Genomic DNA, 72089 nt, shown 5'->3' on the forward strand with positions numbered 1-72089 from the left:
GGGGGGCTATGACCCCCACACCCCCCAATGTGGGGGGCTGACACTCAGCTTTAACATTTAGATTACATCTCCAGCATCCTATGTCTTTATTATACATCATTTAAGCTTTATGTGGTGGGATAAAAGTTCTATGTAAGAACTTCAAAGAGAATATCGTTCACCTTAGTGATGAACCATTTTGTTTTGAAGATTGGAGTATAAGTTTTTTTATCATCTTCACTTGGGATGTTATTATTAACAAGTCAAAAATAATCCTAATAGCTTTCTCTGTGACATACTGCTGATTTCTTGTGTACCTTATATATTTTAGATAGAAGTCCCTTTTCAATTATATTCTGGTGCAGTAGAATCATGAATAAATCAATGAATATGGGGAAAGAATTTCAACTATTGCTTGCATTAGATTAATCTTATGTTCAGATAATTGTCTACAGTTTTGAATTTCTAACCACATATCTTTGCTTAACTCAAACTTAGTAATGATATGGTCAGCATTTTGTAACTTCCCATTGTCTAGTAATTGATACCAATATAACAGGTTTTTGTTTTTAAATGTAATCATTGCTGTTAAACTAAATGTATTGATACTATTTTGTGTATAGGCAATTGGAAATGCAAAGAAAATTTGTGTTTTATATTCAGGGTTCCTGAAAATGACATTTTTAAAGGATGTTATTGGTGTATTAGTATAATAAGAGTCAACTGGTTTGTTTTTGTTTTTTGTAAAATAGTCTTTTACTAACCAATGAAATTCATTAGTAACTATTTTAGTATGATATGATTTTGTTAAATTATTGGATACCTCCCTAAATATCTTTCCATTTGGCATTATAATTATTTAACCAAAAAATTATTGTCTTAACAATTGAAGATAAGGAATATATATATAAATATGGAAAACCAATACCACCTTATGTCCAACCCCAATGTGATGGTTTAAAGCCAATCTAGGCTTATCAGGAAGCCATAAACATCTCAGAAACAAAGAATTATACTCTTTTATATATTTTTTTAGAAGTGGGAGGGATAAAGATTGTATTACATGTAGAATTTTAGGAAAGATAATCATTTTAATAAAGGAGAGTCTCTTAGCGAAAAAAATATTCCATTTATTGAGTTTGTTTGATGGAATTTAAGTTATTATAATTAAGGGTTGTTATATCTTTAAGATAAGATTATCCCTAAGTAAGTAATTTTATCATCTTTCACAATGTATTTATGTAATTTCTTATCATTTTTATTAATTAACAGGTAGTATTTTTGTCTTATTCCTAAATAATTATACTTTCAAATAAAATAACTGACAAACAACCAACGGAGTACTCAATTCAGGCTTTCAGAAGGTAAACAGGTGGATTATTGTGTTCTCAGCTATGCAACCCTGACATGTGCAAGCCCACTCCAGTAATGTAGCCATTGTCCTCCTATTTTGCCCCACACCATTACAGAGTGACAGTCTAATGAGTATGTATGTGCTACAGAAGGTATGGGCCATACGTAGATGTAAAGTGAGGGCAGATTTGTAGAGTATTAAGTAGTACTGTTGTGAAAAATGGAAGCCTATACAGTTGTTAATGGACTTTTTTCTCTCCCCCCACCACTCATCTGCATCAATAATTGTTATTCATATACTATGGGTATGTTGTTCTCAAAACCTATTGTTGGGACATGTGTTCTATTATCGTTCATATATTTAATTGGTTGCATATTAATATACCTTGTTCAAATACTATTATTGGTGGCCTGTTGACATCAATGTAACTTGCATGCTGTTAAAATGCTTTCTGTTGTTCCATTTATGCATGTGTTCTGTTTGCTATGCAACTGTTTCAAATGCTGGTTTGGGTTAATTGGAACACCATTGCATGCTGTTATAATTAATTTTGAAATGTTTTGTTCATGACTAACCAATATATCTTGGATAACCTCAACACCATAGCACTTTTGGGAAGGCAGATCCTGGTAGATCCACCTGTCCTGCCCCATTTGGCCGTGGCACCGGGCCCCAGCTTGTCTGGGACCCAACCTGTAACTTCCTCATCTGCTGGTCCTGTACCACCTTTGGGTGGAACTGCCTCAGGAGACGGGGTCCTTCCTCCCCAGGCACGGGCATGGAGAGGGGCCTGTCACCTGCTGCACGTTCCGGGGTATGGTTTGCAATGTCATCTGCTTCATGTTGGATGGATGTCTGCACCAGATGAAGGGCTGCCCTGATGCACCTATAGGTGCAGGCTGCCCCTGTTGTCCAGCACCCAGCACAGCCACCTTCGGGCCCGTGAAAGTGCAGAGGTGACTGCCCATGGGTGGGTACCTTAGTCCCACTGTATTCATTAGGGGACTCATGGGCTTCTGATTCCCATCCACCCACCCCATCCAAGGTATCACATAAAATATCACATTATCAAAATTCCAAAATATCGAACACCATAAGCCCAACCTTAGAATCTCGAAATGTGATATACAAGGGAAAAAATTCTCTGTTCCAAAAAAACACACACACAGAGCACAGGCACACCAAAATACACAATCCACACATACACACTTCACAAAACCCTACACTAAACCATACATACACTACTAGCTATCCACTTACCTTAACCCAACCCTAACCCTAAGGTCCCTAACTAACCCATACTCACCTTACCCATCGCACACTCACCTTACCTGCTCCCTAACCCTAAGGTCTCTAACTATCGCACTCTCACCTTACCCACTCCCTATCCCTAAGGTCCCTAACTATCACACACTCACCTTACCTCAGTCCATGCGCACACTTACCTTAACCCGGTCCGTCACCTTCGCACCACAGTCGAGAAAATAGTGAAGCCACAGAAACGGCCCACCGAATACTTTCCCTAGGAAAATATTCGGTGTTCTGCAGCTTCGCTATTTCAAGCGTTTGCTGAATAGGGGTCGATATTAGAACATTTGATGTTTTGACACTTCGATGTTTTAATATAGACCCCAAGGTGTTTACCCCCTCATCTGTCATATATCACCCCCGTCTGCTGTCTCATGTGTCTTGTCTGTCTACAAATGCAACCTATCCTTCACAACCTACCTCCCTAATCATACGTACAGTCCTTCCCCAACATCCCACTCTCACCTTAATAAAAAAAGGGCATCTGTCCCACAAAAAAATCATTGCCCCACACATACCTCTACATTTTGCCCCCATGTCCAGTGACATAAATCAGTCAACACTGAAATTACCCTACACATGTATGTTGCCAACACCCCTCCCTGTAGGGTGTGAGGCTGTAAAACCCAAATTTTCAACATCAGTCACAGCTGTTACTGCAGTAGAAATGTAGAGATATGGTCCTTTCCTACACCCATCCTGCAATCCCCAGCTGGTTTTCGTAATGTTTTACCCCCTGCTTGCCCCCATTTTACCACTTTCCTATAACCCTTTTTTCTTTTCTTTAATTAAAATTAGAGTGTATGTAAGTGGGAGTAATCACTGCAAAGCTAAGCTAATAAGATTTAACCGTCTGTTAGCATTGCTTAGCTTCACACAAAACTTCACAAACCCTCTAACAAATGCTTAAAAGTGCTTTAATCACTCTGTCTCCATCAGCCCTTGTTCTGCCAAGTAACAAAATAATTAGCCCAGCCAAGTCTCGGACCCAGGATGCTGGGCACTACAATCACAGCAAAGTTCCACTACACCATCTGAGCTGTGAGGATTTATAATACTTTTACAAACATATCATACATTATGGTCATTCAACATTAATGAAAAACGTTATCATTACCAAGTCTTGATCCCAGGACCCTGTGCACTATAATCTACCTCTACACCATCTGAGCTGTGGGAATTGGTAACTCTTTTACAAACATATCATGCACAACAGTTATTTAACATACGGGAAAAATATATCCATAGTACTCTGATATATATACACACACACTCACACACATACATATATATATATATATATATATATATATATATATATATATATATATATATACAATATATAAATATATATATATATATATATATATATATATATATATATATACACACACACACACACACACACACATATATATAAATATATATATATATATATATATATATATATATATATATATATATATATATATATACTCACCCTCTTACTGCAAGATATCTGCAAAAACCCTGAAGTGGGAGGATAAAGGACAATTAATAGTGACATATTTGAAATATGGCTGTTATACGCATAGAAGTCTGCTAGAGTAACATGGTTTGTTTTACCATATATTTTCTGATAGATTCAGGGTATGAAACACAAATAATTGTCATCATTTACTGATGTCAATGCTGACATAACCACAGTGATTTGTCAGTAGCCCACAACTGTTATGGGAAACAGACCAAACACATGAGCCATGCATGTGGACAGTGTGTAGACATCTCAACTGTGGAGAGGTATGACTGCACTCATGTAACAGAAGAAAAAAACAACTGAGGGCTGCCAACCATGTCACCCAGCATCTTCTGAACTACAGTCAGACCAACAAGATACTACCCTAAATCAACTCTGGGGAATTACCCATGCATTTGCTAATATATCATGCACTATGCTCTGTGTGTGTGTTGTCTTTCGGCTTTTCCCGGTTAGGGGTCGCCACAGCAGAACTCCGGTCCGCTAATGATTGGTAGTTGATTTTTACATGCCGAGTTAACAGCCCTGATGCACAACCTTCAATGAAGGTACACCAATTCACGCATGTCTCCAAGCAGAAGACACTCTAGGTGAGAATCGAACCGGATACCATCTTACTGTGAGGCGACAATGCTACCGCAGCACCACTACCGCTGTCCTATGTCAGTGCAGTGTGTGACTGGCAATCAGGATATGTTTGTTCAGTCATTATACTCTAGAGTTTAGTTGGAGTACTGGTATGTTGCTGTGACTGTGGTGCAAATGGTTGTGGGTGGACACTTTACACTGATGTCTGCTTTTCCCTGCAGTTACATCCCTGTAGAGCAAAGTGCATGACAGTGCATGCATATCATGCACTATGCTCTACAGGGATGTAACTGCAAGGAAAAGCAGACATCAGTGGAAATTGTCCACCCACAACAATTTGCACCACAGTCACAGCACATACCAGTACTCCAACTGAACTCTAGAGTATAATGACTGAACAAACATATCCTGATTGCCAGTCACACACTGCACTGACATATACTGCCCCATGTCACAGTCTACTGGGAATCCTGAGGTGTTACAGGACATTTCTTAGTCTGCCCCTACAAACATATACACCTGATAGACCACTGTCAACTGTAGCAGCATGCACAGTCAGATGTAAAAGGATCCATGGCACTCACATCTGCCACACTTCCTACTCAGCCCAGCAAGCATTTACACACTACACTGCTACACAATCTTGACAGTCTTTTAACAATGGCCAGACATACCTAAATCTCAACTGTACAGAGTTTCACAGAATGTCCAGGGTGTGGAACCATATTTATGTCCACTGCTGCATACCACTTTCGGGAGTCTGCTAAGTCACTGGGATGATATCAGGAGGGAAGCCATTAAATTATGATATACCATACCTCTGAATCACTTACTGCAAGACATCTGGACAAAGCCTGGCATACTTGGGGGACAAGGGGCAGAAAAGAGGGACATACCTCACATAATGGTGTTACAAACTGAAACAGTTGCTGGTGTTACAGGCTTTGTTGTAACATAACATCCCTGAAGGATATGATGTCTGAAACACAAATGCGTGGCATCATTAACTGACTTCAATCCTTGCATTATCCTACTGATTTCTCAAAAAAGGAAATCATCTTGAGGAACAGACCAAATGTAAGAGGCAAACCTCTACAAATTCCACAGACATCTGGACAGGTGAGAGGTATGTCAGAGACATATCACTGTCAGACATCAAGTCACGCAGAAAATGCATGTCCAGCCAAACCCTGTTAATCTAGCAATCTTCTATGTGTATAACAGCAATACTTACTTACAATCTGTACCCAGTGCTAGACCTTTGTCTCCCATGTTGTTGGGCTGTCTCCACATTTCCTGTTCTGAGAGGCATTTCCACCTACCTTCTGTGAAGCTGTTGCCCCCACACCTCCATAACGTCCTCCTCATAGGCAGGGAAAAGAGGCAAGGCCCACATGAAGGACCGATTTATAGCACTGTGTTTCTATGGCATTGGCTAATGGAAAGACAACACAGCTGCTCTTGATGCAAGTAGGAAGTGGGAGACAGAAATTTGTGCACAGGCCATCACCTGTTATGAGCTTTACCTATAAAGGTAAGCTTCTGCCTATGCAAAACAGGTCTGAATCTGTCTACACAAATACAGACTGCAACTACACAAACCTAAACATTTTCATTATTCTGAGGAAACTCTTCAGCACTATAACAGGTATGTCAATCAATAGCATGTAATGGAATGCAGAAGGGGGAATGCAATAATGTGAAATAGGCAGTTAAACACTAGGTCACAACAAGACTTGCTGAACTTATATGTTGCTGTCTGGCACCTATGGCCATTCCTGCTGGCCCTGTCTGCCATAACATAGATCAAATATCTGGCTCCTGAGCCACCCCAGCAAAGGTCAGCTCATGTATGACTACTACTGGAGTGTCTGTTATCCAAGATTGACTGTGACATTGCTAGGCTAGCTACGTGGGATGTTGTAAATATCCATATGTCACCTGTGAATGCTACCATGATACATATGCTTGTCTTACAAATGTAAGACACTTATATAGGGTATGTGCATAGTAAATAACTGGCACAGAAGTGTGGGTTGAACTGCATGTTATATACTAAGCTCATACCTTTCAACTGTCCAGAGTGTTGCAGACTGACCACGTGTTTGCCTCATATTTGTAGACAATGCATCATACAGTTGTGTATTGCCTGGCAAATCACTGGCAAGCCAGTAAAGACTGAAGTCATAGCATTATAGCATACATTTGAATGTCAGATATCATATCCTGCGTAGTATTCCTGTAAATACGAAACCATCTAAGTGTATTACAGCTAGATTTATAAAGTGTCACTATCTTCCAGCCTTTGCCCACCACTGATGTGTGCCTGAGCGCAGATGTCTTGCTCTAACAGGAGCTAGGATTCTTAGCATGAACCTCATGTCATTGCAAGCGTATCTTGTCCTGGAGGATGCTGACATTTGTGCAGTCACTGATACATGGTCTGCAGCTGTGGAGAGCACACTAACCTTGCCAGATTACTCATCCAACTATACGTTTAGACCCCAAATGGAGGGCTGAAAAGCCACAGGAGGTGAAGTTTTAAACATTATCAAACACATACACACCTCCAGGCTGGCCAAACACTATGACGCATGGGAGAAATCCTAAGTCTAATTAACTGTTGACAGAACAACTACTCAAATCATAGCTAGCTATAGACCTCCAACCATGACTCTGGACACCCACTACACCTATCTGGACTTGCCTGAATCTGTCAAGATTCAACTGTCTGCCCTGCTCCTGCGTGACTTTAACTACCCAACCATAGTGTGCACGACCTATTCTACCTGAACATGAATGCACAGAGATTCCTCAGCTTTGTCAATGGCAATGCAGTTGATTAGCTGGTCAACACTCCTATGAAAGGTGGAAATATCCTGTACTTGGTCCTAACCAACATGAGTAGCCACTGTAGCACTCATACAGTGTCATCCTCCTTAGTAGGATCTGACCACATAGCCATCATTGTTGAGATCACCATCTCCCTTGCCTCCCCCCTTGTCAGGGTAATACAAAAATAACTTTCCAAAACTGACTATAAATCCCTTCAGAGCAGGTAGAAGTAGCATTACAGCCACTGTCCTTTCAGTTGGAAATAACAGTGTCCAAGCCTACACCACAATACTATGTGAGCACCTACATAGCTGTATGGACTCAGCAATACCTTACTGGACAAAATCATCTCCCTCAAGGTAGGGTAAACCTCTGTGGTGGAATGCAGCAATACACAAATACCATAATAGGAGGTAATAATTGCTGGACAGGGCCAAGAAGGAGCAGGTGCCTGATTGGATGCCATGTCACCTTGGTCTGAACAAGCAAATAAGGTCACAGGTGAATTATCCTAAGGCTATCTTTGAGTACATATTGGATACACCCACCATGGCCAATCACTAGCCCTTCCACACATATGTCTGCAATCCCAGAGGCAGCACCCAAATATGCTCTGTAGTGGTGGTCAATAATACCACATTCACATATGACATAGATATAGCCAACCTGCTGCAGACAAGTTAAGTGTAAACATCACCCCCCTGTCCCCCCATCAGTACACATGGACATGCACAGCACCTGCCCCCCCTCCCCTTATCATCAGGAAGCATGTCTGTAATGCCCTCACAAAGGCAACACACAGAAATCTCCATAGGCCTGATACCATCCTTGGCTGCATCCTACATGAACTCAGGCATGAGCTCTCATCTCCATTACACACTGTAGTCAACCAAAGCCTGAGTACCAGTGCCATCCCATCTGCACAGAGGACAGCCACTTTCATCCCTATACACAAAGGCAAAGCAATCCACTGACCCAGCCAGTCATGTGCACATCAGCCAAACTAGCCTGATTTGCAAAGACATGGAAGACAGTATCAAGGATCTTATAAACAGGGACATCAGAAACCTCAACATGCTTGAGCCCACACAGTGTGGTATTGTCAAAGGGAGATCAGGCCTGTTAAAGCTGGTCGACTTCTCTGAAGCGGTCAACAAACACAAACATGAGGGGAGGATGGTGCACTCTACCTACCTTCACCTAGCCCAAATCTCTCACAATAATTCCCAGGCAGCCATGATACATAAGCCTACACAGCTAGGCACTAACCTGTATGTTACCAGATGGGCAGCTAACTGGCTCATTGATAGTACCCACTTGGTCAAAGTAGTGGAAGCCACCACTAGTAGTAGGCTCTTACAGAGTGCTGTACCCCAAGGATCAGTCTGGAGGTCTCTACTGTTTTAGATATACATTTCTGAGGTACAAGATAAAACCAGTGGTCTGTGGCTGACCAAGTTTACAGATGATTGCAAGCTGGCCAGTCTGCATTCCCCTACTGATGTGAGCATCCTCCAAGAGGCCATTACCCAATATAATGAGTGGTGCAAGAAGCATTGCCTCAAACTGAATACCAGGAGATGCATCACTTTCCCTGTTGCGGTAGATGTCATCCACACTAATTATGACAGTAATAACAATGTAATGAGCATGCAATCAGATGTGAGTCAACTTATGCACCAAGGCTGGTAGCAACCTGACACTTCCCCACCATGTGGACACCATTGTACGGAAGGCTGTTTACATGACCCACCTCAAAAATATGGGTATGTCATCCAGGAACCAGGAGGCCACAACATCCCTGTCCTCCACCCTCATCACATGCATTACCAAGTACAATTGCTCCTTTGGCATGTACATTGACAAGCAAATGCAGCAGTTGCAAAGACCACTGAGGTTTCTGACCAGACAAATCCATGGTCTGCAACACCTATCCTATGCAGATAGGCTGAAAGCCCTGTCTTTGTACTCAGTCTCATACAGGTTGATTATAAGTGACCTGTGTCTGGCATACAAGGACATTTCCAAAGCAGCCTTGATGGCATTTCTGCACATCTGTAAGACAAACCCCACTCAAGTAACATGCCTCAAGACCTTCACTTGGTCTGTGACATGTATAGTACTTGTTGGTGGGATAGTGTAGACTCCCACACAATACACTGTCTGTAAAATACACTCCCTCCAAATGTCTAGCAGAGTACATGTATAGCCCTCTTGAAGAAGAAGCTGGACAACTGCATGTGAAATGGAAAAGGCACCTCTGTGATCCCGCGTGTGTCCCAGCTGGACAGGGGAAACAGGTGTTGGCTTTGAAGGGACATGGGTGAAAATCTGGGCTAGGCTTATGAGGGCATCATGGCCAATAGCTTGGTAGCATCTTATGTACCTATGCACCTAGTACTTTACATGTTTCCTGTATGTATTGTAGACTGTCCTGCAATGTTGTCTGCATAAATCCCTGTGGGCTTGAACTGTGTAGAGACTGCAGTGATAGAGTATTCTCTTGTTCCTTCATCAGTTATTATCACATATCGTTAAACCTTGTCATTGTGTCTGGTCTGTATAGCAGTAAGTCAGCACTTACAGTATTTGCAGATGCACTTGGTGACACTGTATACTTCACTCCAATAGCCTTGGTCTTGGTCACACTTACCATTCTGCTAATAGGCCCATCACACAGTAGGATTTGTCACCCTTTGTTGAGGACGTTACAGTAGCTGTAAAAGAGATGGATTGTGGCAGACAGAACTACAATAAGGTCTGGCCTGTAGGGCCCATAGGTGGCAAAGCTGTGCCAGACTTTACCAGGAGCGTGTGTGTGTGTGTGTGTGTGTGTGTGTGTGTGTGTGTGTGTGTGTGTGTGTGTGTGTGTGTGTGTGTGTGTGTGTCTGTATCAGCAAACATAATACTGCAGGGTATTAATTTACATATGTTGTCATCCCCTTGCAGGTGAACATGGTGGTTGGTGTCTCTCCCCCTCACAACCTGATGTCAGTGTCTTAGCGGACTCCCATGATGATGGTGATTATAGTTCCGTACAGTTGGGATTTTTGTGGCCTGATTCGGTGCCCTTTGTTGGTGTCCAATTTTCACCCACAATGTTACCACACATAGTTAGTATGACCACACATACCCAGTCTCCAGCATCTACAAATAATGGACAGTTGGAGTTTGATGGCATGGAACAGGCTAGTCCAGTGATTATGATCAGTGTGAGTGTAGACACCAGCCATAGCCAGAGAGCAGAGGAGGTCACACCCAGGCAAATGGACAGGGGTGCTCAACAGAGGACTACTGCTACAAGCCCCTGTCTTAAGTGCCACAGCCGATATCACCAGACGCATGTTATGGTCCATCATGGAGGCAAAGGCATGTACTGACCGCAACTCCAGACAGATGCTTAGGGTCATAAATGCAGTGCTTCCTGCCATGCATGACGTCCTCCCTGGCATTTGTGATATCATACATCATTATGCCAATGTTGTGGATAGACAGTGGGGTGAGACATTGTTACTGCTTGACCATATAATGTCTGTGCTGGAGAATATGGTGGGAGTAGGGCATCGGCCAGGTGGACATAGGTCAGCAACATGATCAGCTGAGAGCCCATGTGGCCATGCACATTCACAGTCCCATAGTGGCAGTACCACCAGCACTACTGAAGGGATGGTGCTGTCCACACCATACCGGAGCAGTCCATAGACATGTGGTCCAGCTAGTCCTGTCAGGGACACGGATCCAGCAGACAGCAGTCACCATAGGGGAGTAGTACAGCATCTGTCCTTGGGCCTGGTGGCGCCAGTGAGACTCCTGGCAGAGCCAATTCCTGCATCCCTGCCGGGAGATGGAGAACTATACATCCTGCCATTTATGGTCCACAGCTGTCCAACATAGCCATGTGTTGGGCATCCACATGGCTTGATGGTGTGCAGAGAAATGCTCACACATCCCTACATGTTTACCAGGTGTGTTTACATGCAACAGTGTGTGAGGTGCAATTGTGGCAGACAGTGTGATCTTGCATACATACCCTTGACACAGCCAGCTAGCCTTCATACATGTCACCTGGGTGTTCTGTAGTACCGCAGGCTCACACATACAAAGGAGGTTACTTAAGTACTGGCGCTAGGTCCCACACAAGCTTAGCCATTACATTAACTGCAACAGCTTCAGTTATCAGCACCTGTTGCCACTGCCATTTCTATGCCATCTATGCAACCTTCATGCAGTTGATGAGGGTATGTCTGGTATTGTGTATGACAGGTTTGGGGTATATATTCTTGACACAGGTCAGCCTGTGTTAGTCTAACCTGACAATCACCAGCATGTGTGTCTGCTAACTCATATGCATGTCTGGCCTCTCATGGTGGTAGTGCACACAGAGTCATAGTCCTGTACATGGGGCAGCTGATGAAGGACTGAGCTCAGCCCCTATCTGCACAGTGTTATGAATCATCACACTAGATACTTAGCACAAATAGCACAGCGGTAATGTAGTGTGGCAGTCTCTGCCACTATTATTCAAGTGGGTGACAATTGCAGAGGCTGTTAGTATTGCCAATGGTGGGTTCAGAGGCTCTTAACATGTTAGAGCCATCTAACACACACACTCACACACACGCACACACACACACACACACACACACACACACACACACACACACACACACACACACACACACACACACCACTGCATGGGGACATGCATTGCAATACACATGCACAAGGAGGTGACACTTCTCACAGTAGATGACCTACCCATCTATTTATGTACAATACACAGTGATACAGCCATTCCATACACCACAGTGGCTTGGTGTTAGAAACTGTGTAACTGTGCATGCATGGTGGATGACATCTGTATGGGCCAAAACTAGGTTTGCAATGGGGGAGTTCACAGGGTGGAAGAGGCACACAAAATGGTATAGCCATCACATACACACAGTAAAGACAGCCACAGGGGCTGCGCATATAGAAACACATACACAGTTGCCAATAGACAGATTAGTAACCTTACGTATCCACTTGTACGTACTATAGTGCTACGTACACATGACATCCTCCACATAGATTATATGCCTGGGACATAACACACAACCTCTTACAACAAGTAATCTTGTAAATGCTTTCATGGATGGTGGGATAACCTGCCAGTAATAGCGATTGGTCTCATCTACTGCTCCTACATACCTCCACACATGATAGAGTGACAGACTTTATATCAACATGATGTGTCAATCAGGTACGATGTCTGATGCTGGCATGTGTGTCACTATGGTAACTGTGACATATTTGGCAATGTTATCACAGGAATGCTCATTGTTAGGGGACACAGACTATATATAGGTTGTAAACATGTGAATATTCCATGTACATTTATACAGATGACTGGTATGGGCTGTATAGTGTTACATGGTGCATATGAGGCAGATGCCATTAACAGGCTTTTTAAAGTAATGTCATGGGTAGGGGGTTAGCAAACCTTAAAATGGTATAACCTAGACACACAACAGCCAGCTTTGATGGCTTATTGCTTCTATACAGGTACTTTTAGAGGACAGGTGATATATAGGTACATGTAAGGTTAAGGACATTGTATATGGTTGTAGTATGATAATGGGACATACACTGCCACACATGCGCACACACACACACACACACACACACACACACACACACACACACACACACAAACTCACACACACACACACACACACACAACACACACACACACACACACACACACACACACACACACACACAAACACATACTAGTTAGGACTACTATGGAACCACACACTATCGTGTTACACAAACTACACCAACGGTACGCCGTAGTTAAGCGGTATCCAACGGTACTTTAAAGTAGATGCATCAGCAGGACTCAGGCAAAGTAGGGCACTGTGAAGGTGAGGAGGTGGAAAATACACTATCCTACTTTGTACAACACACATACACACACACTTACACACATATATACACACACACACACACACACACACACACACACACACACACACACACACACACACACACACACACGAACTCTCGTGCCTGGAATTTTATTTGTATTATTTATAGTTATTATAGTTAGATGGAAAGTTACAGAGTTTATAGGAAGAGCACAAGGGTCCCACAGGTCTTCTAAGGTGAATGACATCAGCAGGGACTACAAAGTAGGGCACTGGGAAGTGTTATGTGAAGAAAGTCCTCAAAATACATCATTACATCCATACTACTTGCAACACACACACACACACACACACACACACACACACACACACACACACACACACACACACACACACACACACACACACACACACACATATATTTGCTGGAATTGGATCCCCTGCCTATCTAGTTATTTGTACTATAGTATTACAGTTAAAGAATGCATGCCAGTAGAGCTATATAGCCAACAAGTGTCAAAGGTACTAAGGTGGGATGACACATCAGCAGGACTGTTAAAGCAGGGCACTGGGAAGTGTTGTGGTTGGGTAAGTCCTCAAAATATTTCATCCTACAAACATACACACTTACAAACACTTGTCCACACACTTATACACACACATTTACCAGAACTGAGAACAGAACCCCTGCCTATCTAGTTATTTGTTCTATATTGTTACATAGTTATTGCACGCTCCACAGAGATTCTAGGGCATGGGTTGTGAAAAGGTACTTCTAAGGGGAATAACATCAGCAGGACTGTTAAAGTAGGACACTGGGAGGTGTACTGGTTGGGAATGGCCTAAAACTGTTTCACCTTCTAACAAATAAACACACACACTTACAGACTGAAATTAGAACCCCTACATATCTAGTTATTTGTACTAAAGTGTTACACAGATATTGCACACCCTACAGAGCTAATAGAGCTGACAGGTGTCTAACAGTACTTCTAAGATGAATGACATCAGCAGATCTTGTGAAGTAAGGCAATGGGAAGAGTACTGAGTTGGAATGGCCTCTTAATACTTAAACCTACAGACTCACACACACACACACACACACACACACACACACACACACACACACACACACACACACACACACACAAAGGCAGGTGATGTGATATTATAACCCTACCTCAGTACTGTTACACATTGGAGCTCACCTTCATGCTGGCACTTGCAAATGGTTACAACTGACATGTCACTGTCCACAGCAAGATATCACTCTATGCCATTCAGAGTATCCCTGTGCATGACTCACTCTCTGTGTTTCCTCCTTTGTCTCTCTCTCTCTCTCTCTCTCTCTCTCTCTCTCTCTGTCACTGTTTCTCTCTTCCCCACATCTATGTGTATGTATGTTTGACATATTGTTATATGTTGCCCATATATATGTCTGTGTATCACATGCAACAGATGCATATATATCACATATGGGCCACCTACAACTAGCTGAGGGTAATCCTGTCTGATGGGTATGTGTAGGGACAGCTAAGGTGCACAAAGCTGTCTGTATGCAAAGACATATATGCACAATAGAGTTATATAGTCCAATGTGGGTTCTGATATGGCTTGTGATTGTCTAAGTGTAGAAGCATGCTCAGTATGACCTTCTATAGTGAGAGTGGGACTCCATTCCAGAGATAGTTGTACTCCAGTCTGGGGTTTTGTGTGCTACAGCCATACCTCTCAAAAGTAAACAGGAATTTGCTAGAGTTACTGGATTTGTTTTAGGAGAAATTTTCTGACATATCTGAAGTCTGACACTGGAATGCATTGCGTTGTTACTTAGTGACAGACATCCTCAGATCATCACAGTGCTTTACCAGAGGAATACAAGATGTATGATGCATGGACCAATATTATGAGCCTGACTATATACCTTCTTGTCCAAAAAGGCCAGTTGTGAGGTTTGGCTACATCTGGTTGACTGATGAAGCTGTGTAAACAGTCCAGCAACTTGGTGATATACTAGCTGGGGATCTCCTGCTTGTGTGGTATTCTTCTTACCTGGAAAGGCATATCCTGGTGTGGGCATACATCTCAACTGTACATTTTTTGGCAGATTGTCCAGGTGCTTGTCTAGAAGATTCGTCCAGTTTACATAAACTTGTTTTATGGCAAGTTAGTTGCATATAATTGAAGACTGATGTTACAAAAAATTGACAGACATTAGTGTTTTAGACTTCATAACCTTCAGACAATTCCTGCTAATGCAAAACCCATTATTCTACCAGCTTTCTGAGTATGTAAGGGCAAGATTTACAACACGTGCCTATCATTGGGCCTTTGTCCCACTTTTATTTATGACCTTGTCCAGATGTCTTGCTGTCAGAGGTTGAGAGGTTTGGGTGTGGGTACAGAGTGCATTCTACTGTGCAGAAATGTCCATTATATGTGTAGCACATTCCACATAGCACTGGGACTTCCAGGTATGTTACTAACAGAGCAGTACAGAGTAATGTGGTGAAGCACTAAAAGACAGTTGTGTATAGGTTGATAGGTTGCTATGATGTTAGTAGGGTATTGGCCCTGAAGCCCTTATAACCTACACAGATGAGAGTGTAGCCCATGTTACAACATGTCAGCACACAGAGCAACTGTCCAGCAGGGACACAGGTGGAACCACAGGACTGTATTTTGTGTTTCCCATGCACTTATACAGGGAGAACATTACTAGGGGTATTGAGGCACATGGCTTGCTGTTTACAGGGAGTGTATTCCACAGAAGGGGGAGTGTGTGAGACACATATCTTTTACAATACAAGCCATACTGATATCATATCCCAGGTTGATGCTACGCCTACAGGTTGATGGAGTAGGCCTTGAGTTCCAGATGTGCAACAGTCCCATCAAGGCAGGATCTGGATTGCTTTGTATGCCAGGCAGGGGTCACCTCAGCAGAGTCTGTATGGAATGGTGTAGAGGGACCGTGCTGTTAGCCTGTCTGTGTAGGGTAGGTGTTTTGGATTGTGGGTAAGGCCTTAGTGTTTGCAAGCCCCTGGTGTGTGGTGTCTATATGGTCTATGGTGTGTAGATTTGTGGAGTTCTCATGTGATTTTGCCTCTGAGGTGTCCATTGTTTGTTTTTTTTGTTTTGCTGTGAACCTCCACTTACATGTACATGGGTGTGTATTGTGTATTTGCAGGTGATGTTTGATGACTCCATACACTGCATGGCACCTATTTTACTGCACAATTTGTTCTGGTGTGCATATTCTCCATTTGTCTGGCCAGTGGTTCCCCTTCCTCTTATGTGTGTCTCTTTGTCCTTCTGTAGTCCAGTCACAGGCTTTGGCCAAAGTGACTGCTATGTATTTGTAATTCTGATGTGAGCGGAGTAAATGCCATAATGTCACACACAAGGTTGTGGACTTCACACCTCTGAGAGTACCTATTTAGCAGGTTGTCCATCATTTCACCACTCCATTTGCTGTGGTCCTTAGATGGTTTGTGTTGCTATATGTTATGTGAGGCTGCATGTGGGCCTAGCTGTCATACCATCACAGACTGACATCTGCACAGGTCCAAATATGACAGTCAACAAAGGCCCACACATGGGGACAGGGTGTTAATAATGTTCTGCCAAACATAGACAGTTAGGAGACCAGTTTAGTAATTGCTTGTTTGCTCTTAGGGGTATGACGTCTGTTTCCCCACTCTCTGCCATTGATATTTTGACATGGCCCTTTCTTGTTTTGCAAATAGCTGAAAGGCAAATGCAATGTTAGGACAAGCAGAACAGATATACAAGGCATACTTGTGCTCCTTCTGTAACAACCTGTGTCATTCCAGGAGTACGGCTGTTGGCCTGTGAAATGTTGTCAGTGCTGACTCAGAAAGGTGGCAGCCTTTTATAAACTGGCAGTATACTGACCTTCAGGTACCCGCTGTCCTACTAGACTCTCAGAAGTTGAGAGCCAGACTTCTGGGCAAAACCATAAGTAATTGGAGGACAAAGGCCTAAATATAGGGACCATTTATAAGTATTGATCTTACAAACCTAGAAGGGTGATTCCATAACAGGTTTTGCATTAGCATGTATCTTTCTATAGGGTATGAAGTCTGACACTACAATCTGTTATTATTTTCTGACCTTAGTCTTATATGATTTGTCAATGAATTGCCAGACAACCACTATTTCATGATATACAGACCCATACCTCTCAACCTCATAGAGCAAGAAATCTGGACAAAGCCATAAAGAAAAGTGGGACAAAGGCTTAAATAATGCTCATACAAACTTACAAAAATAATAGAACAACAGGTTTTGCATTAGCATGAATTTTCTGAAGGGTATGAAGTCCGAAACTCAAATGTATGCCATTGTTTTCTAACTTCAATCTTTAATAATTTGCCATAAATTTGCCAGAAAAACACAATTTTATGATAAACGGACCAAAACTATGAGGCACAAATCTGGACATTCTGCGAAAATCTGTACAGTTGAGAGGTATGTGTAACAGACCACAAATATGATACAAACCTCTGGACATTCTACAATTGGCCTGTACAGTTGAGACGTGTGGTAGGCACTGTGTAGGTTACTCCAAGATGTGTATTGTCCATATGTGTGGCCCCCTGTCCATGACCTGTTTAGCTTTCCTGCAATAACAAATACTGACATCTGGACAGTGCGTACAACTCCTACCATAAGTGTAGCCGACATGCAGAATAGTTGGCACTGCAGTTCTTGGAACATGGCCATGTCAACCCCAGTACTGTACCTAGGCCACTATGATACAACAGCTGGTAGAGAGTGCTGGCCACATCCTGACCGTATTAACTCCACATATACATAGCTCATTGACCCCCCTACACATTGTGGACATGCAGCAAGTTATCATGTAGATTGGGACAGCCCTGGCAATGTGTGCTCTGCTGCTATTTCCCTACAAACATGCATGTTACTGAACTACTATGGGAATATGGGTGGGGGGCACACCTGTCAATTGTACCCATTTGAACAGACTGTGCTGATATTTGCTTTACATTTTGGTTCCATTTAGCATAGTATTGTGCCCTGTTGTGGAGACTAGAGGCATATAACTAAAGACCACAGGTCAGATTGTAATGGCATATATTTGAGTTTCAGACTTCGTACCCTTCAGAGCCTTAATGCAACTGCAAGACCTGCTGCACTATCATTGTGTAAGTCTATAGGGGAGTATTTCATCACTGTCACCATTTGTGGGCCTTTGTCAGACATTTCATTATGGTTTTCTATGGCTGACTTGCTGGGTGAGGCTGAGGGGTGAGTATGGGGTTCTCACACTGACATCCATGCATGTGACCTATGACCCCCCAGTTAGTTGGCCTCCCCACATATACTGCAGTGGGGTTTGTCACCTTGGGTACAACTGCATAGTGTGGGCTGGCTCGGGGGGGGGTTCCTCCTCCGAGTCCCTCTGTGCCTGTGGAGACCTTGTCAGTGGTAGGGGCTGTGTGGCCCTTCCCTGTGTTGTTGCTGCAGCTGTTTCCACAGGATGATATTGTGTAGCATGGCACATACTATGAACATGTGCGCGCATGTGGCTGGAGTGTACTGCAGGGCTCCACCAAATATGTCAAGGCAGTGGAACTGTGACTTGAACATTCCAAATACATGCTCTATAATGATTATGGTTTGTGCATGTGCCTCATTATGGTGCTCTTGAGTGCATGTGTGTACATTTCTGATGGGTGTTATCATCCATGGCTCCAGTGCATAGCCAACATCCCCCATCAGATGGCCATATTGGATGTCCTCCCTGGCAAATCCCTGGTACAGCTGTGAGGAATGCCAGATGTGGGACACATGATAGCTTCCAGGGCTGCCAGCACACACATTAATGATAATGCCATGGGCATTGCACATGACCTGGGAATTGATGGAGTGAAAGCCCTTGCAGTTTACATAGACACTACCCTGTTCACCGGGTGATGATTTGATGTGGATGTGCGTGCAGTCTATGGCACCCACTACCTCCAGGTAGTCTTCTATGTGATGGAAGAGGTGCATATTGCTGGCGCTCTCCTCAGGGGTGCTGGGGAAATAAATGTGCTCACCGGCATGTGGCAACATGGCATTAAGGACATTAAGGAACTGGTGGAGTACCCTGGATGCAAATGCCTGTGACACCCCCATGATGTCCCTAGTAGGTCTTTGGAAAGTACATGTAGCTATTATTCTTAAGGCTACACATACCTTGGTATCCACTGGGATGGGTTCCTTTTGGTGGCTCTGGGTCTGAGGTGAGGCTGGCGCAGCTCGATGAGTTGATGACATATATCCCTGTCCAGCCTGTAGTGCTCTATTGTCTCCAGATCATGTAGCCCCTGGTAAGTTACCCTGGATCCTGCTCAGTATGGGGTGGTTGTCAGCATTATTCTCCTCACCACCCTCAACCTCTAGCACATGCTGATATATCAGAGGGACAGCAGTCCTTAACATTTTGTCGGTTAAAATTCCCCCAAATGTGTACACCAATGGTGCAGAGTTTGTGGGTAAAAACAGACTGAAAGTTGTTTGCATAGTTTATACTGCTGTGCTGCAGATACTGCCTGTATGATTGGCTGACAATGATACATTCCACCTGCCAGCTATATTATCTGTACTTGATTGCTTTAATTCTGCTATTTCCCATTTTTTTCTCTTCCCATTTCGGCCCCTTTTAAGCCCAGCGGTGCACCACGCAAACCCACTTCCCAAATATAAACAGTTCTGCTATTTCCATATATTTTTTTTTAAGATCTTGTGCGCACCGCATACACCCATTTAGGTAAACACTTTTAAGCAGAAATGGCCCTCCCCTGGATGAGAACACACTCCTCTTTTTATAGAATAAGTAAATACAACCTCAGACACGCACCCTTGCTTAGCTGTGCTTAGCTAAAATCAAATGGAAGCCGTGGAGCTCCAATATGATTACACCAAGCATGACACACACCCTTTTCATGTCAGCTGCTTCTCCTGCTTACACCACTGCCTTATAGCTCCTACATGGTTAGGTGCATCCAGACAATGATCTCCCATTTTGCTGTTCAGTAAATTTTGCTCATTTGCATACCCCACTGCCTTAGTCCCGTGTTACACCACTTCACCGTAGCCTATGTTTTTAGCAACCAGTGCTACTTGTTATTGTTTTGGTTCTGCATGCTACCCACTATAATGGCAAATTTTATATTTCACATTGAATTGTGTTTTTACATTTTTTTAAATTTTCTGCTCAATGTCGTTTGCACACCGCTGCACTATGTTTAAATGGCTGAAACTGGCCAGGAAAAAAAAAGTTTTGATTTTTATAATTTTGACACAGTTTTGCATGCCAATGCCTAATGATCATAATACATGCTTTACTTTGAGCTGTCATGCCCCTGCTTTGATTTTTGCAGAACTGTACATGGTTAGTAACCAAATACATTTTTGTGGTGGACATTGATCTGGCAAGGATGCCTGGCTGCTTACTGAATCACCACTTCACCTCATTTGCATGGTTTTCGCCAGCAAATGACGTAATTAGCATTATTCACTGGTGTCCATGCCAGAATAGTGCTGGCAGGCTCATGCACGCCCCCAGCCTTGTTTACTGAATCACTCAGCGGCCATATTTCATGCAGAAGCTGTTACACTATTCTGGCATGGTAAAATTGCTTTATTGCATCCCGGGGATTATTTCCCCAACTGTTGTTTAACTGTTTGTATTCCCAATCCAGGCATTCAATAGACATTAGTAAAAGTGTATAGTTTCCTTTGAATCTCAAAAGTCACTGAGCAAAACATGCCTTTTTCATTACTAAATCACTAAATGTAGAGGCAAATAATTTTTCCATAACATAGCTATCCCTCTTCTCTTTTGTTTATAATAAGAGCTAATCAATACAGAATAATGTTTAGTATTGTCTGTCTAAATCTTATTTTATTCCTGTAAAAAGAAAACTTGGGAATGAAATATTTTTAAAAATGTTTAGAAACTATCCCTTTTACAACCATTAATTAATCCACTGATATTAATTTACATGCATTTCAACTTGGCCATATTACTAAAATAGGAAAAAATAAATAAGTATTACATATAATACCCTCATATATTTGTAAATAATATGGTACTGAAAAACTATTACTATATCTAGTGAGCTGCCTAGTCATAGATATAAATATAAGATAATTGAGATTGTTAACTGTAAACTTTCTATCAAGGATAGTAGTCACCAAAAAAAATGTAAAATATTATATATGCACTGCTCTTTCCCATCCCCCATGGAGTTTAAAACTCCTGATTTGAATAGCAATCCCATTCAAACACTACCACCTACCCACAAATAAGTATCTAGCATCATTGTACTACTTCTAAAGTTATGATACTGTATATGAAAGGTCTTACTTATTTAATAAAATTAGACATCCGTGGTGGTGCAACGGTAGTATTGTTGGCTCACAGCAAGAGATCCTCCCGTTCAATTCTCAGCTGGAGTGCGGGGAGTGCCTTCTGTGTGGAGTCTGCATGTCCTCCCCATGGTTAGGTGGGTGTTCGAAAGACATGTGTAAATGGGTGTGCCTTCGCTGAATGTTGGATGTCGAGCTGGCACCTCGGCGTTTGTGAAAAATCTACTGCCAATCATTAGCGGACAGGAGTTCCCCTGTGGTGACCCCTAACCGGGAAAAGCCGAAAGACAAACAAGTATATACATAATATTCAGATTATAAACACTCATTTGCTTGCAATAAAATGTACAAACTCTAAAGTATATCAGATCTTGTAGTCATTTGTTTCTGTTCCATTCTATTTATAAGAGCCTTTATAGTATTATAATAAAGCCAGTCATTTATTTTGGTGCTGAGAAAAAAAGATTAACACAGATAAAGGCAATACATCTAACACTGTTTATAACAATCATGCTATATTTCTAATATTCTGTTACATATTATCGATAATGTGACTAATTAGTTAACTGTTTAAACTCAATTCTGACTAGAAAATTATACATGCTTGAATATTATGGCAGACACATATGATATTTCAAAGCTCAAATAAACTGCTCTAAAAAGTCTTTGTTTGTGAGAACTTGCATATACAATTATTTTTCAAAATGTATCTCTTCTACAGATAGGATATCATATTCACTAGAATATACTATGAGATATAAAATAGTAAAAGAGAAACTGTGATGTCTAGTCTAAAATAACTAATAATATGTTCACATAATTATAGTTGTACTGAAGGATAGCATATGGTTGGCAACGTTCCCACTACAGTTTTTTTAAGAGACAAACTCCCAGCTTATCAAAATGACTGTGTAATTTTGTCTGACTTTGTGGAAAACATGCTATTACTTTCATATTAGTCCTCATTTACTATGTGTCAGACTTGCAATTAACTTTCAGAGCATGAGCTTCTAATATTGCCAGCTTCTAATATTGCCATGTATTTGAGCTCCTCACGTCCAGCTCAAAAAGCACATCCACACAGAAACCAACACAAATCATCATGACAACCATTGTCATAAACATATACAGATCTATTGCCCACATATGCAGAATAAGCCAACCAAGGGGCTGACATCAACAGACATAAACAAGACCATCCTCCCGTCTTTAAATTCATAGAACAGAATATAATTTGAATAATATAATATCTTAGGATAAAAGATGAATTGAAGAAATGCATTCTATATTGTATATGGTGCCACAGTACTATGAAATGTATTATATAACTTAAAGAGATAAATGGTTTTACAAGTGTTAAAATAATAATTCTGGGGTAAATGTAACAGAGAGTGCAAGTTTATTAACACCTTCTTACTATTTTGCACTTAATTTGTGTGTTAAAATCAAGCATAAAACATATTTCTTACACACACACACACACACACACACACACACACACACACACACACACACACACACACACACACAAATAACTTTGCATAAATGGTCTCCTGAGAGAAAAGGGCAGAAAGAAACATTTTATTAGAACCTGCTCTGTGAGAAGGAAATACCAATCAGTAAACAACTTTTATTCGTGTTACATTGAGAAAGAAGGCTGCATAAGTATTTGAAACCAACATGTTCCCTGCTATTTAAGAAACTATTCTGTAACACTTCTTGTTATAATTTAATTTTTTTTTTTTTTGTTATAACTATTTGGTACACTCTCTCTTTTTTTATTTTCTTGTATATCTATCCTAGCAGGGGAGGGTAGAAAAAAAAGAATAACTGATAGGTTTCAAAGTGAAACCCCAGTGTTAAAACACACAATTGTCTTCATTGTCGTAGCTGTCCTCTCATACATACAACACCTCACATATTCCAATCAACCATGATATGTGAATTAAGAGTTAAAAGTTAAAAACACCATAAACATTCAGTCCATTCACAGCATACTTATTTAATGCACTGTGAGCCACTTGCTACTATGTTATGTTATCATGAGCTATCCCTTTAGGATTTATGTGGCACATGTATGGAGAAAGGAAACCAGAATATATATATGTAAAGAAAACTTGTTATTAGTTAAAGAGTTAATTGCTCAATACTTGTTAAGCTGAGGCATACATTTGATATAGAAAATAAAATATACACTATTAGCTTAGTAATGCATATAGGAAAAGAAAAACTGGCATTTATTTTCCTTATAGAGAAGTGAATCCTTGTTTCTTTCCTTTCACCTGTATCTCCAGTAACTGAATTGGTAAACTTTGTCATGGAAAAATAATTTTGTTATTAAAACAGTTAAAATCAATGTTATACTAAAGCTAAGAGTAATTTGTCCTTTAGTTTCTTTGTTTTTCTCATTGGATTTCCAGCTATTTCTTCTGCTTGTCCCTTCAAAGTACTGTTGTTTCAGTCCATATCTTGAGTTTGGTCTAGATTATTTTTTTTGTTGTTTTTAAAAATGACAGTGCTGAGTATGTGTCTTCAAATTGTTTAATTTCATCTGGAAGGAATATTTTGAGCCTAGCAGGAAAGAGCAAATGCACCTTAAACTATCTTTTCTTAAGTTCTTTATAAGAGGCAAAAAACTTTTCCTTTTGGTCATCACAGGAATAGTCATTATCAAATCTTACTAGTTTGTCATCCAGTTTAATAGGAGATTTAAACCAGGATATTTTAAGTATTAACTCCTTGTCTTGAGATGAGTAGAACTTAATAACTGATCTTGGTGAAGATTTAGTTTTTGATTAAGTATAAAGTACATGCCTATGTGCTATTTCTATACCATACAACATAGTTTCAGATAAATTCAGAGTCTTAGGAAGCCAGGCAGCAAGAAAGTTCATCATATTTTTGGGTCTATATTAGAACATCGAAGTTTCAAAACTTTGAATGTTCTAATATCGATCCCTATTCAGCAAAAACTGAAAACATCGAACATACAGAACAGCAAATTTTTTCCTAGGGAAAACATTTCTTTTCCAAAACACATACACAAAACACAAGCACACCAAGCTTTCTGTGTTGGAGGGAAGCCTTCTAGCTTATCAGTGGGAGTGGTAAGCACTAGGTAACCTATCTAGCACATAAGGAGTGGTTCTGGCCCAGAAATTGTAGTTATTGGCTGTTTGGGCAGTTTTTCCATCTCTCTCAATGTTCTGATTTAAAAGCCCGCATTTGCATTTCTTTCCCCCCTTTCCTGTAACTTAGTCCAGATACAGATTCTTAGTTTTAGCACTTCAATTTGCTTATTCGTGAGCAGCACTTGTTCAGAACTTGTAAGCACTAAATAACCTACTAATTACTACAGCACTCAACCTCCCTCATTACCTAGAGGAAAACAGTTTTGGTACTTACTTTTCTCACTTGCCTAGAGAAAAGCAGCTCTTATACTCACTTTCCTCACTTATATAGAGGAAAATTGTTTTTTTATTCAGGCATGTCCAAGGGTCAGCTCCCAGTGTTCTCTCCTGTCTATCTGATGAATCTGGGCATCTTGGGGCAATGTAGAATTTGCCTCAGGTACACAGACAACCCTCTCCTCCTACCCCCCGACACTACAACCTGTGAGAAAAGCACTTATCTAGCCAAAGCTCTCTCCAATCAAGACTGAACTTGTCAGTCAAAGGGAGAAGGTAAACACTTGCACCACACCACACTCATCACATAGTCTCACTAAATCTACACCACCAAAATCCACACATAGAAACACAAAAACATTTGCGGTGGCTCTCAGTAATAATCTGCTCAAGCAACAGAGACCTCCAAAGCAGAAATGTAAGCAACCTCCACCCCCAACACAACCCAAATGACACATAGCCCGCAGACTCAGTGTGCCACTCAACCACAGCCAATAAGGCAAAACAACGTACCCAACACACTGGTCATAGAAAACTCTATAGTCAGGCACACTGATGTCCCACTCAAAAGGCTAAGCAAGATGAAGGTTACTGTCAGCTGCCTTTCGGGTGCCAGGATCCGCCACATAACCCATGCACTCAGGTCACTCCACAACAAATACAAATATGACTCTGTCATTGTCCATGTTGGTGTGAACGATCTGAGATGTACCTCCCTGGACTATATGAAAAGAGACATGGAAGAGCTCTCTGATCTTGTAGCCCAGGCAGGTATGGCCCTAGCCCTGAGTAGCATTCTGCCATCACCCAGAATGATGCCGCAGTACAAGGACAAAATGATTGACTTCAACAATTGGCTAAGCTTCTGGTGCCATTCTAAAGGGATCCAGTATCTGTCTGCCTGGGATGACATAGTCAACAGACCATGAATCTTTGACAGAGAAGGCCTGCACCTGTCACCCCTGGGATTCCGGATACTGGCTAAGGTTCTTGCCACCCCATAGTGCATTTTTTAGGCAAGGTTCAAATGACAAATTCACCACCATAACAAGGACAGGCAAACAAAAAGTGAGGGGGATGCTACTCAATGCTAGAAGTCTAAATCTCCAAGTGCACTCACTCGAGGCACTCCTTAAAATGGAGAACATCAATATCTGTGCAGTGACTTGAGACCTGGTTCAAGGCTCCAGTGAGCACAACTGTACTACCAGGCTATAACTCATACCACACTTTTCGGCCATGTAACCTGGACCGGAACACCAAAGGCGGAGGTGTGTCCATATTCATTAAGGATATGCACACCTCCAGGCTAGTTGCTCAGCATAATGCAGCCGAGGTTATCCAAGTGCAACTAACTCTGGGCAAAACTGCAATCCAAATTGTAACTTGCTACAGATCACACACCATGTCCCAGGATTCCCACTCCTCTTTTCTTGATGTACTGGAAAATATTAGGGTTCAACCAAACCCCCTAATAATGGGTGATTTCAACTACCTCACCATTAACTGCGGAAACTACTCATGTACCAACTCCTTCATTGAATGCTTTCTGGAATTCATAAACTCAAATGCCCTGGATCAACTTATCCACATCCCCACCAGGGGCAACAATATCCTAGATCTAGTCATTACCAACATAAGTGACAGGTGTTCCACACCTGAAGCCAATGCCTCATTGGTCCGATCCGACCATAAGCTAATTACCCTAGATATCCACATCCTGCCCCCACCCCCCATTAAGGAAACCATGGTAAAAAATTTCTCCAAAGCCAACGTCATGCTTCTTAAGACAGAAGTGGTGAACTTCACGACACCCATGTAGATGGACAATACAGTTACGACTACTGAATCCTACACAATTGCACTTTATAAGCACTTACATGAGTGCATGGATCGTGCTATCCCAAACAGAACCAAGACGCTATCCTCCAAAAAAAGGAAGCCAATCTGGTGGGCCCCTGCCATAAACAAACTGTACAACAGAAGGAAGAAACTGTAGCAAAAGAGAGCAAAATCCCATGAGTGGAGGAGCTCCCTAGTCAGCCTCAGTAAGAAGCTGTGATCCCTGATAAAATCCTCCAAAGCTAGTTATGAAAACAAAATTGCAACTGATTCTAAAGACAACCAGAAAGCATTCTATAGCTATGTCAAGAATCTCAATGGCAACACTCAGATCTGTTACAGTACAATGGCACTAAATATACAGACCGAACTGATATTGCCAACATCCTGGCAGATAGGCTCAGTGCTAACTTTACCCCCCTCTCACCCCCTAAAGAGCCCATCTCTATACCAGAAGAATGCAAAGTTCCTGTAATCACGGTTGCACAGGTAAAAACCACACTCTCCAAAGCCAAGAACATAGCATCCATGGGACCAGACAACATCCCAGGCTGCATTCTACATGAACTACAGAACAAACTGGCACCCCACCTAAGTACCATGTACAATTATAGCCTCACCTTTGGCTTTGTGCCTGCTGAATGGCACACAGTGACATTTATCCCACTCTATAAGGAGGGAGCCACAACAGACCCTGGGAACTACCGCCCCATTAGCCTGACGAGCCTGATCTGCAAGGGCATGGAATGTATCATCATGGAACTTATAAACAAAGACATTGGTAATCTCCAAACTCTGGACCCCACCCAGTTTGGGTTTGTAAAAGGCAGATCATGTCTCCTGAACCTGATAGACTTCTTTGAAGCAGTCACCAAAGCCGTAGACAAGGGTAAGGTGGTTCACACAACCTATCTAGATCTTGCCAAGGCTTTTGACACCATCCCCACTCTAGAATTATAGATAAACTCACTAAACTAGGTATAAATCCCTATGTCACAAGATGGGTTGCCAACTGGCTCACTGACAAAACCCACACAGTGAAAGTAGCAGACTCCAAATCCGACTTCAGACCGGTGACAAGTGGAGTACTACAGGGTTCAGTCCTGGGTCCTCTCCTGTTTGGTATCTACTTCTCTGAAGTACAGGCTAACACAGAAGGTCTTTGGCTAACAAAGTTCGCAGATGACTGCAAACAAGGAGCCATAATCAAAACTCCTAACAACGTGGACATCCTACAAAAAGACCTCACTGAGACAGATGCCTGGTGTCAAAGCCATGTCCTCAAGCTCAATGCCAAAAAGTGCATTGTCATCCCCTTTGGTAAAAACTCTGTACCCATGAACTACAACATAGGCAGTAGTATACTTAACACCGAAAGTGTGATAAGAGACCTTGGAACATAGGTGGACAGTAGTCTGTCCTTTGAAAATCACATCGCCACAGTAGTCAGGAAATCCTTCTACGTGGCACACCTCATCACAAAAGGTTTCTTGTCCAGACAAAAAGAGGTCATTGTTCCCATCTACTCATCACTCATTAGACCCATTGTAGAGTACAATGCCCCTTTTGGTATGTACCTCACAAGACATCTACAGCAACTGGAAAGGCCACAGAAATACCTCACAAAGAGGATTACTGGCCTCAAACAGATGCCCTATGCAGACCATCTCAAAAAACTCCAGCTTTACTCTGTCACATGTCACCTACTCAGAGGTGATCTCTGCCTAACATACAAAGCTATGTCAAATCCAGAGCTGTTGGATATGCTCCACTTAAAGAAATCCCAATCCCTCTGAGATACATGCTCTGGGGACCTAAACCTTGCCACCACAATAAACAGAACATGCTGGAGGGATGGATTCCTGTCCCAGAGACTTCCTATACTCTGGAATAAACTACCTGTCTATATCAAACAAAGCTCCTCATTAGCACTCTTCAAGAAACATCTTGATGATTGGATGAGAAATAGGAAATTCACCCCAGGGTCACCTCTGTGGCTCTGCTCAACAGTGGAACAGGAAAATAATCTTCTTGGGTGGCAAAAGCCAGGGTACCTCTTTGGCTGGGCTTGTATAGGCCCCAGGGCCCATAGCCTAGTACCTACCTATGAACCTATGAACCAAACAAACAGCAATCCACACACATACACATAAAATCTTACACCTAACCCTACACTAAACTATACACACACCACTAACTATCCACTTACCTTAACCCATACCCTAACCCTAAGGTCCGTCATTATCGCACACTCACTACACCCGTGCCCTAACTCTAACTCACCTACCCTGCCCTAACCCTCACGTCCACACAATCGCACACTTACCTGACCCACACCCTAACCCTAACTCACCTAACCCGTCCTAACCCTTACGTCCACAATCGCACACATACCTAACCCACGCCCTAACCCTAACTCACCTAACCCACCCTAATCCTCATGTCCACACAATCACACAAATCACCCGGAGGAGGACTCAGAAAAGAGGGTGCCCTGTGGTAGGGTATCTTGAGGCTCTTGTGCTTGATGTCCTGATGTGGTGGACTGTATCACTTGCATACTGTGGGGGGTAAACATGTGGCACTTCGATGCCGAGGGAACCATCTGTGTGCCTGTGGAGGCAAGGGCCCTTTCCATCACCTGGAAAGCTGGTCTGCCCAAAGAGGGATGGGAGCCCGGAAGAAAGGACAACCTCTGAATCGAAGTCACACCCCACTTTAATGAGCCCACTCCCAGGGAAGGAGCCCCAAGAGGACTTGGTGCTGCCAAGACAATGGGAACCCCAGTGGATTACACCATAGAAAAAATGGGCGGCGCACTAGGAGTCATGGTGCTGGCAGTCCAGTCACGATCCCCAGGATGGCTCTGCTCCGAATGAGTTGATGGCCAAAGGGTCGGCTCTGAAACCACTGTGAGGTCTACCAGTGATACTGAAGAAGCTGGAACCAGGATAGGCATCAGTGTCAGGGGCTTCGATACCTCTATGGAGGTTGAAGGAGGAGTATATGTAGGAGTCCATAGGAAAAAAACCTCAGCTCTGGGTGGGAGGGAGGGTTTAACAGGGGTTGTGATTCCTCTGGGCAAAACTGCAATCCAAATTGTAACTTGCTACAGATCACACACCATGTCCCAGGATTCCCACTCCTCTTTTCTTGATGTACTGGAAAATATTAGGGTTCAACCAAACCCCCTAATAATGGGTGATTTCAACTACCCACCATTAACTGCGAAAACTACTCATGTACCAACTCCTTCATTGAATGCTTTCTGGAATTCATAAACTCAAATGCCCTGGATCAACTTATCCATATCCCCACCAGGGGCAGCAGTATCCTAGATCTAGTCATTACCAACATAAGTGACAGGTGTTCCACACCTGAAGTCAATGCCTCATTGGTCTGTTCCGACCATAAGCTAATTACCCTAGATATCCACATCCTGCCCCCACCCCCCATTAAGGAAACCATGGTAAAAAATTTCTCCAAAGCCAACGTCATGCTTCTTAAGACAGAAGTGGTGAACTTCACGACACCCATGTAGATGGACAATACAGTTACGACTACTGAATCCTACACAATTGCACTTTATAAGCACTTACACGAGTGCATGGATCGTGCTATCCCAAACAGAACCAAGACGCTATCCTCCAAAAAAAGGAAGCCAATCTGGTGGGCCCCTGCCATAAACAAACTGTACAACAGAAGGAAGAAACTGTAGCAAAAGAGAGCAAAATCCCATGAGTGGAGGAGCTCCCTAGTCAGCCTCATTAAGATGCTGTGATCCCTGATAAAATCCTCCAAAGCTAGTTATGAAAACAAAATTGCAACTGATTCTAAAGACAACCAGAAAGCATTCTATAGCTATGTCAGGAATCTCAATGGCAACACTCAGATCTGTTACAGTACAATGGCACTAAATATACAGACCGAACTGATATTGCCAACATCCTGGCAGATAGGCTCAGTGCTAACTTTACCCCCCTCTCACCCCCTAAAGAGCCCATCTCTATACCGGAAGAATGCAAAGTTCCTGTAATCACGGCTGCACAGGTAAAAACCACACTCTCCAAAGCCAAGAACATAGCATCCATGGGACCAGACAACATCCCAGGCTGCATTCTACATGAACTACAGAACAAACTGTCACCCCACCTAAGTACCATGTACAATTATAGCCTCACCTTTGGCTTTGTGCCTGCTGAATGGCACACAATGACATTTATCCCACTCTATAAGGAGGGAGCCACCACGGACCCCGGGAACTACCGCCCCATTAGCCTGATGAGCCTGATCTGCAAGGGCATGAAACGTATCATCATGGAACAAAGACATTGGTAATCTCCAAACTCTGGACCCCACCCAGTTTGGGTTTGTAAAAGGCAGATCATGTCTCCTAAACCTGATAGACTTCTTTGAAGCAGTCACCAAAGCCGTAGACAAGGGTAAGGTGGTTCACACAGCCTATCTAGATCTTGCCAAAGCTTTTGACACCATCCCCCACTCTAGAATTATAGATAAACTCACTAAACTAGGTATAAATCCCTATGTCACAAGATGGGTTGCCAACTGGCTCACTGACAAAACCCACACAGTGAAAGTAGCAGACTCCAAATCCGACTTCAGACCGGTGACAAGTGGAGTACTACAGGGTTCAGTCCTGGGTCTTCTCCTGTTTGGTATCTACTTCTCTGAAGTACAGGCTAACACAGAAGGTCTTTGGCTAACAAAGTTCGCAGATGACTGCAAACAAGGAGCCATAATCAAAACTCCTAACGACGTGGACATCCTACAAAAGGACCTCACTGAGACAGATGCCTGGTGTCAAAGCCATGGCCTCAAGCTCAATGCCAAAAAGTGCATTGTCATCCCCTTTGGTAAAAACTCTGTACCCATGAACTACAACATAGGCGGTAGTATACTTAACACAGAAAGTGTGATAAGAGACCTTGGAACATAGGTGGACAGTAGTCTGTCCCTTGAAAATCACATCGCCACAGTAGTCAGGAAATCCTTCTACGTGGCACACCTCATCACAAAAGGTTTCTTGTCCTGACAAAAAGAGGTCATTGTTCCCATCTACTCATCACTCATTAGACCCATTATAGAGTACAACGCCCCTTTTGGTATGTACCTCACAAGACATCTACAACAACTGGAAAGGCCACAGAAATACCTCACAAAGAGGATTACTGGCCTCAAACAGATGCCCTACGCAGACCGTCTCAAAAAACTCCAGCTTTACTCTGTCACATGTCACCTACTCAGGGGCGATCTCTGCCTAACATACAAAGCTATGTCAAATCCAGAGCTGTTGGATATGCTCCACTTAAAGAAATCCCAATCCCTCTGAGATACATGCTCTGGGGTCCTAAACCTTGCCACCACAATAAACAGAACATGCTGGAGGGATGGATTCCTGTCCCAGAGACTTCCCATACTCTGGAATAAACTACCTGTCTATATCAAACAAAGCTCCTCATTAGCACTCTTCAAGAAAAATCTTGATGATTGGATGAGAAATAGGAAATTCACCCCAGGGTCACCTCTGTGGCTCTGCTCAACAGTGGAACAGGAAAATAATCTTCTTGGGTGGCAAAAGCCAGGGTACCTTTTTGGCTGGGCTTGTATAGGCCCCAGGGCCCATAGCCTAGTACCTACCTATGAACCTATGAACCAAACAAACAGCAATTCACACACACATACACATAAAATCTTACACCTAACCCAACACAAAACTATACACACACCACTAACTATCCACTTACCTTAACCCATACCCTAACCCTAAGGTCCATCATTATCGCACACTCACTTCACCCGTGCCCTAACTCTAACTCACCTACCCTGCCCTAACCCTCACATCCACACAATCGCACACTTACCTGACCCACACCCTAACCCTAACTCACCTAACCCGTCCTAACCCTTACGTCCACAATCGCACACATACCTAACCCACGCCCTAACCCTAACTCACCTAACCCACCCTAATCCTCATGTCCACACAATCACACAAATACCTAACCTGCACCCTAACCCTAACTAACCTAACCCACACCCTAACCCTAACTAACCTAACCTGCACTCAATCGCACACTTACCTGAACCCGACCCGTAACTTTCCACCACAGGGCTGAAAATACCGAATCAACAGAAACGGACAACCAAATTCTTTCCCTAGGAAAAAATTTGATTTTCTGTTGCTTCGATATTTTCAGCTTTTGCTAAATAGGGGTCGATATTAGAACATTCAAATTTTGAAACTTCGATGTTTTAATATAGACCCCATATTTTCTCCTATTTTTTCAGACAGTCCAAAAGTACAAATGTTATTTCTCCTGGATCTGTTCTCCAAGTCATCAGTTTTGTTTAGTAATAAGGTATTCTTTCACATTAGAAATTCAATGTTGCTTTCATCTTTGGATATTGTACCTTCTATGTCATTAAGGGTTACTTCCATTCCAGATATCTGAGTTTTCTATTGTTTTAAAATCTTGTGTATCTATTCCATCTGTTTGGTACATTTTTCTTTAAAGCTGTCAAGTTTATTGCCCTAGGGCATTTATAAGCCTAACCAGAGTGTGTTTGGCTTTCACCACCCATTTTAAATGAATTTTGCTATGCCCTTTTTCAAGGTTAGTATACTGTGTGTGTACTGTGCCTTTGTCTAACAGTGACACAGAAGTGATACCCAGGGTAAACCTACCATCTCCCATCCACTCATCAAGATTCCTCTTGAAGAGAGTCAGTGAGGGACTCTGCCTATCCTGGACTGGGATTTTATTCCAGAGTGAAGGGAGCCTCTGGGTTATGAATCTGTCCCTCCAGCATGTCCTATTTATTTCAGTGCTGAAGTTCAAGTCTCTCGAGTGCGTAGCTCGATGGGATTTGGATTTTCTGAGGTGCAGCATGTCCATTAATTCCGGGTTGGACATGGCTTTATACGTCAGGCACAGATCGCCCCTGAGCAGGCGGTATGCCACTGAGTAGAGCTGGAGTTTCTTTAACCGGGCAGCATATGGCATCTGTATGAGCCCTTTGATCCTCTTGGTGAGGTACCTTTGGGGTCTTTCCAATTGCTGCAGGTGTCTGATAAGGTACATCCCAAAAGGGGCATTGTACTCAATTATGGGCCTGATGAGGGATGAGTAAAGAGGCACGATGATCTAGATGTGAATCCCTTCATGATTAGGTGGGCTATATAAAATGTTTTTCTAACCAATTTGGCCACGTGGTTTTTAAATGAGAGATTGTTATCAACTTGGGTCCCCAGGTCCCTAATTACTTCTTCCATACTTAATGGATTACCACCTATGTGCTAATTTGTGGGCACTTTGTTTTTGCCAAAGGGGATGACTATACACTTTTTGGCGTTTAGCTTGAGGCCATGGCTCTGGCACCAGTTGTCTGTTTCTATGAGGCCCTTTTGTAGGATGCTTGTGTCAGCTGGAGAGTCGATTATGGTGCCTAGTTTGCAGTCATTTGCGAACTTGGTCAGCCACAGTCCTTCCGTGTTGGCCTGTACCCCCGAGAAATATATATTGAACAAGAGAGGTCCCAGGACTGAGCCTTGTGGGATGCCACTTGTAACTGGTTTGGAGTCTGACATGGCTCCAGCAATTCTAACCATGTGGGTTCTGTCCTTGAGCCAGTTTGCAACCCATCTAGTGACATAGGGGTTTATATTTAAGCTGGTGAGCTTATCTATAATGCCAGAGTGGGGTATTGTATCGAAGGCTTTTGCGAGGTCCAGGTAGGCTGTGTGGTCCACCTTCCCCTCGTCAATGGCCTTGGTGACTGTTTCAAAGAAATTGACCAGGTTTAAGAGGCAGGATCTGCCCTTAACAAAGCCAAACTGGGTAGGATCCAGTGTCTGTAGGTCCCCAATATCTTTATTTATGAGGTCCATGAAGATCCTTTCCATAGCCTTGCAGACCAAGCTAGTCAGGCTTATGGGGCGATAGTTTCCAGGATCCATTGAGGCCCCACCTTTGTGGAGAGGGACCACTGTTGCTGTACGCCACTCTTTGGGTACATATCCTGTGGTAAGGCTGAGATTGAACAGTAGTTTTATGTTTGGGTTTAGCTCTTCTTGGAGTTCATGTAGGATGCAGCCCGGGACACCGTCTGGTCCCATTGATGCTGTGTTTTTTGCTTTGGAGAGGGCGGCTCTTACCTGAGCATCTGAGATGTCAAGGGGGCAGCACTCTTCTGGGATAGATATTTGCCCTTTTGGTGGGGAGGGGGGGAGAAGTTTGCGCTGAACCTGTCAGCTAGGATGTTGGCAATGTCTGTGGGTTTGGTGTATTTTGTGTCATTTTGGACTAATTCTGAGCATATCTGGGAATTCCCACCCAGGTTCCTAACATAACTAAAGAAAGCCTTGTGATTATCCTTAGTGTCCTGTGCAATTTCTTGAAGTTGGCCTTAGACGATTTTATGAGTGCCCGTAGCTTTTTGCTAATACTGATCAGAGATGCCTTCCCTTTTTGGGATTTTGCTCTATCATGTAGTAGCTTCCTCCTTCTATTGTATAGTTTGTTTATGGCTGGGGTCCACCAGACAGGACGCCTGCCTTTGGAGGATTGGGTCTTGGTTTTATTTGGGATTGCATGATCCATGCATTCCTGAAGGTGTTCATAGAATGCGTTTATAAAGGATTCTGAGGTCTGGGCCATATTTTCCACAGGCCTAAGGGCTTTAAAGGATTCCACCTTGGTTTTGAGGAGTGTAAAATTTGCTTTAGAGAAGTTTTTCACTGTGGTTTTCTGGGCAGAAGGTGGGGTCGGGATGTGAATATCCAGTGAGATTAGTTTATGTCTGATCTTACCAGTGAGGGATACACTTCTGGTCTAGAGCATAGAGCCCCCATGTTGGTGATAATCAGGTCCAGTATGTTTTCCCCTCTTGCGGGAGTCATAACAAGTTGTTCCATAGCATTTGACTTTATAAATTCTAGGAACCTTTGGGCTAGGGTGTTGGAGCTACAGTAATGCCCCCAGTCTATGTTTGGGTAGTTAAAGTCACCCAATATAATGGTGTTTGGAGAGACCTTCATATTTTCCAGTGTTCTCAGGAAGGATGAGTGGGGTTCCTGGGTTTGGGAGGGTGGTCTGTAGCAGGCTATAAACTGGAAGGCAGTTTTACCCGCTGTTAGTTACACATGGATAGTCTCTGATGCTTCGTGCTGTGCCACCAACCTGGATGTGTGGGTATCTTTGATGAATATTGATACTCCCCCTCCTTTTGTGGTTTGGTCCAAGTTTTGGGGCCGAAAAAAATGGTATGAGGTATAACCTAGTAGTGCTGGGGTGCTCTCGGGAGCCTGGAACCAGGTTTCTGTTACTGCACAGATATCGATGTTCTCTATGCTAAGGAGAGTTTTGAGTGCATGCATCTTGAGGTTTAGACTTCTGGCATTGAGTAGCATTACTCTTTGTTTCTTATCCCTTGTGATACCTAGGAGGTGGGTTTGTCTTTTGAGCCTTGCCTAAAAAAGGCACTATGGGGGTGGCAGAGCCTTTGCCAATATCCAAAAGCCCAGGGGTGACAGGTGCAAGCCGTCCCTAGCGAAGCATCGTGGCTTGTCGAGCATGTCATCCCAGGCTGACAGGCATTGGATCCCCTTTGAATGACACCAGTACTTAAGCCAATTGTTGAAATTGATCATCTTGTCTTCATATTGTGGCATCATTCTTGGTGAGGGTAAGATGCTACTCAAGGTCTCCCTCTCCTCTACAGTAATCCATCCCGGGTGCTCCCTCCCTACTTTAAACACAGAAGGAATACCTCTGGCCATCACCATCTTTGCTTCCTCACCTCTAGTGTTCTTTCCCGCTCCGTTCGCCCTATGGGCTCACTCCACTCCCCAACCCTACCCCCAATTACCACCCGCTCCAGTACTCCTATCTTTATTCCTGTCTTAGCCTACCCTCTCAGCCTAATTACCCAATACCAGCTCCCCCCTCATTACTCCTCACACCTATAGCAATCCTTCTTAAACTCTGTAATCTGTACTCCACCCAATAATTATAGTCCCCTCCTCTTTCCTTAAATCTCTAGAGTGCCTCCATCACTTTTTAAACCCTTTCTTCTTCATAGCCTTCTCTATTTTCCTAACCACTCATACCACTCTCTCTTTGCTCCAACATGCTCTTCTCAAGTTATCACACCATCAAGTCCCCCCAGCCTCCCCTTTCTGTTCCTACTTCCCTTATACTATGCTACTTCATATTCCACCTATGCTTGTCCAATACCACCTACAAAGACAACTCCCATACAAACCCACCTTCTCCCTCACTCTTACTCCCATTTCCACTCTATCTCCTCTTCTCTCATTCAGCCCAACTCTCTGCACCTATTCCACCCTAAACTCTTCTCCTCTAAAGTCAAGACACTGTCACCTGCTCCAATCTGCAATCTACCAAAATTCATGCCTGGCAGACCAATATGGCTAAAGGATATCTGCTGCAACAACCGAGTCCAAACTGGTGATATCCATCCTAACCCTGGTCCTACATCCTTTATTAACAACACTCATCCCTTACCCTATTCTTCCTATCTCAAAACCCTAAAGATTTTTACAATTAATGCACAAAGTCTAAACAACAAAGTACACCAATTTAAAGCTTGGTTAAGCCATACCCAACCAGATATCTTAGCCATCTCTGAAACCTGGCTCAAGCCCTTTATCTCAGACTCTGAGATTCTGCCCCAAGGATTGCATTATCTCAGAAATGGCCGACTAAATAAAAAAGGTGGAGACACTGCCCTAGTCTACTCCAACTTTCTTACCTTAATTCATCTCCAAATTCCAATTCCTCAATTCCAGAACACTGAATTAACTGCTGGAATTCTAAAACTAAATAAACATAAAAATATCTGCATCATTTCCATATATATCTCATCTGGTAACAATATCTCTATACTCGAAAATATTCTCCTACGGACCTCTACTGAAATTAACTATGAAACTTATATCCTTGGTGATGTGGATATTGACCGGAATAAAATCAATTGCCCCTCTCCCTCCCTATCCATTAACCTCTATAACTTCACTCAAATAATCCTCTCCATCACTCGAACTAACAAAATAAACCCACCCGGATCCACTATAGATTGGATCCTAGTCTCAGATCCAAATAAAATAACCAATTCTGTTACAATTCCTGATACCTTTAGCAACCACCTCCCAGCTTTTATGCATCACACAACTATTTCCTCCCCACACCAGCATCAATACATTCAAAGTCGTAACCTCAGTACCTTCAACCCAACTACTTTCACAAATACTTTCTAACAAAAGAACTGGCAAATTCTAAACATCCTTCCTCTTGACAAGGCTATATAATACTTCAGCTCTGTCTTCCTTGATACATTAAACTCACTAGCCCTACTAAGAAACAAAAGGATAAAAACTAAAACTGCTCCTTGGCTATCCAAAGAGACAAAACAGATTATGCACCACAGAGACAAACTATGGAAGCATTACCAAAACAATAAACTGGCCAATATCTTGCTCCAATATAAACAGCTCCGCAACTGTACAAAACGACTAATCACCAAAGACAAAAAATCCTACTATATCAAACTTCAATCCAATAACAATAAAACCCCCAAAAATTCTGGAACTCAATAAACTCACTCCTCAATCCAGGCTCCAAGAATAATCCCTGTCCTGACCCAAGTAAATCTGACCTTGAACTAGGCTCTGAATTTAACTCATTTTTCATAGACACTATTACTACCTTCACCAAGACATTTTCCAATAATAACTCAACTGCTCTACACTCTCCCCCTTCTAACTCACCTCATCTGTTTGAACTCAAACCCATCTCCACTAACATTTAAAAAAAACTTTTGTCCAAACTTAAACCTTGCTCTAACGCTCCTGACATAATTCCCTCTTCCTTCCTAAAATGTGCTGCTGATGGCATTGCTCTCCCAATCAGTATCATTATCAACCGATCCATAAAAGAATCATATGTCCCCAAACTCTGGCACTCAGCTTATATTCTTCCTCTTCATAAAGGAGGCAAAAATACCAGCATGTCAAACTTATGTCCCATTGCTTTGCTCTCACCAATCTCCAAAATCCTAGAAAAATGCATCCACCTCTAACTTATGCCTTTCCTGCCCAAAACAATCTTCTCACTCCTATCCAGCATGGCTTCCGTCCAGGCCATAGCACAATAACCGCTCTACTCTCTTTCCTAGAAACTGTCAATCAAGCTCGAGATTCAGGACACTTAGTTTCTACTGTTTTACTCAATCTGTCTAAAGCCTTTGATACTGTTTCTCACAAGCAACTTCTCTGTCATCTCTCAAACCTTAATCTCTCACATAATGCTTTATTCTAGTTCTCCAGCTATCTATCAGACAGATCACAGGCAGTTAAATGGAAGAACTCCATCTCTTCCTTCCTACCTACCCTAACTGGCGTACCACAGGGATCCATCCTTGGGCCAATGTTTTTTAACATCATCAATAACTTTCACATTGCTATTCTTGATGCTAAAATCATTCAATACACAGACAATTCAACCTTAGTCTGGTCTGCCTCAAACCTCTCTGAATTGCTGACTAAAACCCAAACTGCCTTCTCAACAACTGAAAACCTGATGCGCCAAAACCACCTCTCTCTCAATGCAAATAAATCAAAGATTCTACTATTCCCTCCCACAAAGACCCTCTCCTATGATAAAAACAACTTCATAGTCTATAGTCAAACCAACTCACCTATAGTAGTAGTCCCCTCTGCCAAACTACTTGGCATTACTGTAGATGAACACCTCAAGTTTGATATTCATATTCAACAAAATATTAAGAAAACCCACCAAAAGCTAGGTATGCTGTATAGGAATAATCGCTTTCTCTCCAACTGTACCAGGCAAAATCTGGCCTCGACTTATCTTCTTCCTTCCTTATTATACGGAGCCCCTCTCCTAACCAACCTGTCCTCCTCTATCACCTCTAAACTAGAAAACTGCTACAACAAAATCTCTAAATTTGCCTCTAAACCTAAAAATACCACCCATCACTGCCTAACCCTACAATCCCTGAATTGACTTGAACTCCCAAACTGCCTAGACTATCTCCAACTCACTACTGCACATAGACTCATATTTCACCAAATAATGTCCCGCTCTAACTAACATCCTTCCCCCTTATACACCCAACAGAGCTCTCAGATCTGAAAATCAAAACTTAATTACTATCCATAAACCTAAACATCCTGCTGGCCAACTTCTGCTATCTTTCTCACTAGGCAAAACATGGAATTCTCTTCCCTCCACACTAAGAACCATACAAAACTCAGAAAACTTCAAAACCCAGCTATTCAAACACCTGTCCACTAAATGAAAATGTACCTGCCTTTTCCCAACCTAATCCAAGGGGGGTTTCGCTCTGGTTCCCAAGCTCTACAACTCTCATAGTTATCTTCCTATGAGCCTAGCTAAGCTCTCAACAATTTTTATAGCTTCTCTCTAAGCTCTCAACAACTCCTACAGCTACCCTCAAACAGCCCAACCTTGTAAAGATTGTAAATAGCATTCTACTGTTGATGTGTGTATGTAAAGCATATTTACATTTTCTTAAAAGGTTTGTATGTAAACTGTTTCCACACCTAACACATATCTGTTTTCCTCAAATGAAACTGTATGATCCTTACCTTCAAGCTTAATGAATTTGTTAACTATGCATGATATTGAATGCATTTATGAGTAACTATTCAACATAATATTATCTTTAATATTAATTATCAGTTGTATCTAAATTATATAATGCATCTTGAAGCTTTTCTCCCCGGGCCTCCACTGAAAATGGGTCAATTCAGCCCAGTGGACTTCCCCAGTAATCAAACTGCAAAAAAAATAAATAAATAATAAATCATTAAAATATTATAAGAGTAATAGGGCATTAAAAAGATAATCACTCAATGTTCAATGTAATGAACTGAAAATTAAAAAAAAAGTCCAACCCTGCCCATATGTTTCCATATATTGGATTTTAATCAATTATAACAGAAAAAGAAAGTGAAAAATATCATTAGACTCACTAAAGTTTTTAGTTGGTATGCACAACATAATACATTATGCAGCTCTACTATGACTGCAGATATAAAATAATCAAATTTTCTAGTACATTTCTAAACTTTATTATGACCCATAGATATAACATAATCTAATTTATCTGAATTATGTCATCATATATGTAGATATATATATATATATATATATATATATATATACATATATATATATATATATATATATATATATATATATATATATATATATATATATATATATATATATATATATATATAAGTATATAGGTTCCCTTCAGAATCTCAAAATCCTAAAACTTTGAAATTCATATGGTTGAAACCATATGATCGAAGTTTTAGAACTTCAAAATTCTGAATGGAGATCAGCATACAGTGCAGAATGGGAGATTTCCCTTTTCCTCTCTGAAGTGTGATCTCAGAGTTTATATATTTAAGTAGTGGTGTTGTGGGGGGTGCAGGGGGGCTTGCCCCCTGCAGAAACATGTAAACAGTTTTTTTTTTTTATTTTGGATTTGTTTTGGAATTTCAATATTCCGAAACTTCAGACATATGGTTTCGATCATATGATATTCGATGTTTCAGAATTTCAAGATTCGGAAGTGAATCTCTCTCTCTCTCACTCTCTCTCTCTCTCTCTCTGTGTGTGTGTGTATATATATATATATATATATATATATATATATATATATATATATATATATATATATATACACACACACACACATATGTGTGTGTGTGTGTGTGTGTGTGTGTGTGTATGTGTATGCATAAGCATCCATAATGCTCGTAATGAATGTCATTTGATTATGTTTCTGATAATACATAAAGGTCTTTTGACAGTGTTTATGTACAATGTTAAATACGTAATGCAGACTTAAAAGATAAGATGTTTTCTTAGCCAGTTGATGATTTATCCCTCTTCAAATTCTGATCAATTTATCTAAATATATTTTTGCATTTATTTTCCCCCAATATTTTATTTAATTAAGCAATACTGTAAAAAGATAGATAGATAGATAGATAGATAGATAGATAGATAGATAGATAGATAGATAGACAGACAGACAGATAGATAGATAGATAGATAGATAGATAGATAGATAGATAGATAGATAGATAGATAGATAGATTAAAGGCATAACATGGATCCCTTCTATTAACATTAATTAAACCAATTAAATTAATTTCTGTGTTTATATTTTATTTACATATTTCTAATTATATAAGAACAAGTAGAATAGAATTCATATAAAACCTTTGATTTAAAAGTGCATATATAATAATGAAAAAGGATAATATAAATATGTACAAATTAAAATAGGATTTAATCAGAAAGAATTAAAATGCCTTCATTTTGTACATAAAGTGTTCAAAGAAACAACAACAAATAATGCAAAATGGACCAGAATCCACCAACAGAAGCTCGTACACGAAGGAATAAAACAAATTCTTTTAATCCACAAAAGGTTAAGCGCTTTCAACTAGTAACACTAGTCTTCATCAGAACCAATAAAAACAGCATAAAACCTGGTATATATACCCCTCAGTAAAAAATTAATTGAATAATTAGAAAGGTTAATTAAGAAAAAGGCGCCAAAATTTTAAAGATAAAGTACAAGAAAAACCCTGACTAATCTTCCATATAATGCATACACTATAAGACTAAACATGATTTTGTTTACAAACTGATACAATAATACAATAACTCTACAGTGATTCCATTACATATCAAAAATGCATATAAAAAGTTGTATGTAAATGAGAGCAATGTATCTGTAAATATGTGTATACACACTAATATTACTGTCCTTGCTGTAAACCTTCAACCACATCCTACTGATAAAAAAGATTACATGACAAAACTAGCTCGAATGAAACTGATGGAAAGGACCTTACTGTGCAAGGGCCAAAAAGGGTTTAATGCTGATGGAATCATTAAGTCCTGGGGGTCTGGTGGCGTCCAAAAGAATCTGCCACTTGCTCTCCAGGGCAGCTAATTTCATCTTCCAGTTCCCTCCAAAAATACTGCATTCAATATGGTCAATGATGGCAAACCGAAACAAATGTTCTTCCCCGTACTCAGATATATGCCTACATAAAGCATTTTTTGTGTCTTTTTTCTGGATGCGGTAATAGTGTTCGTATATACGTTTTTTCAAATTTCTTTCGGTTTTCCCAACGTAAAACCCTGAACACTTCACGCATGTTGCCAAATAAATCACCTGACTCGTGTTGCAGTTCCCTGTTCTAGTCCTGATATATGTGTTGTTACTGTCTTTAAGGCGAATATCCTTGGCCATATTTATATGTGAGCACTGCTTACATCTTCCACATTTTGTAGTGCCTTTGTGTGTATCTGTCCTATTTCTATCTTTGCCACTGTTCTCCAAAATTCTTTTCAGATTAGCTCCAGTCTTGTATACAAATATAGGTAAGGGTCCCACTATATGGTCTAATTTAGAGGCTGTAATGATGTCCCAGTGTTGAAGTAAGATGTCTTGAATGTAGTGTGTATATGGGGAGTATGTCAAAATACAAGCCCTTCCAAAAGGTCCATTTTCCTTACATTTACCTTCTGATCTTACTATATATTTACCTAATAGGGGTGGAAACTTCTTCCCCCATTCTTTACTCACATACTCTGTCACATCCTTTACCATTTTACTTGGGTATCCGCGGTTAAGAAATAAATTCTTAATAGTCTCTATTTCGGATCTCATAGTCTTTTCTGTTGACGACATTCTTACTGCCCGGATACATTGCCCCTTCACTATGTTTTTAAAGATGTGTGGTGGATGGTTACTGGTGTGGTACAGGTAATCATTAGAAAATGTAGGTTTACGGTATAGTTGCGATGTAAAACCACTGGTATCCAAACCAACTAAAACATCCAAATATGGTATGTTATGTTCACTAGTGTGGTGTGTGAACTTTAGGAATGTGGATGAATTGTTGAGGAAATCCATAAATTCTTGCAGCCTCTCAGCTGACGCCTGCCATAAAATAAAGATGTCATCCAAATATCTGAATTTTATGTCAGCGTAATAGTTGCTTTTGAATAAAGTCTCTTCCTCCCACTCAACCATCACCAAATTTGCAAAAATCGGGGCACATGAAGCTCCCATAGCAACTCCTTTTATTTGTTTGAAATATTCTCCTTGAAAGGTGATGTAGTTGTGCTCCAATACCAGTCCCATCATATCACATAACAAGGAAATTTTATCCCAGCTAAATCCAGAATATTTCCGTAAACTGTTAGAAAAACATTCCAATCCTATTGTGCTTGGGATACATGAAAACAAGTCCACTACATCTATGGTAACTAAAATGAGACTGGTTTGCCAATAGTCCTGTGTTAATTTTCCCAAAAAACTCCAAGAGTCCTTCATGATGTGCGGAATATTCTCATACACGTGCTTGAGCTGATGGTCAATCCACTTCCCCAAACAAAATGTTTTCGATTTTGATCCTGAAATGATGGGTCTGAAGGGAGGTTGATCCAAGGATTTGTGAATCTTAGGGATCCCAACTATACTAGCCAGGACTGGATAATCATTTTTGAGATACATATAAGTTTCGTTAGTGATCCTATTGTCAATAAGATATTCTTCGATAGCTAGATCTATGCGACGATGTCCAATATTAATCTGGTTAATGGATATGGTTTCATAAACCTCATTTTGATTGAGAATATCATGAATGCTGGAAATATATTTCTCCATCTGATAAAGTACAATCCCTCCCCCCTTATCAGGTTTCATGATTCGGACCTCCTGATTAAGTAATACCTTATGCAAACAACTCCTCTCAATCTGTGTTAAATTGTTCACTGGATCATAATATAATGAATGTCTGTTCCTGATGTCTCTATGCAGTCTGTATAAATCCTTGCACACCAATTTCTCAAAATTAAATATACTGGGGTGATTAGTGGGAATAAATGTACTTTTCTTACTTAATTTGTTATCCACCGTCTTATCAATCTGTTCCGCTGGATTATTGAAGGCAATAGCTAGGTTCAATTTTCGGCAGAACATTTTCACTTGTTTAATATTATCCACTAAGTCGCTGCCAACAGTTGGAATAAATTTCATGCCTTTACACATGACACTGATGAAGTCATTGTCAACCTCCATGTCAGTGTAATTATACACTTTGAAACCTTCATGTGAAGATATAATGCAAGGGTGAATATGTTCGCTCACTAAAAATTCTTGTAAGTTTTCATCAGTTTGAATAATGTTGGTGTTAGAAGTGGTCAATATGGGGGGAACAACCGATAGTGAGACATCCCCCAAAGTGTCGCTAACTTTAATTTGAAAACTTTCGTTTAATTTCTGTGGAGGTTCCACTGTCTGTTGAATTTCATGTGAGAATGTAACCTGTCCCTCTGAAAATCCCTTTGTATAGGTCTAGATGTGTGTGCGTTGGTGTCTTGTTCAATATGGTTCGTTTTGTCCTTACTTTTAGGCCAAATATATGCCCTTTTGGAATTGTATAATTCTACATCCCTAGCTAGCTTCTTACTTTTTCTCTCTATAATGTTGTTAGCTTTACCATCAGCTAAAGCAAATTGTTTTTTAAACAAATCTTTAAAAGAATCATAATCAGTGTCACCCATTATAGCCTCATACATACTCTCTAATTGTTCAGCTAACAACGCACATTTTTCTTGTTGGTATTTAATCAACAAATGCATGTAAGAAAATCCAAAACTATCAAAAAGACCATTGAACTCTAGCATCATCTCATTATTGTATGTAATTCCATGAGGAAGCTTAAAAAAGCGTATGCCCTTAGGTACAACTTTTAAATCCAAACAGTTTTGTAAATAACTCATATCTATTTTACAATTTCTGTATGCAGTCAGTTTCTTGCCAAAATCGTGAATCATATCTTTAAGTGAAACATAAACATGATTATTGTTTGAATGATTCAAACCACCCTTTTTCCCAAAATCAAAATTCTCATTTTGGTCAAAAAAATATTCCATTAAGTCTCTCGTCATTTTTAAATAAAAAATCAGAATTTTGTCCTTTTAACAATGTCCGATTGCTATGTGCTACGGATCTAAAGTCCTGATTGGGACTGGAATTAATATATTGCACATTACCTTTCGTAGCAAAATGAGACTTCTGTGTAAAGTTTTTGTGGGGTTTCTTAGTCTGTAAAACTTTAGATCGAGCACCATAGCGTTCCGCCTCTCGTCGTGCCCTGTTGATACTAAAGTCAAAAGTGAAATCCTGAGCTGGACTAGTCCGCAATGGATCAGCATGATTCCGTGCTTCTTCCAAAATGGTAAACCGGCCTTGGTCAACTGGGGAAGCTCCGGACACTACACTGGAGTCCGGTAAATCAATAGCGTCGTTGGCAGTGAGACCTACATCTACAGTCCCACGGAACACCTCAGGAAAGCCTCGTTCCGGTGTGGGTAACTGCTTCCTGCTACACCCTCGTTCGCAGCCTTCTGCTGATGAATAGAACGCCTTCCGTGTAACGTAACCGGCTTTCCTCTCTCTACTGATAAGAGATGGTTCATTGTCAATTGGAGCTGCCTCACGAACCTGTGGTGTAAGCGGTGAACAAGAGGAAATACCTTGTTTATCGCTGGTGACAACAAGACCAGATACTAGGTCAATCAGTTTTTTAAGCTCACTTTGAACTGCTGAAACTTCAGCACGAAGACCGTTGAATTCCTCCCGAGACAAAGAAGAGAATTTATTCAAAAGCAACTATTACGCTGACATAAAATTCTACGCCAGATATTTGGATGACATCTTTATTTTATGGCAGGCGTCAGCTGAGAGGCTGCAAGAATTTATGGATTTCCTCAACAATTCATCCACATTCCTAAAGTTCACACACCACACTAGTGAACATAACATACCATATTTGGATGTTTTAGTTGGTTTGGATACCAGTGGTTTTACATCGCAACTATACCGTAAACCTACATTTTCTAATGATTACCTGTACCACACCAGTAATCATCCACCACACATCTTTAAAACATAGTGAAGGGCAATGTATCCGGGCAGTAAGAATGTCGTCAACAGAAAAGACTATGAGATCCGAAATAGAGACTATTAAGAATTTATTTCTTAACCGCGGATACCCAAGTAAAATGGTAAAGGATGTGACAGAGTATGTGAGTAAAGAATGGGGGAAGAAGTTTCCACCCCTATTAGGTAAATATATAGTAAGATCAGAAGGTAAATGTAAGGAAAATGGACCTTTTGGAAGGGCTTGTATTTTGACATACTCCCCATATACACACTACATTCAAGACATCTTACTTCAACACTGGGACATCATTACAGCCTCTAAATTAGACCATATAGTGGGACCCTTACCTATATTTGTATACAAGACTGGAGCTAATCTGAAAAGAATTTTGGAGAACAGTGGCAAAGATAGAAATAGGACAGATACACACAAAGGCACTACAAAATGTGGAAGATGTAAGCAGTGCTCACATATAAATATGGCCAAGGATATTCGCTTAAAGACAGTAACAACACATATATCAGGACTAGAACAGGAACTGCAACACGAGTCAGGTGATTTATTTGGCAACATGCGTGAAGTGTTCAGGGTTTTACGTTGGGAAAACCGAAAGAAATTTGAAAACGATATCGAACACTATTACGCATCCAGAAAAAGACACAAAAAATGCTTTATGTAGGCATATATCTGAGTACGGGGAAGAACATTTGTTTCGGTTTGCCATCATTGACCATATTGAATGCAGTATTTTTGGAGGGAACTGGAAGATGAAATTAGCTGCCCTGGAGAGCAAGTGGCAGATTCTTTTGGACGCCACCAGACCCCCAGGACTTAATGATTCCATCAGCATTAAACCCTTTTTGGCCCTTGCACAGTAAGGTTATTTAGAATGGAGATATTCCTTTCCATTAGTTTTATTCCAGCTAGTTTTGTCATGTCATCATTTTTTATCAGTAGGATGTGGTTGAAGGTTTATAGCAAGGACAGTACTATTAGTGTGTATACACATATTTACAGATACATTGCTCTCATTTACATACTACTCATTTTATATGTATTTTTGATATGTAATGGAATCACTGTAGAGTTATTATATTATTGTATTAGTTTGTAAACAAAATCATGTTTAGTCTTACAGTGTATGCATTATATGGAAGATTAGTCAGGGTTTTTCTTGTACTTTATCTTTAAAATTTTGGCGCCTTTTTTTAATTAACTTTTCTAATTATTCAATTAATTTTTTACTGAGGGGTATATATACCAGGTTTTATGCTGTTTTTATTGGTTCTGATGAAGACTAGTGTTACTAGTTGAAAGCGCTTAACCTTTTGTGGATTAAAAGAATTTGTTTTATTCCTTCGTGTACGAGCTTCTGTTGGTGGATTCTGGTCCATTTTGCATTATTCATTTTGTACATACTTTTTCTTGCTTTTTTATGTTATTACAAATATGCATACTGCTTTTTATAATGTAACTATATTTCTAATAAAATCACAATCTGTTAATAAATCAGTTTGAAAAGTTAAAATACTCATAAATGAACATTCCCTTCATATTACCATCATGCTATACTTCTGTTGTATAGATATACATCTGAATATGTTTTAATTGATAAACTCTAACAGGTAACAGATAAAAATTAAACATTAAGGAGGCAATTTGGTCTGTTGAATACATATTTTTGCAAATTCATAAAGTGAGTACCTCAAATTATTGAATGTTGTTAATGTTAGTTCCTTCTTTAAATAATAAATGGAATGTAAGGTTAAACTGAAATTATTTATATCTGCTTTTAATGTATATTGCTACCTGTCAACTGTATTACTAAACATAAAAACTATTTTGCCAGTTCACAGAGAAAATACAGATAACAAACAGGAATAGACACAATATATGTATATTAACATCATTACTTTAGAAATAATTTTGTCATGAAATTTCAATTAAACTGTATGTGATAGGCTCAGGTCCATGAAATAGTGGTGTAAGTCCCTGGCTATGATATGGATAACCCCAGCTGAAAAGCAGATTCAGGACTGGATTGACATTGGGGTAATGGTAGGACTGAGTGGCTGCCAATGTAGCTCTATTGCTCATGATGAGGACAGAGGCTTGCAGATGATGAAGTGCAATAGAGACAAAGAATGTGGCTTGAAACTACTAAACTAGTAATGGTAGAAGATAGCCATTGCAGGATATGCAAATGAGGTTTACACATGCAAGTGGAAGGTATTATGGGCCTCTGTGGTGATATGAGTGTTTATATCAGCCACCACAGCTAGGCCTATTGTCTTAACAAAAACACCATCATAGTCTGTGTATATAATACACAAAATTATACACACACACACACACACACACACACACACACACACACACACATATATATATATATATATATATATATATATATATATATATATATGCCAATTATACTAGACCTATTTCTGCCTACTGCTGATCAAAATGTGGAAAGAACTGCCACTCCTGGATTGGATTGCACAGGATAGAGGACACATCTTGAATCAGTCCAATAGGGCACAAACCCATGATTAAGTGTAGAGAGGAGCAGTTTTTCCCCTGTGTTTATTTTACATGGAAGTGGTGTTTTCCAGTCCCCTTGATTATTTTTTATTTGATTAACATTATTTGGAGGTCAAACACAATACTTGTGGCTCCTGGTTTAGACATTACTTACATCCTTGAAAGAAAAGGGTCAACTATTTCTTGCAGTTGAAAATCCTCACATTGAAAATTAACATGTGATGATATAGTAGTGAAACCAAAACAGAAATAAGAAGTGTCTTCGCTAATGAATCATCTTGGTTTGACTGCCCATAATGCTCTGCAGTTATATGAAAAGCATTGTCCAGTATCTACAATGACTTAATTTTGTAGGTGTGGTTTTATAGAAAACCGGAGTCAACAGTGAAACTAAAATGTCAAACAACAAAGTATAATCTTCATTTATTTTGCAAAATCACTTACAACGTTAACATGAATATGATGGGAAGTTAAATTAATTCTAAAACAACGATTGGGAAGTTAAATTAATTGTATAACAAAGATGTTTTCTAAATGTGACCAAGACACTTTGAATTCTACTGTTATTCCTCTGCTGACCTAACCTTCAATGTTTTTTCACTATACGTTCCTCTTTATATGCATCCTCACATGTTATGACACGAAAGATGTATCAACTCCTTTCCAAAATAAAAACTAATAAATTCCTCTGTATCTCATCTTTACAAAATGCAAACTATCGTTATTTGGATTAAAACATTGAATAAGGCATCTTGGTCCAGTCAACAACAACATTCTTTATTGGTGTATATCCACTGCCAGCTTTTGTTCGATGTTAATTTGAAGCAATTTCTTTCAGCATGATTGATCTCAAAATGGCTATACCTTTTGATGAGTAATTAAGTTATCAACAGCTTACAATAACTGCATTAAGGCAAAGATAGAAAAAGCAAAATATGGGTTCCATTATATTTGGGAAACTGTTCTGTGACATTAGCTCTGCTATATATTTTTACCGCTAGTCTAGTTTGCATGAATTTTCTTTATATTCTTCTGCACTGTAATTTTAACTCACTATTAATCATTTACAATTCACCTTAGCAAACACAGCTAGCATAATTTCAGATATATCTCCAGGATAAATGTCACTATCTTCAGCTTGCCATTTTGTCAAACCATTTCTCTTCATTCAGAATCCTGTACCCCACAGCCAGTCTTTTCCAAATACCCAAATAGTTTTACTAGCATCTCTCAGCTATATTATTTTATGACACTACTGACCTTGCCTTCTACACTTTTAATATGAACTTTATGACAGCCATATATATAATTGTCTCTGCCAGCTTTATACCCCACCTCTTAACAACAATATTAACATTTTCTGCCCTACCTTGTTTCCTTCCTTTCCTCCATTTCTTCAGATTTCTAAACACTAATCACATGATCTACTATCCAGAGGCAGCTCGTCCTATCGGACTGCAGCCCTCCCACCTAAAAAAAAAACAAAAAATATCTGTAAAACAAAAAATTCAAGAGCCCCGATCCCCTCCTCCAGACTGCCTTACCAGCAGTCCGGATAGGGACAAACAGGTACCCAGCAATCATTGCTGTGAGATACCAGGATTCTGTGCGGTGACGACCGCACTGCACAGAGGAGCTCCGGACTGCTTCAGCCACAGTCAGAAGACTCAGAACCAATGAGAGGACTGAGCTGCTCTCGCCGGACTTGCAAGATTTTCAATGCGTTGTGCGTGGGCTTCATGGATGGAAACAGGTTGCTTTGGTCGCTGGGCTGGTAGGTGAAGGAGCAAAGGGTGTGTGTGGATTGCTTCATGTGTTCGTTCGGTTGCAGGGGTCGCTGATCGCTGGATTTCATTTGGTGGATTACTTTGGCTTGTAGAAGGTCACTGAAGGAGCTGATCGCTGGATTTTAGTACCGGATGGGTGTGTTCGTTCGATGGATTACCTGGGCTGGCTGGTAGGAGGTTGCTGATTGCTGGATTACATGGGCTGGTAGGAGGTCGCTGAAGGGAGGTGTGTGTGTGTGTGTGTGTGTGTGTGTGTGTGTGTGTGTGTGTGTGTGTGTGTGTGTGTGTGTGTGTGTGTGTACTTCATCTTATATCCAGGAGGTGTGAGATGGGAGTTGGATGCCATCTTGCTGCCATTTATAATTGGTCTGGATTTTGTTCCTTGAACACTACAATGGTAACAAGCAGCACTTATCCACTTTATCATTTCAGATTCATCAGTTTGATTTTGAAAAGTCAAAGTTTCCTGAACAGTACAGTTTTTTTATGGCTTGCAAGAAATAAAAAACCTGGGCAGTATTGTAAAATGCAATCTCTTTAGCTGCCATGTCACATAATGTATCACCCTTTAACATATGGGAACTATTAGTTTTATAAGCAGCACATTTTATCACAGCTATTTCCTCTCAGTAATAAAAAATGCAGCTAATAGTTGACTAACAAAATATTACCTTTTGTCAGAAAATCTGATAATGATAGGGAGCACAACTCTCTCCACAATGTCGTGAAGTCATGTGTTGTTCCAAAAGCATATCCGGAATTTGTATATGTACTTTCTGTCTTTCCTTGGGCTACTTTATGTACTTCAGTATTTGTTATTAATTCAGAAACTTTTTCTGACACATTTCCACTTAATTTTCCAAGCAACAAGACTTGATCAACAGTACACATGACAAATGCTACCATAACTGATCCATCCTGTCTTTGAATACATGAACCATCCGCAATAAGGATTAGATTTGCATTCTGAGGTAGAACATCTTTTACATCAAGCCTTGGAGAAAGCACAGGGTTAACAATAAAAACCTTCTCTGTTGGGATAAGAGGGGCAGGATTTAATGGAGGGCATATAATTATTCTTATTAAATATGGGTTATTTAATAGAATGAGTTCATACTGGGACAAACCCAAAGCTGAGAAATACTGGGTCTTGGTTTTCAACAGAAGAGTTTTTACTGACTGCAAGATTGCTATGAAAGTTAAATTTTTTTGTGTGATGGCAGATATCATGCCAATGAGTCATGATGTGGCAGACACATCTCTAAGACAATGTGGGAGTGTAAGAGCTATGGGGTCTGTGTTACTGCTGAAGGAAGCTACAGGTATAAAGTTAGTATTTCTGTGATGTGCTAATAACTCTTACCATTGACTCTTACACTACATATAGGCACAACAAAACAGCAAAAAAAATATTATTTAGAGAAGATTATCAGCTGAAGAGCAGTTTGATTATGGTTTTTAAATGAGTCAGTGCATGTTTGTGATGATTTCTCTAGGATAAACAGCTCTGGAGCATCCTTAAGTTATTCTAAAAAGGTTTTATTATGTCTGTGTCTGTGAAGTTAGAAATCCATTGTCTACAATAGTCTGCTGAACCAAGAAAGACTGAGTTGTTTAAGGGTTACTGGATATGGCATGGATTAAACAGCAATAATACAAAAAGATAAAATGTGTTGAGGTCCTATAAAAAGAAGATGGCCCAGGTATTGAACCTGTGGTTTTGATAACTGCATTTTTTTTTACTTTAAACTCTCCATTTCATAGTTCAGTTAAAAGAATAAAAAAGTATTGTGCTAACAATGCAAAACCAAATGTGATGCTAAAAGTGAAGCATTAATATACTATACCAAAATAGATCCACAACAGAGTTGGATTTTGTCCAGTTGTCATTTCTTTTCTTGTGCAAATAGAGAGACTATGCAGCCCTGTGGTAATCTAGTCCAGGTGTACTGCTGACCTTTATTAGCAAAGATAAATAAGTACTTACTACCTGCATGAATCGAGATGAAGAAAAAAGCAGGAAGAATTATCAATGACTGCAAAGATACTTGAATTACAGAAATCAAACATAGGTTTAAAGCAAGTTTTGTACTGATGGAAAATTTGGCAGGGCTGTCATATTGCCAGCTCTCAAATACTGCATAAAGCAGTAGGTTTCTTTACCTTGGTGTTGTACTGGTAGCCTAAGTGTATTACACAGACTCATGCTTGGCAGTGTCATACACTGCTGAAGCACTGCTGATAAAACAAGTTTGATTCCATTTTCCATTTCCAAACAACAAGAGTATTGCATTACTTATGTTAGGGGATCATGGGGTCCAGAGTACATTTTCAGGTTTGATAGCTTTTGTCACAACAATTTCATTGTCATGGCAAGTCCGAAGTTATGCTAAGACAGACTGCAGCAGTTTCTCTTTATTTATGGTGCTAGAAGCCTTTGCAAATTCCAAGGCAGCAAAAACTCCTTCCTCATCCTAGTGTATATGTGGATGTATGCATTAACTAGGAATGTTTAAGAAAATGCCATCAACAGTACATTAAATGCCATATTTCAGGTCTGTACTCAGATGCTGAAGTTCCAACAATAAATGCATGATTATCTTGCAAAGGACCTATTATTATGAGTACTGGAATGGTTTCAGAATAGTCCACTGGGACCCCCGAGGCTCTAATCTTAGCGGTCTGTTGTTTAGGCAGTTGGTGAAAATGGAGGACAGGACAGGACATGATGAAGGTTTGTATATAATTTTGTGTGTTGTCATTGCATGCAGAACATACAGTGTCTGTAATGTCAAACCAAATGCTCCTATGTGGACATGTCGCTATGACCCATGCTGGCCAAAAATATATCCACCTAGGATTAAATTCTTGGATTTCATTAGAGGCCCCTCTTCCCATTGGGAAATCCCATTTTTTCCTTCCTGCCAAAATAGGAGAGCCAGCATTCAGTTATTCACTCATACATTATATGGCCACCCACTCTGGATTCAGGGTCCAGGACTCAGACCTGGCTCATCTGTTCCATTCTCAAGGCTTAACCTCTGTGTCATTGGAACCAACTCACTGACTGTACATTTAACAGACCCTTACCACACTCTGTTAGACAAAGTGCTCCAGAAGACAAACATCTGACCAAAATGCTTACTTTAAGTCCCAAAAAAAAAAATTAATATGCTGAAGACAGTTCTCCTACCCACACCTAGCACTCACCTTGTACCAATAGAAATGTCCATATTCTGTTATTGCAACATATCCTTTCATCCTCATTAGTTCTCTCAACATCTGGCAATCACAATTAATCCCACAAGGGTGATGATCCAGAATGCAGACTCAGCACACCCCTGTGAATCATCGCTGGATAACTGGAATCACAGACTACACGCTTTTGACCCAACCTAGCCTGAACATTTTGGGCCTATGCTAATTGAAGCATCTAACCTTTCCAACAGTCCATTGAACCTTTGGCTCCCCTGTCCCACTCCTGTCTCACCTAGTTTAAAACCTCTCATCACTGTAATTGAGGTTTTCCCATTACAGTGTGTATGTGTGTGTGTGTGTGTGTGTAATGCCCCAGTTACTATATACTGGTGGCTAGAGAGAACAAATGGTGGTGGGTAGAGATACCCAGGCTTGAACCCTGTACCTTGCATGCAAGTGTTAAGGACCTGAATTCCCTACCCACCACCATTTATAAAAAAAATTTGCAGATTTTTGCTTCTTATTTGATCTGATCTGTTCCTCATAATATCTGTGGTTTCTAAATGCTGCAATGCTTGATATTTGATGATGCAGTTGTAGCATTGTTGCCTCACAGCTGAAGGTTCTCAGTTTTGATTCTTTGCTGGGGTGCCTTCTATGTGGGGTCTGCATCTTCTCCCTGTGTTTGTGTGGGTTTGCTTTTGTGTCTTCCTGTGTTACTTACAAAGACATGTCTGCATTATTTCTTCCTGAGCCTCTGCTGAAAATTGTTTTTTTGTTCCAAGTCAGATTGTCCTGATTAACAAATGTTAAATAAAATTGACAGACATTTGAATTTCAGACTTCAGGTTTCTGAATGTTTAATGCCTTACACATTTGATGATGCAGTGGTAGCATTGTTGCCTCACAACTATAGGTTTTCTGGTTTGATTCTTGGCTGGGGTGCCTTCTGTGTGGAGTCTGCATCTCATCCCTGTGTTTGTGTGGATTTACTCTGGTGTACTGCCATTTTACAAAGACATGTGTCTGCAGTATTTCTCCCTGGGACTCTGCTGAATATTGTTTTTATTCTGTTCCGTCAGAAGTAAAATTCACAGGCATTTGAATTTCAGACTTCATATTCTTCAGAAAATACATAGTAACACAACCTTTTATTCTAGCAATTTTGTAAGTTTATAAGATTAATATTTGAAATTTGTCCTTATTTTTGGGACTGTATTACCCCATTATTGGCTTTGTGCAGGTTTTTTGTGCTAAAGTTGACAGCTATGGCAAGATCTGAATTCACTGAATATGTTTTGAGGGCTGTATTCCCTCATTACTGGGTTTGTCCAGGTGTTTTGTGCTAAGAGGTTGACAGCTATGTTGAGAACTGAATTCATTAAATGATAGCCATTTAAGTTTCAGTCTTCCTCACTTTCACAAAGCAGCTGATATGGCATAGTGGTATGTTGCTCTGACTGTTTTGCACAGGGACATTGGTAGTAAAATGTATGGTGGTAACACAGCATTTTATTCTAGCAACTTTCCAAGATTATACAAGCAATGTTTAATGTGTCCCTGGTTTTTGGCCTTCTGACCCCCCCACAATAAATTTGGCTTTTTCCAGATTTCTTGCGCTGCGGAGTTGAGATGCAGTTGAGTATTGAGTAGATTTTACAAGGAGCTGAGAGCTGCAGGGGAAGAGAAGTTTAGTGCTGCTTATGCTAAGTCATCTTGCATTGTTAATAGCACAACAGGTTGTGTACTTGCTTTTGATGCAGAAGGTTGTTGGTTCTACTCCCACAAGGGTTGAATGCTGCTGTACTGAAAAAGTTAAGATGCTAATTATGAGCCTGTTATCAGTTTGCCATCCATTTCCTATTGCAATATTACTAGCTTATTTTTAATGTAATAGATTTATTTAATGTGGAATTATTTAGATGACTTTTTTAATTCTTCAGAGATTCTGCATATTTATTGATAATGGTGTGCATATTTACTGATAATGGTGGACTGTAGAATTGTGCATATTTACTGATAATAGTGGACTGTAGAATTGTGCATAAATGGTGGACTGTAGAAATTTGAGTAGACTTATGATGGAAATGTTCTGAACTGGGCAGTTTTGTCATTATGGGTGCATGCATTTTGTTTCATTGTTTACTGGAAAGATGTTCTGAATTGGGCAATTTTGTCATTATTGGTGCATTCGTTTTGTTTCATTGTTTACTGGAAAAATGTTCAAAACAATAGGAAGTTGTATCAAAGAGCACATGTATGTTTCATATGCAAGGGGCCTATGATTTGAAAACAGCCCAGAATTAATCTTTATCTGTCACTGGTAAAATGTATTATCTTTGAATGTGGGTTTCAATGCTGTTTCAATGAATGTGAGTTTCCAGGGCAGAGAAGTTTTAATGCTAAGTTTGTTTAGCAGATGTCTTAGTGTTTGTGCTGTAAAATGCAAAATAAAACTTTCAAATGAAGTCCAAATCATCATAGAAGTAAATCAGTATGCACATTAGTGTTTATGGTAAATGGAGTGAAATAGCCAAGTAATGGATCATTGGAATGGCTGCAGGGGGAGGCTCCATTCGACCATGATTTTGTGAGGGGGAAGGGCAGAAAACTTAAAGACAGCCCCAGCTGAACTATACCTCCCAACAGTCCAGATTTTCAAAGAATGAATAGATTTTTGCTTCTTATTTTTGTTTTGTTCCTCATAAAATTTGTGGTTTTCTGGCAAATCATTTAGGAATTAAGTCACTAAATAATGACACACTAGTTTCAGACTTCATAACCTTCAGAAAAATGCATGCTAAAGTAAGACCTGTTGTTCTATCAACTGTCTCAGTTTATACAAGAGCAATTTTTAGTACTGTTTATATGTTCCCCCAATATATTTGGCCTTGTCCAGATTTATTGCATTAACAGGTTGAGAGGTACATGCAAATAAATTGCTTTATAGAATTAGGCATAGCCAAACCTCTCAACTGTCCCTGATTTTGGCTCAAAATGTTGCTCTTCCCCCTAATAATCCCTCAGCAAAATAGCAATTTTGGAAGAAAACATGGAGGCTTACAATTAAGAAATAACTGTAATAATCATAGTTATAGATTACTTTTATTTCAGAAATGCATGTAGATTCTTTTATTTTGTCAGCTGCTCAAGTTAGCAGTACTAATATTAAAGTGTCCCTTCTTTGACAGGTTCCCAGCTGTGTTGTGTGGCTATTTTATATTTTTACATCACATTTTTGGTCCATTTTTCATAAAATTGTGTTTTATTTGGCAAATTAGTGACAGATCATTAAAGAATGAAGTTAGAAAATAATGACAGACATTTGAATTTCAGATGTCATACCATTCAGAAAATTCATACTAATGCAAGACCTATTCTATTATCTTTCTAAATTTATAAGAGCAATATTTAAAAATTGTCCTTATTTTTGGGCCTTTGTCCCACTTCTTTGTATGGCTTTGTCCAGATTTCTTGCTCTGAGGTTGAGAGGTATGACAAATGTGTCAGGGCCATCACAGTCAGCCAGAGACATTTCAAATTGTGACATACTTGCTGCACACCACTCCTCCCATGTAGTGACTCTGGATGTGTCGAAGCAAGGCAAGGAGTAGTTATGAAGTGTAAATGTGCAGAGTACCCCCCCCCCCCATCCAAGTTAGACACAAGTACTAGAGTGGCTTTTCATCTATCCTTGATTTTTGCAGAATGGTCTGGTTTCTGTCATATTTTTTGTACTGTTGATTTATGCTTATTACTCAAAGTGCCTGTTGCTCTGTGTTTAAGTAGCAATACTTTAATAACCATCAGGTAAGCTTGGCTGAGATCATAAGATGCAAGTAAGCTTTAATAAGCATACTGTTAAAGAATTGCCAACATTGAAAGCCTTTCTGTTGTTGCCATGTAGAGAACACTTAACTAGATAATGTATAAGCCTTGGGTATTGAAATGCATATGACAGTATTTGTAATAAAGGACAGGATTACATTATTTTAAGAAGCTCATTACACTTGGAGACTTCCAGTCATCCCTGCAGGCTTTACCTGTAAACTAAACAGAATGCCAATCATGTGGTCCATAACCTGTACAGTAATCCTTTTAAGCAATGTATCTTGAGCTTATTTCTTGTTTGCTTTTCATTTTTTACTTTGATCATGTTTTCCCCATGAAACAAGTAGATAGTTGTCAGGCAGTAGATCTTTTTTTGGATAAAAAACATTTTTACAAGTGAGGGCTTCAGAGATTTCTACTTTCAGCATGTTACTTGGTACTTTAATAAAGCTGAATATAAATTATAATTAGAACTGCAGTGCAATAAGTGGTTTGAGTTGAGTGCTGCTTGTTTTTCTTATACTTAATTTTGACTGGCATTCCATTAATGTATTGAAAAAGTAATCTATTTTTTCATGCCTCAAAACCTTTTTGTTTCCATCTAGATATTAAATAAGCTGTCATGCAGCCAATGCATTGAAATATTTTTATTCTTCTACACTTCATTTTGTCTTGATTGGACTCTCATAATAATGGTTTGGCACCCAGGGCAGTGTATTTAGTTAGTTTTTGTGGTTTTGAGCATAGCTCCTCCCCTTTCTAGTTGTCCACACCCCTTCCCATTGACCCCACCCATTCAGCTGTCTCCTGCAGCCCCCCTTTGACTTGAAGTCACCAGCTGCCACTGCTACTATCTACCAGATAAACCTACAGATAAACCTCTTCAAATGCATAAAGTCCAACATCTATTAAAGCATAAGTATATTTTATGCTGTAATAGTTACCTCTACTTTCAGATGAATATAATCTAATTGGCAAATGTATGTGCAATTGTTAATGTATATTATTTAATATCTGTTCATTTATATTAATGAATGTCTGTTTTAAAATGTAGTATATTGGAGATTTTCTGCCAAGGCATCTGCAATTAAGGGATTTTTTTTACTAAACCCAGACAGATAAACCAGTAAACAAAAGGAAAATAAATTCATAAAAATAAATACAATGAGCATCTTATTCTAGGCTTTGTACATTTATTTAGGGTAACTGCAAGTTAAATGAATCTGTTCTGTAGTAAAATGCATTACAAAGAAATGAAAAAAAGACTAATACTTTCTAAGTGTATCCTAAATTTAAATCATAAAACTGAATCTCTTTAAAAATTGTCTTTCAGTTAGCCACTTCCATTCTTTACACTTTTATATTTATCTACTCCAAATAATATAATAAGATTTCCACTAACTCTGGTCACATAATCACTTCCATTCTCCCAGGTTATTTAAGTTCACATGAATTACCTGGAAATTATTTAAGCAACTAACTAAAGAGTTTCATAGTTAGTTTTTTTGTCTGTTTATTAAACAAAGCGTTTGCTATTTACACCTGCATGGAAGTGAATTAGTACAAAAAAATACACATAGACACACACATGGTAAAAACACTTGCTCCATGATTTAATAAATTCCATGTAGGCTCCATGTAGAGCCTATACAGAAAATACCCATGTACACATCTACGGTTCCCCCTCAGCAGTGCATTATGCATATTAATAATGCTGTTCTATCTTGGGAGAGTATAGTAACAGGGATATTGAATCCAGGTAGGCAGAAGTGTAGAGGCTGGTCAGATGTTATGTACATGGTGAGGCTCCCTGTAATCTTCCATGCTACTGGTGGAATGTGCTGTGTATTAATAGTTCATGTATTAAATGTATAAAGTGCTTTTTTTTTTTTTTTTTTTTTTTTTTTAACGGCCATTTACATGGTGCTGAGCACAGCAATGCCAAGCCACGCTTATACATATACAGCTGACACCTGCCAGATATCTATAAATAGAAACTGGATGTAATTAATTATAACTGGGGTTTTTTTGTCTCTGCAGTGCGCAACGGACCGCAGAAATGCCAAGATGGACTTACACATGCGCAATAGACACTTGCCAGAGATCTAAAAATAGAAATCGGATGTAATTAATTATTTCTGCTTTTGTGTATGCATGTTTAAGCCCCTTTGTGTTGCCCACCAGGATAATGTATGTGAAAATATACAGGTTTATATACTATCCAAGTAGCTAAATGGGTAGAGTGATGGTCTAAAGTTTTGTAGGACCTTGGTTTGAGTCCCTAGCACACATATCATTTGTTGAATGCAACGTAAAATGTCTTTTAAATTAAAATCAATATTTTTACATTTGGTAGAGCTGTGTGGTGCTAAGCACTACTTAATCATGGTTAATGGCTAATTTTGTTTGTGCATTGCTAAGCTTTGCTAAAACCATGGTAGTGTGAGTTTTCATGATGATCAGCTTCACTTAGCTGGTTTGCACAAAGCTAAGCACTACTGCATTTTTTTGAATGTTGCTAAATGACATGTAAGGGTGGGAAAACAGATGATACTAAGGCCAATAGGTGGGAATTCTGCACCATTTGTTGTAGTCTGCTTATCTGCTGATATGCCAGGTGATGTTGGAGAGGGTGCACACTTTCAGTCTCAGAGATGGTGTGTGAAGGAGTCCAGGGATTTTGTTGGGCTCCTCATATGGAATTATGAAGCTAGGCTGCTGTAGGATGGTTACCAGAGCTCAGAGTGTAAGGCTGAAGACTGGGATCAGTTGGCCAGGGATCTTACCAGTGCAACTGGTATCCCTCCACTGGTGAGCAGTGTCATCACCACTATGATATCCTGAAGTGGAGAAAGAGGGGAGCATTGGACACCTGGGTCCAAGAAGCTAGAAATGGGCATGCCCCACAAATATATACTTTTTTTTAATGTTTTACCAAAATGCAAGCTGTATGTGTGCAAAAATGGTGTGCTTCTCTCCCAACAGCTGCAGCTGAAAGGACTTGCAATATTCAGTCCTATGCCAGGCGTCTGGCCAGGTTGCACCGTGAGTATGGTAAGTACAGATATATTATGCTACCTGTAGTGCAATAAGCAATAAAGAATAAAAAATGTACTGCAATAAAGAATAAACAATAAAAACTGTAGTGCAATAAATGGGATATTAGAAATGTAGTGCAATAAATGGGAAATTAGAGCTGTAGTACAATAAATGAATAATAACAACTGTACTGCAATAAACAAGAGAATCATCAGCAATACTAATAAAGTGTTAAGCAGCATTGTGCTTTCCCTAAATAAATCTGTCTTAATATTTGCAGCACAACTGTATTCATTGCATGTGTGTTCTGCTGTCACTGCAGTCAAGTGTAAAACTGTAATAGCTTGGCAATGCAAATGGCATGTCCTACAAAATGTTTTTCTCAACTAATAGTATAATTTAAGGTTGTCTCCAAGCCAATGTCAGCCACATAATGTTCACAATTTCTTCCATTTCAGAAACAAAATGACTGTGTTAGTCCACTTTATAAGTAGATAGTGTGTGTAGATTTCACAGATAATTACCAGCAATACCAATAAAGTGTTAAGCAGCATTGTGGGTTACTAAATAAATCTGTCTTAATATTTGCAATAGGGCTGTAGTCATTGCATGTCTGTTCTACATTGCTGTAGTCAGTTGTTACATTATTTGCAGATGTCCCCTGCAGTCACAGCTATTGGGTTCTACTCCCATGCCTGCCAACTAAGGCATGACACCTGTCTAGTTTACTTAATTTACACAAACATGCCTCTCAACTGTCATGATATTTCATAATATAATTGGAACGGCTTAATCTGCCTGTTCCATGATTATCACATAAATGATTAGCTGGAATGCTATATATTTTCAAATCCATTTACATAACACCTTGGTAATTATGTAAGTCCACATTACCTAAAACTGTTCTGTGTAGTTGTGTACTTGCATTTGTTACTGCTTGGCCCATACTGTCTCATGCTAACAGCATGAAATGTATGTATGTGCTACATCAACTATAGAAGAATTGTAGTCACTGTACTCACAACTGACACTGCACACCTGTAGAAGTTTGTAACTGTACTCTGTGAAGTAATATTACCTTAATGGTATGTTTTTCTCTCTCTCCCCACTCCTTATCTTCTTTAATTTATTATTGTTATTTATTGTTATGATTTAATATTAACATATTTTGTTACATTAACTGTTTTACTGTCCTTATGGTTTAACTCATACTGATTTGCTGTTAACATTGTTAGAATGTTGCTGTTACTGTTAGGAATACTTGCATAAAATTAGACCCTCTTAGTAACAGCCTGCATATCATTGCTGGAACCTTCCTGTGTCCTGATAGAGTGCTCTTCAAACTATCTGGAGATATATAGAGCTAAGTATATTTTTCTGGCACTTCAGAGCTGTGTACTGTTAATTGTTGCTTGACTAATTTTATATCATTGCTGGCTGACTTCAGAGTTGTGCAGTTATTTTTGCTTTACTGTATAGTTTTTCAGATCTCTGCTGAAGGTGCTGTTTTTCCCCACCTCCCCCTATTTCTCTGTGTCTTAAGTTGGCATAACTGGTTTTACATCCTGTGTGTTATTTGACTATCTCAAGGATTACTTGCATAAAATTAGACCCTCTTAGTAACAGCCTGCATATCATTGCTGGAGCATTCCTGTGTCCTGACAGAGTGCTCTTCAAACTATCTGGAGATATACTGAGCTGAGTATATTTTTCTGGCACTTCAGAGTTGTGTGCTGTTAATTGTTGCTTGACTCATTTCATATCATTGTTGGCTGACTTCAGAGATGTGCACTGTTATTTTTGCTTCACTGTATAGTTTTTCAAATCTCTGCTGAAGGTGTTGTTTTTCCCCACCTCCCCCTATTTCTCTGTCTCTTTTCAGATCTCTGCTGAAGATGTTGTTTTTCCTCTACCCACCCTCCCTATTCCTGTCTTGTTGTTTAAATTTGGAGGCTTTTGCAGTTGCCCACTCCCACTGTAGATTTCATCTGGGACCCTCCCCCAGTCCCATCTCTTTACCTCATTCTACCTAATAGACTCCTTCTGCACTTGTTTTTAGTCACCTTTAATTTAATTGCATTTTTTAAACTGTTTGGTCTAACATTGCTACATACTCAAGTGTGCTAGCTTGCACTGCATTGAATTGTTTTTACTGCTGTTTTAGCTACTTTCTGTATAAAAAAAATAAATATAAGCCTGTTTCCTACCTTTCCTGTAACTAATGTAGTCCAGATTCAGATTTGCTGTATCCAGGACTGTATGTAAGCTTCTGAGCCCCCCAAGCATTCTGTATTGGAGGGAAGTTTTTTAGCTTATCAGTGGGAGTGGTAAGCACTAGGTAACATATCTACCACATAAGGAGTGGTTCTGGCCCAGAAATTGTAGTTATTAGCTGTTTGGGCAGTTTTTCCATCTATCTCTCAACTTTCTGATTTAAAAGCCCGCATTTGCACTTGTTTCTCCCCTTTCCTGTAACTAGAATAGTCCAGACACAGATTCTTAGTTTTAGCACTTGAATTTGCTTAGTCATGATCAGCACTTGTTCAGAACTTGTTGTAAGCACTAAATAATATACTAATTACTACAGCACTCAACCTTCCTCATTACCTAGAGGAAAACAGTTTTGGTACTTACTTTCCTCACTTGCTTAGAGAATATCAGCTCTTGTACTCACTTTCCTCTCTTATCTAGAGGAAAATAGTTTTGTATTCAGGCATGTCCAAGGGTCAGCTCCCAGTGTTCTCTCCTGTCTATCTAATGAATCTGGGCATATTGGGGCAATGTAGAAATTGCCTCATGTACGCAGATAACCCTCTCCTCCTACCACCCAACACTACAACCTGTGAGAGAAGCACTTATCTAGCCAAAGCTCTCTCCAATCAAGACTGAACTTGACAGTCAAGAGGAGAAGGTAAACACTTGCACCACACCACACTCATCACATAGTCTCACTAAAGCTACACCACCAAAATCCACACATAGAAACACAAAAACATTTGCAGAGGCTCTCAATAATAATCTGCTCAAGCAACAGAGACCTCCAAAGCAGAAATGCAAGCAACCTCCACCCCCCAACATAACCCAAATGACACATAGCCCGCAGACTCAGTGTGCCACTCAACCACAGCCAATAAGGCAAAACAACTTAACCAACACACCAGTCATAGGTGACTGTATAGTCAGGCACACTGATGTTCCACTCACCAGGCTAAACAAGGAGAAGGTTACTGTCAGCTGCCTGTTGGGTGCCAGGATCCGCCACATAACCCACAGACTCAGTCACTCCACAACAAGTACAAATATGACTCTGTCATTGTCCATGTTGATGTGAATGACCTGATACATACTTCCCTGGACTACCTGAAAAGAGACATGGAAGAGCTCTCCGATCTTGTAGCCCAGGCAGGTATGACCCTAGCCCTGAGTAGCATTCTGCCATCACCCAAAATGATACCGCCGTACAAGAACAAAATGATTGACTTCAACAATTGGCTAAGCTTCTGTTGTCATTCTAAAGGGATCCAGTATCTGTCTGCTTGGGTGACATGGTCTACAGACCACAATGCTTTGACAGACATGGCCTGCACCTGTCACCCCTGGGATTCCAGATACTGGCTAAGGTTCTTGCCGCCCCTATAGTGCCTTTTTAGTCAAAGGACAAATACATCACTGTAACAGGAACAGGCAAGCAAAAACTGAGGGTGATGCTACTCAATGCTAGAAGTCTAAATCTCAAAATGCACTCAGTCAAGGCACTCCTTAAAATGGAGAACATCAATATCTGTGCAGTGAATGAGACCTGATTCAAGGCTCCAGAGAGCACCCCTGCACTACCAGACTATAACTCATACCACACTTTTCGGCCATGTAACCTAGACCAGAACACCAAATGTGGAGGTGTGTCCATATTCATTAAGGATATCCACATGCCCAGGCTAGTTGCTCAGCACAATGCAGCCAAGGTTATCCAAGTGCAACTAACTCTGGGCAAAACTGCAATCCAAATTGTAGCTTGTTACAGATCCTCCACCATGCCCCAGGATTCCCACTCCTTTTTTCTTGATGTACTGGAAAATATTAGGGTTCAACCAAACACCCTAATAATGGGTGATTTGAACTACCCCACCATTAACTGGGAAAACTGCTCATGCATCAACTCCTTTGCTCAACGCTTTCTGGAATTCATAAACTCCAATGCTCTGGATCAACTTATCTACCCCCCACCAGGGGCAACAATATCCTAGATCTAGTCATTACCAACATGAGTGACTGGTGTTCCACACCTGAAGTCAATGCCTCATTGGTCCAATCCGACCATAATCTATTTACCCTAGATATCCACATCCTGCCCCCACCCCACCCCCATTAAGGAAACCATGGTAAAAAAATTCTCCAAAGCCAACTTCATGCTTCTTAAGACAGAAGTGTTGAACTTCATGACACCCATGCAGATGGACAATACAGTTACAACTACTGAATCCTACACAATTGCACTTTATAAACACTTACATGAGTGCATGGATCGTGCTATCCCAAACAGAACCAAGATGCTATCCTCCAAAAAAAGGAAGCCAATCTGGTGGTCCCCTGCCATAAACAAACTGTACAACAGAAAGAAGAAACTGTTGCAAAAGAGAGTAAAATCCCATGAGTGGAGGAGCTCCCTGGTCAGCCTCAGTAAGAAGCTGCGATTCCTGATAAAATCCTCCAAACTAGTTACGAAAACAAAATCGCCACTGATTCTAAAGCCAACCACAAAGCACTCTATAGGTATGTCAAAAATCTCAATGGCAACACTCAGATCTGCTCTGAGTTACAGCACAATGGCACTAAATATACAGACCCAACTGATATTGCCAACATCTTGGCAGATAGGTTCAGTGCTAAATTTACCCCCCTCTCACCCCCTAAAGAGCCCATGTCTATACCAGACAAATGCAATGTTCCTGTAATCACGGGTGCACAGGTAAAAACCACACTCTCCAAAGCCAAGAGCACAGCATCCATGGGACCAGACAACATCCCAGGCTGCATTCTACATGAACTACAGAACAAACTGGCACCCCACCTAAGAACCATGTTCAATCATAGCCTCACCTCAGGCTTTGTGCCCACTGAATGGCACACAGAAGGTTATCCCACTCCACCATGGACCCTGGGAGCTACTTCCCCATTAGCCTGATGAGCCTGGTCTGCAAGGACATGGAACTTATAAACGACAGACAGAAAGACATTGGTAATCTCCAAACTCTGGACCCCATCCAGTTTGGATTTGTAAAAGGCAGATCATGTCTCCTAAACCTGATAGACTTCTTTGAAGCAGTCACCAAAGCCATAGACGAGGGTAAAGTGGTTCACACAGCCTATCTAGATCCTGCCAAGGCTTTCAACACCATCCCCCACTCTGGAATTATAGATAAACTCACTAAACTATGTATAAATCCCTATGTCACAAGATGGGTTGCCAAATGGCTCACTGGTAGAACCCACACTGTGGAAGTAGCAGACTCCAAATCCGACTTCAGACCAGTGATAAGTGGAGTACCACAAGGTTCAGTCCTGGATCCTCTCCTGTTTGGTATCTACTTCTCTGAAGTACAGGCTAGCACAGAAGGTCTTTGGCTAATGAAGCTCGCAGATGACTGCAAACTAGGAGCCATAATCGAAACTCCTAATGATGTGGACATCCTACAAAAGGGCCTCACTGAGTCAGATGCCTGGTGTCAAAGCCACGGCCTCAAGCTCAATGCCAAAAAATGCCTTGTCATCCCCTTTGGTAAAAACTCTGTACCCATGAACTACAGCATAGGCAGTAGTATACTTAACACCAAAAGTGTGATAAGAGACCTTGGGACACAGGTGGACAGTAGTCTCTCCTTTGATAATCACATCGCTACAATAGTCAGGAAATCCTTCTACATGGCATGCTCATCAGAAAAGGTTTCTCATCGAGAAAAAAAGAGGTCGTTGTTACCCTCTACTCATCACTCATTAGACCCATTATAGAGTACAACGCCCCTTTTGGTATGTACTTCACAAGACATCTGCAACAACTGAAAAGGCCACAGAAATACCTCACAATGAGGATTACCAGCCTCAAACAGATGCCCTATGCAGACCTTCTCAAAAAACTCCAGCTTTACTCCTTCTCATAAAGCCTACTCAGAGGTGATCACTGCCTAACATACAAAGCTATGTCAAACCCAGAGCTGTTGGACATACTCCACTTAAAGAAATCCCAATCCCTCTGAGCTACATGCTCTAGGGACCTAAACCTTGTTACCACAATAAACAGAACATGCCAGAGGGACAGATTCCTGTCCCAGAGACTTCCCATACTCTGGACAAAACTACTTATCTATATCAAACAAAGATCCTGATTAGCACTCTTCAAGAAAAATCTTGATGATTGGATGGGAAATAGGAAATTCACTCCGAGGATCACTTCTGTGGCTCTGCTCAACAGTGGCACGGGAAAATAATTTTCTTGGGTGGCAAAAGCTAGGGTACCTTTTTGGCTGGGCTTGTATAGGCCCTAGGGCCGATAGTCAAGTACCTACCTATGAACCTATGAACCTATGAACATACTTACTGTTATGTTATTTAATGTTGTGTTACACATAATATACATTAATATGTATTTGGATTAATGAGCACTATTATGTTCCATTCTGTTAATACTAACATTGGTTTGGTTAATACTAACTTTAACTTATTGTTATAACTACTTTACTACATCATGTCAAAGTTGGCTGGTTCCTTGTGATCCACCTACTTTGCCTCCTATGGCTGTGACACTGGGTCCCAGCACATCTGGAATCCAGCCTGGTGGTGCCCACTTTGTTGAACTTGCACTACCTGTGGTGTTGGGTAGTACTGCCTCATGGGTTGGGGACAGGCCTCCCTCTGGGAGCGGTGGTGGAGGGGGAGTTGTCACCCACAATGAACTTCTGGGTTTGGTGTGCAGGATCGTCTACCATGGGTTTGGATGATGCCTGCATCAGATGGGCAGCATGCTGGCCTCCCTGGTGGGGCAGGGTCACCCCGGAGCACAGCATCCACCACTGCTAACCTTGGGGCAGTGACAGAGCAGTGTCAACAGTCCCATGGGTGAGGATGTGAGTAATGCTGCTACCTTGTGGAGGCACATTGGACTGTGATTCCAAAACACCCTCCCCATCCAAGGTGTTTACTCCCCTCTTGTGTCACTCACCACCCCTGTCTGCTGTCCTATCTGTCTTGTCTGTCTGCAAAAGCTTCCACACCTACCCAACTTACCTCCCCCACACATACCTATGTCCCTCCCACAACATTCCACTCTCATCTTAAAAAAAAATGGGCACTTGTCTCAAAAAAAAAATTTCAGCCCATACATAGCCCTCCATTTCACATATGTGTCCACTGGACACACATAATTTGGTCCAATTAGCTTAACAATGCAATTATGTTGCCTTATCCCTCTCTCTGGGGGTTACGGTCCAAAGTCATATACAAATTCTGTCAAAGTGCACAGTTGTTGCTGTAGTACAAAAAATTAATAGCTATGGTTCTTTCCTACACCCTTCCTGCATGATTTGATATGTTGACTATGTTTTTCCCCCTGCTTGCACCCCATTTCACCACTTTCCTATCTCCCCATTTTTCTTTTCTTTATGTATTTTTAGCATGACTCTTTGGTATGCTCAGCTAAATGGAGCTGTATTGATATATGTGTTTTAAATAATAACCATGTACAAAATAAACACCTATCACCTACTTTGAACCCACAACCATCACACCTGCAAGGTACTGCATTATCCTGTCATGCATACAGCTGTTGATTGAAACAGGTGGTTTAAGCAAACATAGTAATTGCAGGTTACAGTCATTAAGTTTGTTTCAACGGAGCTGAGCATCATGCTGCATCACACACACTTACTTAAAGAGTAATGCAAAAATTGGGATTGCACCTTGCAGTCTGGTGCAAAAGTACACACAAGAATGGATGTAAGTGAGGTCTCTAATAGCAGGTAAATGTCCCCCTTTATCAGCAACATTTGAAATTACACCTGCTAAGGAATTACTGTCAAAATACATGTACAACAGGGACCTTGTGCAGAAATACATCCATATAAAGTCATGCACATAATTATGGCTGTAAAAAAGTATGTCACAGCCTGTTTCTGTATACTTATATCTTGCAAATACACCTGCTGTAACAGTGACTCAGTAGCTGAGTCTGTTAAATAGCTTACAAGCAGCACATTTTGCCACATACAGTCCCGAGTTCAAATCCAGTAGTGTGTAGCATTTAAATAACATTATTGTGAAGCCACCAATTAATCACTGAGTCATGCACTCTTTATCCACACAATGCATAACAAATTAAATATCTGCTTGTCACTGGTGGGTGTTACAGGTCTGCAGATGGGAACACAATTCACATATCCTTATAGCAAAACTGTAAGTGCATAAAGTGTCACATCATGCATTAATATACATTCACAGAGGATTTTAACTCAGGTAATGCAAATGAGGCCCACTACTATCAGAGTGCAGTACATAATCCTTTCAAACTCACACTGCAGATTAGCACAGCTACACAACTAGCATGCACATAGTAAACCCTTGCTTGTAACAAGGGCTGCCAGCATACACATTACAAATTAGTACCAGACTGTAACATGTGGCCTGAAAGTTGCCCAAATGGTGGACACAATGTTATATTTATCCCTATGCTGCTCAAGGACACAACAAACATGTAGCCTAGTACTCTATTAATGATACCATTGCCTAACATACTTACCTTAAACACGTCTTAATTGGAGTGGAATGCCTACTATCACTCTGGCTCTGCCTCTACTACAAGCTACCACAGCTGCCACAGTTACTCCTACAGCTTGTTGTCCTCCAAAGAGTTCACACTCTCTGCCTAGGCCTATTACCTGCAGCAGCAGCTGCAGCCTGTACCACACAGATCTCTATGTAACAGTAGCTTCTACAGAACTACCTTCTGCGATGATGTAGTCTCCTCACCCCAGTAATGTCCAGTACAACATACCATAATGGGCTTGTAATCTTCATGGAACCCTTATATCTTGTACAGTGGTTGCATGCCATTGGCTGATGATAGTGCAAATTAGTTGTGTTGCCTGCAATTAGCATTTGAGAACAGTAAGATTGGTTAAGAGGCAATCACCTGCTAATGAGAAGCATGTTAAAAGGCAAACATGCTGGCTATGGGGAACCATTCTGTATGAGACTTTCTGCACACAGAACACGGGTTTGCAAAAACTTAAATATCACCACATATCAACAGAGGAGTTTTGCACTCCAGAAGGTATGTAACCTTTTTGTTTACAACAAGATGCAGATGTGTGAATATACTTACAGGGAATAGGGGTTACAGCATTAAGCCTTTTTTAGAACAGTGATAATGACATGTCATTGATATTCAGATTTGTTATATCTATAGAGGAAGTACAATACATCAAGGGTGGAATGCTTTTTGTCAATGTGGCACACTGGTCTCTTGGAACTGTCCCTTTATAGTGGTTGTAATAGTACACTGCTATTTGTTTGGCACTGTTGTTTTGAGATATTGTCAGGGGGGTTGCCCCAAGGGAACACACTACAATAGACTCCAGTGTTGGGTGTATGATCATACAGCAGTATCTGTCATGGCATACACTGGAATAGCTGGCTATCACTAGTATCTTAGTTGTATCCACACACTTAGTATGTTTGCACACTGTGGAATATGACGTGTCTGAGCAAGCAGTGGATACTGCCAGCCATTTTGGTTTTGCTGTATCTCTACATAGTGTACTTCCATGTTTGTGATCCTGACATGTGTTCTCATTCTGTTGTCTTTCAGGGCACATGTATCCAAGACAATGTGCACTTTTCACTCTTTCTTTATTTCTCCAAGTCTTTTGGGTTTCTAATACCATGACGGGAATGGACCCTATTCCTAAGTAAGAGTACGATTAAAGTTCATGAAATTAGTATTATTTCATTCTTTGATGTTAGCCAAAAGTGCTCTTCGCAGTTCACGCAATGTGCCCAACAATGACTCCTTCTGCAATTCATATGGTGTTACATGAATTGGTAACATATCTAAATATGATTGTAATTTTTTTTTTATAAGACCAGTTGCTCCTACTATTATTGGAACTGTCTGAGTATCCTTCTTCCACATGGCTCTCATTTATGCGTGCAGATCAAGGTATTTTATGACTTTGTGTCTCTCTCTGTACGCAAGACACTATAGTCACTAGGTGTGGCAATTTCAATGATCAATGCTACTTTTGTCTTCTTTTCTTGAATAACTATGTCCAGTTTTCTAGCATCTATCTTTTGGACTGTTGGTATTGGGTGATCCCATGTGATGTAAACTTCATCATTTCCTATGATTCTCTGTGGCTCATGTTTCCAATGTTTTTCAGCCACTTCGATACCATAATGTTTGCACAGTCTCCAGTGTA

This window comes from Protopterus annectens, chromosome 1.part0 (genome assembly GCF_019279795.1).
Source record: "Protopterus annectens isolate FY-2018-M chromosome 1.part0, PAN1.0, whole genome shotgun sequence".
NCBI lineage: Eukaryota > Metazoa > Chordata > Ceratodontiformes > Protopteridae > Protopterus > Protopterus annectens.